Source organism: Amblyomma maculatum, chromosome 1 (genome assembly GCF_055883805.1).
Source record: "Amblyomma maculatum isolate TAMU_Amacu chromosome 1, ASM5588380v1, whole genome shotgun sequence".
NCBI classification, from domain to species: Eukaryota; Metazoa; Arthropoda; class Arachnida; order Ixodida; family Ixodidae; genus Amblyomma; species Amblyomma maculatum.
The window spans coordinates 458,369,631-458,441,719 of NC_139344.1; the positions used below are offsets into that span (position 1 = coordinate 458,369,631).

The 72,089-nt window shown below is 48.2% G+C and overlaps 1 protein-coding gene across 1 annotated transcript; it reads right to left on the reverse strand.

Moving 5' to 3' along the window:
* Positions 1–32,592: 32,592 nt before the first annotated feature.
* LOC146209749 (uncharacterized) lies at positions 32,593–37,347 on the reverse strand. Its single transcript, XM_084581030.1, has 2 exons — positions 37,321–37,347; positions 32,593–33,417 (listed from the first exon to the last, which is right to left on the reverse strand). Exons 1-2 carry the CDS (start codon positions 37,345–37,347, stop codon positions 32,713–32,715), a joined length of 732 nt encoding a protein of 243 aa, XP_084437156.1. The 3' UTR covers positions 32,593–32,712.
* Between the last annotated feature and the right edge of the window lie 34,742 nt (positions 37,348–72,089).

Here is a 72,089-nt window from a genome sequence, read left to right on the forward strand (position 1 = left end):
AGCCGACGTCAATGCAGCCTTCGCAACACCTCTTTTTACCGTCTTTGAATGTTGAGATGTATACGGAAGAAACTGCTTGTTCGCTCTTGGCTGGTAAGTCAAACATAAGCGTTCCGGTAAGAATTCGAGACTCAAATCCAGGAAGCGCAGAACACCTTCTTTTCGAAGCTCCCAGGTGAATCATAGATCAGGGCAACTTTCTTCAAACACGCCAAGTTCTATATCCTTTAGTTCACCAGTCGCCTTTCCTTTCCCTAAATCACACAATAGCAAATAGTCGTCAACGTAACGAACAATCTTTGCAATGCCTTTATCTTTAATAGCCGTTAGAATCCTTCTGTAACATGCGCCTAGGTACACGTCGCTCAGAGCAGGTGCAACTCTCGAACCTATGCATGCACCACACCTTTGTACATTCAATATTCCATCATGGGATGAAACAGTTGACTTGAGATAGGCTGCAATCAACTCCAGGAATGTATCCACAAACACCCCGGCTGAATTCTGGAAAACTATAGCCTGCTTCTCAACCATTTCTCGTAGTTCTTTCAACAAGCCTTCTTGTGGGATATAATAGTACATGTCTTCAACATCGAGTGAAAATCAAGAACGTCTCTTATCATATCCCTTGATCTCAGATATTATCTCCTCAGAGGTTTTTATTCTAAGGCGATCATCCACATGCACTTGGCCGAGATGCTTGACCAAGTATTCCGAGACTAACATCTGCCACCTGTGTGCCTCTGACAATATTGCGCGAAAAGGTAGGTCAGGTTTGTGTGTTTTTGCACTGAAGAATACTGGCAAGGTATCATGTCTAGTGTCCTTAACCTTGCGGCAAAGCTGCCTCAGTTCAGTTTCCTCGAGAATCCGTACAACCTTTCTCTTAGCAGCTGTAATAGGGCGTTTATTGACGCTCAGATGGAGAGCTGTGAGGAGAGGACCTTGCAACGGCGAGCCCAGCGTACCTCTTCTTTGTCTTCGTCGCACAACGCACTGGTGCATGTCGATGGCTGAAGTGCTGACTATCACAGTACATCCCCCCCCCCCCCCCCCGGGTAAAAGAAAGGAGCCATCCTGGCGACTTATGGCGCGGAAAGCACAGCGGGGTCATAGAATGGCTTCAGTGGGTTCGCGTGAACTGTTTCACGACCACGGCGACGCAAGTCCGCAGAGGGCGTGACGGGCTCAACTACGTAGTTGACTGCAGATGTTTGCTGGAGGACCCTATATGGCCCGTGGTAGCGAGCAAGAAACCTTTTTGAAAGGCCAGGGGTTGTGAAGGGCACCCAGAGCCACACCAGAGAGTTCGGGAGATATGACGAAGCTTCTCCGGTATCACGGAGGTACTTTTGTTGCCACTGATTTTCTGTTGTGAGAGAGCGGGCGAGCTGACGGCATTCTTCTGCGTACGTGACGGCATCGGATAGCGGGGAAGATTCGGAAACGTCAGGGCGGTAGGCAAAAAGTGTGTCCATAGTACAGGGTGGCTCGCGCCCGTAAAGGAGAAAGAATGGAGAGAATCCAGTAGTGGTCTGTGTCGCGGTGTTACATGCGTAAGTAAAAAACGGTAGAACTTGGTCCCAATTGGAATGGTCGGTGTTCACGTACATAGCCAGCATGTCACCGAGAGTGCGGTTGAAACGCTCTGTCAGTCCATTCGTCTGAGGGTGGTACGAGGTAGCGGTGCGGTGTATGATGCGGCATTCTTTCAGGAGAGCCTCAAGAGCGTCTGATAAGAACGCGTCCGCGGTCACTGAGCAGTTCGCGAGGGGCACCATGGCGAAGAACCAGGTTTTTCAGAATAAAGGCAGCCACGTCGCGTGCGGAAGCAGAGGGCAATGATGATGTCTCAGTGTAGCGGGTCAGATGATCCACTGCCACGATAATCCAGCGGTTGCCAGCTGAAGTTGTAGGAAGGGGACCGTATAGATCTATGCCGACACGATCAAACGGACGGCCAGGACAGGGCAACGGCTGCAACGAAGCAGGAGACTTGAGAGGAGTTTTTCGGCGTTGGCAAGACTGGCAAGAGCGGACAAAATGGCGGACAATGCGGTACATTCCACGCCAGAAGAAGCGTAGACGCAAGCGCGTGTAGGTTTTCAACACTCCGCCGTGGGCGCACTAGGGATCAGTATGGAAAGCAGCACAAATTTCGGCGCGGAGATGACGGGGGATGACTAAAAGCCACTTCCTTCCGTCGTGAAGATAATTGCGGCGATAGAGCAGCCCGTCACGAATTGAAAAATGGTGAGCTTGGCGGGCAAGCGCCCTAGACAAACGACCTGGAGAGTGACTTGAAAGAATGTCCAGATGTGTAGATATCCACGGGTCGCGCCGCTGTTCCGTGGCCATGTCGATAGTGGCAAGCGAAGACAAATCGTAGGCGCAGATTTCATCAGACAACGAAGAGGGAGGCAGCGGTGAGCGCAAAAGAGCGTCCGCGTCAGTATGCTTGAGGCCTGAGCGATATATGACACGAATGTCATACTCTTGGAGGCGAAGAGCCCAGCGAGCAAGGCGGCCGGACGGGTCCTTGAGGGACGCAAGCCAGCACAGAGCGTGATGATTAGTGACCACATAAAATGGTCGGCCATAGACATACGGACGGAATTTGCCGATGTCCCAAATAATGGCCAAACATTTTCTTTCCGTAACAGAATAATTGGACTCTGCCTTGGTCAAGGTGCGGCTTGCGTACGCCACCACATAGTCTCGGATACCAGGTTTGCGTTGGGTGAGAACGGCGCCTATCCCAATACCGCTAGCGTCAGTGTGAATCTCAGTTGGCGCATTCGGGTCGAAGTGGCGGAGGATGGGAGGCGAAACCAAAAGAAGGCGTAAAGTGTTGAAGGCGTCCTCACAAGCAGGTGTCCACGCGGAGAGGTCGGAGCTGTCGGAGAGGAGCTGGATGAGAGGAGCAATAATAGAGGCGAAAGTTAAGATGAAGCGGCGAAAGTAGGAGCATAGGCCAATGAAACTTCGTAGCTGCTTCAGTGATTTTGGGCGTGGGAATTCGGCAACTGCACGAAGTTTGGTGGGATCGGGAAGAATGCCATCCTTAGAAACGACATGACCTAGAATAGTTAGTCGGCGAGCAGCGAAGCGGCACTTCTTCAGATTCAGTTGGAGGCCGGCGGTAGCGAGACAAGTGAGAACGTCCTTCAGTCGGAGCAAGTGGGATTGAAAATCGGTAGAAAATACTACGATATCATCGAGATAGCAAAGACAGGTTCGCCACTTGAATCCACGAAGCACAGTGTCCATGAGGCGTTCAAATGTGGCCGGGGCGTTGCAAAGCCCAAAGGGCATGACGTTGAATTCATATAATCCATCTGGTGTGACGAAGGCAGTTTTAGAGCGGTCAGCGTCATCCATTGGCACTTGCCAGTAGCCAGATCGTAAATCCAACGAGGAGAAAAACTCGGCGCCCTGCAAGCAGTCCAGTGCGTCATCGATGCGTGGCAGAGGATAGACGTCCTTGCGCGTGATCTTGTTGAGCCGGCGGTAGTCGACACAAAACCGGAAGGAGCCATCTTTCTTAGGTACCAACACAACTGGAGACGCCCAGGGACTGTGGGATGGCCGAATGACACCACGACGGAGCATGCCATCCACATGATCAGCAATTACTTGGCGCTCCGAAGCTGACACGCGATAGGGGCGCTGGCGCAAAGGTGCAGTTTTACCGGTGTCGATGGTGTGTTCTACGACAGACGTGCGGCCCAAGTCAGTTTGAGGAAGGTCGAATGAAGAAGCGAAATTCTGCAAGAGGGCGACAAGTTGATCACGTTGCGCAAGTGGAAAATCAGCATCAATAGCATGTTGGAAAACGTCGGAGGGCGTCGAAGCGGTCGCAACATCGCAAGAGCACAGACTAACGTCGAAGGAGGGGGTTGAGTCAGCAAGAGTGGTGATATGACCGGGATCAAGCTCTTCAAGACGTCCAATGCATTTGCCACGGAGCAGGACTGCTGGGAAAGAAAATGGGTTCGAGGCGTAAAGTGCACTCTCGCCGTCTTGAATTTCGAGAACTGCGAACGGAAAAAGGAGACAGGGATGACGGTAGGCGGCATCGGAAGGTGTAAAAATCGCAGTCAAAGGAGTTACACACTCACAAGACAGTGGTACGAGGGCAGCAGAAAACGGAGGAATGTCGGTGTCATGGGCGACGAGAAGTTTTGCAGTGCGAGGAGGGGTATTACAGAAGGGCGCATCACAGAGGGGGGCGAAGGCAATTTGCGCGCGAGCGCAGTCAATAACGGCCTGATGAGTCGATAGAAAATCGTATCCGAGGATGATATCATGCGAGCAGTTCGGCAGAACAATAAACTCGATGGGGTACAAGACGTCTTGAATGAGCACACGGGCTGTGCAAGATGCGGAGGGGTGAATGTGCGGTGATGAGGCGGTGCGGAGCAAAAAGTCGGAAATCGGAGTGGTCACTTTGCAAATTCGACGGCAGAGCGCTTCACTGATGACGGAGACGGCTGCACCGGTATCGACGAGGGCGAGAACTGTGGCGCCTTCTACAGAAACTTTGATAACATTAGCGGAACGACACGGAGGACTTGAGGAATTCGAAACAAGCGCAGTTCTTGCCCCCGGAACTGCGACTGTTAGTTTCCCTCAACGGTGCTGGTAGGACGTCGCAGCAATGGAGAAAGCGATCGGCGCCGAGGAGAATGTGATCGACGAGTGGCATAGGTTTGGCGATCTTGTGAGACAAATTCAGAACCGGGCAGAATCATTTGCGAGCGTGAGTCGGTATCGTAGGGGTAAAGTCGAATGTCAGGCTGTGAAGGTTGGAGGCGCTGGCGACAAAGGCGTGCAACATGGCCCGGCCGACCGCAGGCATAGCAAATAGGAAGGTTGCCCGTAGTACGCCAAGGTTTCATAGGATGTGGGCGGAACCTTGAGGGTGGGGCTTGGAACGAAGGCTCAGCATGCGGCGGTGAACGGTAGGCAGGGACCTGCACATAGCAGCCAGACGGGGGCGAAGGTGGTGGCCTAGCCGTTACTTGGGCATACGTGAGAGGTGCCGTCACAGGCGGCAGCACGGGGTTGGACGGCAAGACATCAGCGACGCGTTCTTGCACGACACGGCGTATAGTAAGAGCCAAAGATGGAGCCAGTTCAGGAACGAGGCGGCCCGAGTCTTGAAAATGGGGAAGGAGTGAGAGTTGACGTGCGACCTCTTCACGAATAAAATCTTTGATCTGTTGATTCTGCGGACTCCCTTCAGAAGTTGGCGAACCACACAGAGCTAATGCGGATACGCCTTCGTCGCACACACTGGAGCGGCGCCTAGAAGCGCGCCGCTTGCTGAGCTCGTCGTAGCACTGGCAAAGCTTCACGATTTCACTAACGCTGGTGGGATCTTTCGCTACCAGCATCTGGAAGGCGTCCTCAGTAATGCCCTCGAGGATGTAGCTGATTTTGTTCGCTTCCGGCATGGCCGGGTCGACTCGTTTGAAGAGATCAACGATGTCTTCTATGTAGCTGGTAAAGGTCTCATCAGCGCGCTGAACACGATCGTGTAAACATTGTTCGGCACGAAGCTTACACACTGCCGGGCGGCCGAACACTTCCGCGAAATTCTTTTTAAATTCCGACCAAGATGACAGGTCAGCCTCATGGTTGCGAAACCAGAGGTTCGCCACGACCGTCAGATAGAATATGACGTTACTGAGCTTGTATGAGTCATCCCACTTGTTGTAGCTGCTTACTCTTTCATACAATGACAGCCAGTCGTCGACATCTTGATCGGCCGTGCCACTGAAGAGGCAAGGGTCACGCTGGCGCACGACGCCAGAACACATGATCGTGGGTGGAACGGCCGGCAGCGTCGAAGTGGACTCGTCTTGCATGGCGGTCGTAGAGGGCAGTGTACGGCTTCGCAGTTCCAGTTTGGACGGGATCGTTTCCGGCACCTCCGCCAATTGTAATAGGGCGTTTATTGACGCTCAGAGCTGTGAGGAGAGGACCTTGCAACGGCCAGCCCAGCGTACTTCTTCTTTGTCTTCGTCGCACAACGCACTGGTGCATGTCGATGGCTGAAGGGCTGACTCTCACAGTACACAGCTTTTAAATCGTTAGGCTGCACTTTTCGAAAGTTATTATTCATGGCTGCCAGAGCCTTTACTCCGGAGTTGATAGAATCCAAAACAACAAAACCATCTACTTTATCCGAAAGGCACAGCTTGAATTCCTTGCTCTTCAGTTCTTTAATTACTGTTTCAAATCGCAACTTGCATCTTCCACGTCCTTTTACACGGTTCAAACAGTCGATCTCAATCCGGGGAACTCCAATGCTACCCAACTGTGGGCCTCTTCGAGTCCAATCCTAGCCACTTTAATTTCAGGTGTCTCCTCAGCCAAGGAATTTCGATGAAATGTGCTCTATCAGACAGCTTGTTGTAAAAGGATGTAAGCTTCGGAATACATACTTTAAGGCTTCAGTGATTTTTCAGTAGAATAAAAAAAATTCTTCACTTCAAGAGGACCAGATATATTCTACGGCTTCTAAAATCGGTTTTGATTTGATGCCGTGCTCGCCATAAAGACTACCACAGCAGTCCAGCATCATTCCTTTTATTTTCTTCCTGCAATGAAAACTCTGAACGTCAGACACATTCCCCTACCATAATCTTCTTTAACTTCTGGGGCCTATCTACTGATATTCTGAGCTCATTTGATTTTACGAGTTTTTGCTCAATAGGTTTACACACTTTGGCCACACTAATCTTTGAGAAAAAGATTTAAAGCCTCCAACTTTTCCACCACTTTGGCAAAGTAGAGGTGCTTTGTCGGCAAATGAAGTTGTGCAGTGTTTACTATTTCAGGTACTGCATTCTATAAGTCCAAGCAACATAGAAAAACAAAGTCACTGACTACTGTAGCCTCCATGCCAATTGTAACGATCGTGGAGAAGCGCGCATCCATCCGAAACACCGCGCGCCGCGGAGGATGAAAGGGAACAAAAGTATTCCTTCTCTTCCGAGGATGAGTAACCCAAACGGGCTGCTCGATAGCGCCGCATTTCCCTCTTCTCTCGCCGGGCGCAGGAGCGCACCGCTAGGCGTCGAAGACGTGACGCTCAATGGTCGAAAAAGGACAAAGGGCAAGATGCGCCGAGATCGGCGAGTACCGGCTGTTGCCGGATGGAGACGACAACGAGCCGCGACAACGGAAGGACGCAAGGTAAATACCTCCCCGCTCTACTTTGTTGTCGCCATCTTTGCCTTCTGTCAGGCCCCATCCAAAAGAATAGGGCTAACAGCAAGTTCATCACCAGCGTCCTTTTGGGAAGACCCAATAAACATCTAGTCCCGGGCAAAGTCCTGTTCTGTGTTGTGTCGTACTTCGCATTACAACTTTGCGGCTGTGGGAACAGCTGGCCGTGGTGTGCGATCGCGGGAGCTCGGCGTTTGCGGCCTAGACCTCGGAAGAGGCTCGACGGCTTAGTAAGAACCCCCACAACTGGCGCCCCAACGTGGTTCTCTCGTGCAGAAGCACTTGAGCTACTCGCTCCCGCCGGACACAATGCCAGACCAGCAGAGTAACCCGCCTGATCGGATGTGGCACGCAGAGCTCAGCCCCGGGTTCAGGGAAAGCCCGGCCCACGGCTTGCTCGCCTCCAGCGCGGCTCAACAGACGGGACAATTCGCCGCTGCAGGAGCAGCCAGCGAAACACGACGCCCGCCGGCAGATTCTGGCAGACGCCGCGAAATGCCACCCTCAAGAGTTGGCGCGCCCCTGCACTATGGGCGAACGGATTGGGAAGAAGCACCAGGCACGCCATGTCCGCCCTCGCAGCTACCAAACGGCAGCACAGGGGCCTCGCCAACCCCGCCGACGATCTCGCCCCTCGTCGCGGCACCCGAGAGCGAGGCAACGGTAAACGCCGAAAACCTCGCAGGAGTCCTCGCCAGCGCATTCCAGCAAGCGCTGCAGTCCTTGCAACCCAGCCCGCGTATCGGATCACGGATCCCAACGTACAGCGGCTACGGCGATCAAATGAGCGCCAACAGCTTTCTCCTGGCGCTGGACCAGTACGGCCAAGTCAACGGCTGCAGCGAGACCCACATGCTGCGAAGAGTGATACCAGTGGCACTGGCTGACCAAGCCGCTCGGTAGCACCGTTTGGTAGCTCACACAGCGAGCACTATGGCTGAATGCTGAATTCCGCAGTATGGTTAGGGAGGATTTCCTTCCTCACTACTACCAGCAGAGATTGCGGCGAGATTGGAACTCTGAACCCAAGCTCCCGATGAGTCGCTCGTCGAATATGTCAGGGCGATGCAGGAGCTTTAGGATTAATCCGATCCCAATGCTTCGAATACAGAGCAAGAGGAACGAGTATTCCTACAGAGCCACCCCACCTTTGGTCTTTACCTGCGGGGAAGTCGCTGCAGGAACCTGAATGAGCTTGCCGCGGACGCGCGTCGAGTGCAAGCCGAAATTTCAGCTGCCCGTGTGTACCGGCCTCCGCCACCACCATCGAATTGTCTGGTGCCCAGCTGCGCGTGGGATGGCAGTGCGCGTTGAAGGAGTGAAAACCCTCGAACGTCACGTGTTTCAGGTGAGGGCGCTTTCCCGGAAATCTCAGATCGCGTTCTTGATCCCTGCTCAAACGGGCCGAGGATCATCGAAATTGCGCGAGAGGTGAAGTGGTCAACCTCACCCCGACCGCCCGAAAGAGATTAAAAAACACGGTCAAACGATCGAGCGCTGACGCGTGCGGAACGGGCAACGTAACATGGTGGTGGCACCGGCTCAATAAGCTCTCACGAACGGCCGTACGCGAGAGCACCCTCGTCTGCCTCAGCCTAGAGCCCAGAATCCCGGGCCATGCTTCTCTTGTGGCCAAGTTGGTCACTTGGCTCGTGCCTGCCCTGCGAGTCAGGGAAACGAGGTAGGCCGTCGGTAGCAGCGCCGGCGGCCGAAGGCGATCCCAGCGACGAAGCTGCAATAGTGGCACCCTCACTTCTCAGTATCGGAACACCAACCACTACCAGGGCTCCGTTCATATAGACCTGGTAATAGCAGGGACTACGTTCCGAGCACTGCTTGACACTGGTGCTAGCACTTCTCTAATCGGAGACGAAGTAGTTTCCCGCTTTCTACAGAGCAGCATTCAGGTGCGAAAACGCAGCCGGCCCCTCCAGTTGGCGAGCGGAGAAGTATGCTCCGGCGGTGATGTACGCGTCATCGCGCGTTAGAATCAGCGCGCTCGGCGACAGCGTTTCATTCATCTGCCTGTACTCACCGCACCAGTTATTCTCGGCCGAGATTTCTTGTCCCGTACGGGAATCGTGGTTGATATCGGCAGTGGTGGTTATCGGGAAAGCCCGTTCGTACCACTCAAGCAGTTCTTCACAGCACCGACCGCGACGGCCGAAAGGACAGCTTCCGAGGTGGAAAGAAGGAATACCTGCCGAGGAAGCGGCGCTCCCCCTTAGCTGCTGAATAGAGCAGCTCCGGCCGGTCCCCATGCCTTGCGCGTGGGCGCGGAAGAACGTTTACAGGGTCTGCTGGCAAATGACGACGACCTGACAGACTATGAGCGCGGCCGCCTCTTTTCGTTGTTAGGCAACTTCGAAGAGATATTCACGGACCGCCCCGGCTGTACCAAGCTTGTACAGCACCGCATCGAGACAAGCGACGCGCAGCCTTGTAAATCCGACCCGAGACCGGTCAGCTGCGCCAAAAGGCAGGCGATTAATGCGGCGCTGCAAGAACTGATCGATGCGGGCATTGTTCGCCGCTCATCAAGCCCCTGGGGATTCCAAGTGGTGCTGGTCACCAAAAAGGACGGTAGCTCACGGCTGTGCATGGACTAAAGGCGACGAATGCGGTCACACAAAAGGATGCATACCCTTCCCGAGCGTGGACGACATCGTCATCTACTCCCGCACATTCGAGGAACATCTCGATCACCTCCGAGACGCTCTGGGAAAACTCAGAACAGCAGGTTTCACGCTGAACCCCGCTAAGGCACAGCTGTGCAGAGCTGAAGTCAGTTTGCTCGGCTACCGCGTTCAGCGAGGAAAAGTAGCCCTGGACCCTGACAAACTTCGCACTATCCTGGAATTTCTTGTGCCGAACGATGTAAAGGCCGTGCGCCGTTTTCTCGGCATTTCTCGGCTACTATCGCCAGTTCATTCCCAACTGCATCCGCCTGCAAACCCCTCTAACAAAATTGTTAAGGAAGGCAGCCCTGTGGGAATGGGGAGAGGAACAGCAGTCGAGTTTTCGTCAGCTCTCGCAAACCGTCGCCGACACAATGTCACTGAAACTCCCCGACCTAAATAGCCCTTTTTGATCCAGACAGATGCCTGTGATTTTGTAGTGGGCGCAGTGCTTCTCCAAAGGGAGGACGAGAAACTGCGCCCCGTGGCGTTCGCCAGCCGCGCACTGACGCCGGCGGAGGGCAACTACTCAGTGACGGTGAAGGAATGCCTCGCTATCATCTTCGCGCTCCGAAAATTCGAGATGTACGTGGAAGGTACAAGGTTCACGGTCGAAACCGATCACATGGCCTTGACATGGCTGACCCGCCTACGCGAGCCGACCGGGAGGCTCGCGCGCTGTCCACTGACGCTACAGCACTTCGATTTCGAGGTGCGCTAACGGAAAGGTGTCACAAACGTGGTTGCAGAGGCGCTGTTGCGCGCGCCGGTGAATGACCCGTCCCCAGTCGTGGGAAAGGAGGCGCAGCAACTTCCCCGCTCGTCGGGAAAGGAGGGCCGAAAGGAGAAATTCCTGCCTCCGGAGCACGCGCTTCTCGTGACCGCGAAAACGCTGATCCAGATTGCATTCAGCAGGGAAGAGCTTATCAAAGCTCAACAGGAAGACTCGTATTGTCGGGAGATGGTCGCCAGTCTGCGTGAAGAGACGGACCAATCGACGCCGCTGGTGGAAGAGCGCCCAGAATCCGCGGAGAGCGCGATAGGCGTGAGCTCTAGTGCAACTGGTATGGCTGCGAGTGAGCTGGAGAGCTTCTTGTTTGACGCTGATGGAGCTTTGCTGAAATACGTGCCTGGCAAAGAAGTCTCAAACGAGTGCTTCAAAGCCGTGACCCATCCAACTGAGGCATGCTGCTATGCAGCACTACCATAACGCAGACGGTCACGGAAGCGCACCAAAGACATGGAAGAAACTATGTCGGTTCGCCACCTGGCCAGGAATGAAGGCCGATGTATGTAAGTACGTACGGACCTGCCACGTCTGCCAAGAAAGGAAGCCACGAGGTGGACAACCGCCTGGCCTGCTCCAACCGATCGTGAGCACAAAGCCATGGGAAACTGTGGCGTGCGATCTGATCGGACCGCTGCCGCGCAGCAAAAGAGGGCACAAATTTGTATTAGTGGTGACATGTCACTTCAGCGGAATCTCTGAACTCTATCCGCTGCGAAACGCCACAACGTTGGAGATCCTGACGAAGCTCTCAAGATTGTTCTGTCGCTACGGGTTTCCAGAGAGGCTGATCACTGACAACGCCTCGTATTTCACGGCGAAAGATTTTCGTGATACGCGTGCCGCCATGGGCGTACGGCAGCAGCGAACGCCGTGTTATCATCCGCAGTCAAATGTGACCGAACGCCGCAATCGCGATGTGAAGCCACTACTTGGGGCATACGCCCGGACGCGCAGCGACTGGGATGAGCACCTCGACGCGATCACCTTTGCACTACGAACAAACGAGAATCGCTTCACAGGTTTCACGCCTGCATTCCTGATGTTCGGGAGGGGACTAAATACGCCAACTGACACCATTTTGACAAAAAGGCATGATGCGTCGTCAGGCTAAGCGGCACTAGCCGACTACGCGCGGCGCATGCGTGATCTCTTCCAAAAAGCGGTGAGCGAGGCCAGCCAAAATCGCGCTAAAGCCAGGGCTAGCTTGTAAGGCTGCCTATGATCGCGCGCATCGGAACGTGGAATGTGAAGTGGAGACTTCGTTCTAAAGCGTAGCCATGTGCAGAGCGATGCGAGCGCGGGGTTCGCAGCTGGCCTTGCGCCTAAGTGGCTTGGACCGTTCATAGTTGCTGAGAAGCTCTCGCAGTTGAACTAAGAGCTGAAAGATCCGAACACGGGTCGACTCGACAAGCCGATCCACGTCGGGGAGCTAAAGCAGTACTTCCAACGGGAAGTGGCTGGCAGGGCGGCAGCGCCGATTTCGCTAAGACGCGAGGAAAGGTCAGTGCCCCCACCTACCTTCAAGGCTCGCTCATACAACACCCGCTCTGAGCAAAAACGACCTTGACGGGGTGAATGGCCTCACAACAACGCGTCGACCGCTCAAAAAGAGCGGTCAAGTAAGCAACCGGTTGTGAGGAAGCGAGCTGGCTACGGGAGGGTTGTATCTAGCAGTACTGGTGGTATGTCCCCTCGTCCCAAACAAGGAGGAGGAGGAAAGGAAAAGCGGACGGCGGCGAAGATGCTACCAAGCTGTCTCCCCTCTCCACCTGCTACCGTAGGGACCGGGCCAAGTGACAGAGGCGCCATTGGTTAGAGGCGCCAAGAGAAAACCAATCGGAATTCCGTATTTGCTTCCCAGAGGCCGCGGCAGGGCGGTTCGAAGTCACTCGGAGCGTTTCGTTCGGACGCCACGCCAGTCTGATCCGAAATGTCATCAGAGATACAACGCCGCTTGGGCCAGGCAGTGAGACTGGACAGAGCCTGCCTGGTCCAGGCTGACAGAGGGGCCAGCTAGCCGCAGCATTAGCAGTCACGGCATCTCCTTCGGCCACCGGGATGCCGTCAGGAACCAGGGCGCCGGCAGCCACGGTCTCGGCTGGTATCACAGCAAGGGCAGCAGCAACGGGGCCTTCGGCGGCGGGGTCCACAGCAGCGGGGAACGCAGCAACGGGGCCCGGAACATCGGGGCCCGCGGCCGTAGCGGCCGCCGCAGCAGCAGCCGCTACAACAGGAGCGGCCGCGGTCTACGCGACGGGCTCCAACGACGGTGGCTGAACCATGGCAGCGGCGGTTCCGGTCCGTGGCCACCTGGACGAGCCAGGCATGTATGTATGTGTGGCGACCTGGGCAGATTAACTCCAGGTGGCGGCGGACCTCGCCCTGGATCAGGTGCCGCGGGTCTTCTTTAATGTACATTTTTTACATTTTTATGTCTATGTTTTTTTTTCATCTGTTTAGCTCCTTTTCTTTTATCTTAAATTGGATTAAGCCTGCAAAGCTTTACTGGTCCGGGCTCCCTCTCTCTTTCTTTTACATTTTTTTTTTCGTCATGATCTGAGAGGAATAATAAAAGGTAAAAGGGTCTTCCGCGGCCGCACTGTGCGGGAGAGCTTGGCGGCGCACCCGACTTCGGGGATGGGTCCCGATCCGGGAGCCGTCTACTGCGGCACGTGCGGCGTGCTGGCGGTGAACGAGGCCGTCCACAAGTAGTCAGCTCTCCACCGGGACATCTCGGACCGCTGCGACACTAGGCAGGAGGCAGTACGAGCCAGGATGGCTTGAGACCCTGAGCTCGCCGCTCATACTCCGGGTGGACGTTCCAGCCGACCAGAACCCGGAGTCCCTCCTGCCTCGCCTCGAGCTCGCGGACGACCGGCTGGTCATTGACGAGGATGAGATGACCCTCGAAATAGACTAGCTATTTAAAGGGAGCCGAGCCCGGCCTTCCCCCCCCCCCCCCGCTCCCGGCTCTCTCAGCTGGAAAAAGGCGGCAAGGAAGTCGTTGCCGGCCTACCGTCGCCTGAATTCAGGTGACGTCGGTCTTTAAAGAGGAGAAGTGTAGCGATCGTGGAGAATCACGCATCCATCCGAAAAGCCATGCGCCGCGGAGGATGAAGGGGACAGAAGTATTCCTTCTCTGCCGAAGATGAGCAACCCAAACGGGCTGCTCGATAGCGCCGCCTTTCTCTCTTTTCTCGCCGGGTGGAGGAGCGCACATCAAGGCGTCGCAGACGCGACGCTCATTGGCCGAAAAGGGCAAGATGCGCTTAGATCGGCGAATACCGGCTACCACCAGAGGGAGAGGACAGCGAGCCGCGACAACGGAAGGACGCAAGGTAAATAAATACCTCACCGCTCTACTTCTTTGTTGTGGCCATCTTACCCTTCTAGCTGTCAGGCCCGATCCAAAAGGATAGTGTCGCCAGCAAGTTCATCACCAGCGTTCTTTTGGGAAGACCCAATAAACATCTGGTCCCGGACAAAGTCCTGTTCTGTGTTGTGTCGTACTTCGAATCAACAATTTGCGGCCATGAGAACGGCTGCCCATGGTGTGCGATCGCGGGAGCTCGGTGTTTTCAGCCTATACCTCGGAAGAGGCTCGACGGCCTATTAAGAACCCCCACAAAATAAAAAGTTTCCAATGAGCTGTAATGCCTTGCTAACAGGATACATTTAATCTTAAAGTAGTCTTCAGCAGCGGTTTCACAGTGGGGGTCGTCAGGCTTGTATTCATTGACTTGTATCTCGACTTGTATCTCTCATTTTAACAATAGCCTTCTCTTACAGCAACAAAAGAGAGAAAGTATTCTATTTAGGAAAAGAACGTAAGACCCACATTATTGCAGCATGTGAATTGTCTTGCATATATTTCTCTAACAGCGGTTTCTAAAAAAAAGCATCCGTGCCTACTCATTTCTCATTGCATTCTCACCCCCCCCCCCCCCGCATTCCCAGCCACACTCCCCTGAGCACTGCACCCGGAGAAGTCCACACACCACTATAGGGACAGCAAGGTTTCTAACCCCTCCTTTATGCTAAAAAAATGTCTGGTGAAAAGCAATCCCACAATATCCGGATAGCCTGAAATTCAGCAATTACTCGTTTTACATACCTCTACAGCTTATGTATAAGAACGTTTTTTTTTTCATTGTTGAAATATTAGTCACTTAAAAGGTGGCATATGTCCAAAAAATGATGTTAAAAATTGGCTATAGCGCATGCTACCTTTTGCTTTCATAAGTCTTTTCAAACTGAATTTGTGAACCACATTAACTTATTCTTCATTGTATTATACCGTCACTGTGCAATTAAAAAATGTCTACATGGATATATTCACAAGTGCTGTTTGATAAATAATTGTCTAAGGTTATGTGAAAGAGATACCAAATGGAAGGAAAAATAGTGTAGCACATGTATAACTTTATATGTGTTTGTAAGTGTAAGGTTTAGCCAAATAAGAATGAAGAATTTCTGGACTGCAAGCAATCAGTGTAACGAATGACATAATTTTACTCAAGGCAATTAAAGTTATTAAAGCATTTCAATGTTTTTATGAACAAATAAATGCAGTGTTTGCATATATAGTAAACAAATTTGTGGTGGCAGTCAGCAGTCAGTTCCAGGCTACAGGTCCAGTTAACAATCACAACTGACACATATGACGGATGCAAAACTTGTTGCCGTGAAAGAAATGCACAAGACGTAAGGTGCTGTTTATTTCATATTAGACATGCGAAGACATGACAAGCTGAAATGGTCCTTGCGTTGCATTAGAACAAGCATTAAGTCATTAAAAGAAGCATGCATTCCATGGATCTCAATTTTACAGCAAACGTATGCTAACACTTACAAAACATACAATGCCATTACTCTTCATGTGGTATACAGTACAATATATTCATGTTTTCTAAAGCCTACACACAGTTCTGTATACCTAGAAAGTACATATCTTATAATGCCCCTAGTTACCCAAATATACAATTACCGCCTTAGTAACAATGGACAACATTTCTTCTTGTTAGCCTGAAATCCTGAGGCTGAATGTCCTGAAATCTGGTTGCATTATTTGCGACTTTATGATATGCTCCACCAACTTTATTTGAGGTATGAAGGCATTATGCTCTAAGTGCAAGATGGGAATTTGTTTATTAAACCTAATCTAAAACAAGCCCTGATCAATGTGAAATGACTTACATAGTATTATAATAATCATAGCCCAAATGAGAACAGGGCCCGCTTGCACGAAGCATTTAAGTGTAGTCTTATTCTGATCTTCAGGCTTAATCAAATCTTATCGTAGTCTAAACGTTCCCTAGCCGATAAGACGCTTGCACGAAACAAACTAGACTGGAATAAGACAGAAACTTAAGACTGGAACCTAGGCTGCCTCGAGCAGTCTTATCCCAATCTTATAGTCAGTCCAACATGGCTGCCCTACGCTTGGTCTGCCTCGAGATGCTCGCCGAACTCTTGTTGCGCCGCGAACGTGCGTTCCGTGACAGGACAAATCCTCTCGATGCGTTCAGCGAGGAGCAGCTGCAGCGGCGTCGTCTACGCTTCGGGCGGGGCATGCCTCGCCCTGAAATCGAACGCCCAACGCGCCGGAGCGGTGCTTTGAGCGCCGAGCTGCAGGTGATGCTGGCGCTCAAATTTGCCTCCGGATGTTTCTTGATTACTGCCGGAGATATTATCGGGGCCCACAAATCGACAGCAAGCCACACAGTACGTCGAGTTGCTCTCGCCCTAGTCCACCGCAGCAAAGACTGGATCCGGTAAACCTTATCTGTTTTCTCCACTTGCTTATCTTGACACGGCGCGTTAGCTTAAGCGGCTTTAACGGCCGCGCGGTCGTAGCAGTTGAGCATGCGTGCTGTACGTGGGATCTCTAAAGTGTGTATATATGTAGTACCTGCTTTTTGAACCTGTATACTGGACGCGCAGAGTAACGCGAAGGTATCACTCACCGTGCGCATTTCGCGACTTAGTTCGGCCGACGTGTTTGTCATATGTGCGCGCGCGAGGGTGTGCAAGCCTGCGCATGACATTGACGGGGAACTAAACGTCACTACGCTCTTTTTTTTTTTCAGTTGGCCATCGCAGAACAAGCTGCGAGAAGTACAAGGCGATTTCTACGCGATCGCCAGCTTTCCGCGCGTCGTGGGTGCGATCGACGGCACTCATGTGCGGATACAGGCACCAGTAGAACGTGAGGAGGCCTATGTCAACCGACACTTTTACCATTCTACAAACATGTAGCTGGTGGTTGACAGCCACTGCCGCATCACCGACGTCGTCTCGCGGTGGCCGGGTGGCACTCAAGACGCGCGTATGCTGGCGAACAGCAGTGTCTTGGAACGCTTCGAGAGCGGTGTTTAAACCGGGGTGCTGCTTGGAGACAGCGGGTACCCGTACAGGCCCTGGCTAATGACGCCGTTCCGGACAGCGAAAACGCCAGGGAAAAGGCGCTGCAACGCAGCACATGGCACTACAAGGTCGATTGTAGAGAGGGAAGTTTAGCGCTTTTGTCAAAGTAAATATAGCTGTCAGTGTTTTCTCACTATTGCGTATACGCAGTCTGAGGACGTAATGAACGCATAATATGATCTTCGAAATAACAAGCACGTCTACCTTTATGTACGCGATCGACATCTCATGTAGTCAGTCATACTGCTATGGAACAAAACAATGACATCAGGGGAGCATTATTGGCTGGCTTTTTTGTTTGCATTCTGATTTGCTTTTCATACACTGAGACATTAGAACAGACTCAGTGAAATGCTCTCTCAGCCTGCAGACTATATATAGGTCCACCATATTTTCTACATATTACTAGATTTCATTTCATTCAATTAGCAATCATTTTATCTGGAAGGGTGCTCATCTCTCATTAACCTTGAGTGCACTGTACTTTTAGTGTTTTGATGGGATATTTTGCCAAAAAATTGCATTATTGAGTAGAAAACACAACTTTCTAAACGTTACTGCAAAGTGTACAGTATACATTTAACAGCTGACAATGCACATATCCTGAGGCAGATGCATGCTTTAGTGTTTGAATTGTATTGTTGTTTCAGCATGTCTGTGGCTTTCAGGGCAGCACTTTGGTTGTGCAGGACAATTGGACAGCTGAAGCGACGCTTCCAGTGCCTGCAAGGGGAGCTCCGAATGGCACCTCATCGGTGCTCGGCAATCATTGTCGCCTGCTGTGTGCTGCGCAACATTGCCAAAGAACATGCATGCCGCCGCGATGAAGATTGCCTTCTACCACCAGAGGTGCCAGTTTGCCCCAGTGACATGACCGATGATGGCAACACGGTTCGTAATGCACTGGTGCAGCAACACTTTTCTCGCTGTAAGTATCACATTGTTTTGTAATTTCTAAAATAAATATTTTTATCCCCTGTATTATCAGTCACATCTTGCCCTTGAGTGTACAAATGCTTCAGCTTAATGAGCAATTATTTTGACATAACTGTAAGCAAACAATTACAGTGCAAAGCAAGACAATTTATTTCAGTTGTGTACAGAGACATTACTAAAATTCTAAAAGTAACACCAGCAAAAAGAAAACAGTGTTCACAAAAAGCACATCAATATGCTTACTTCTTGCTAGCCTTTTCCATGAGCATATTAACATTTCACCCAAAAGTTGATTATTTGAACCTTACTCTGCACGCTTTGAGTAGGGTGTGTTGCCAGGACAGCACAAGTTGGGGAGGAATTTCGGCACATGGAAGCACATCATGCATGCAGGGTAAACCCGTATAGTTTATCACTGCATGTTGGTCCAAAAAGTGGTGGCAACAAGTGAACACACACCACTTACAGTTATGTCACTGAATTAAAAGTGAGGAATTTTGGCACATGGGAGCACGTCATGCATGCTGGGCGAATCAGCATAGCTGATCACTGCATGTTAGTCCAAAAAGTGGTTGCAAAAGGAAACTCATATCGCTTAAAGTTATGTCACTGAATTAATATGAGACCTATGCATCCATACCACTGTCTATAAAATCTATGATGACATTTTTTCAGCTGAATGCGAGAGGCAAGATGTTACCAGCAATGTGAATGCGCCGGCATGCATGTTTCTTGCCCCAGGCTACACTGATTTTCAGTCTATTATTCTATATTTATTAATCATAATCAATGATAATTTAGCAGGAGGTGGATAGAAACATGTTTTCTAATTGTGCACACAGGAAAAACTTGACATGCTAGGGGCACAAGAAGAGAAAGTAATGCAAAAGCTGGACAGCATAATGTCAGAATTCTGATTCTTAGCACTTCACGTTGGTACAGTATTCTGAACTTCAGTAGGAAAGATGATTGTGCCTTAAGACTTTGTTGTTAAAGGAGTGTAGACATCTATATTGATTGTTTTATTATTTGCAGTAGCATGAAACACATTTCTATACACAAATCAGCACATGGTATTTGCTATGACTGCCAATATTGTTTATCCAATTTCTTCTCTTACTGTTCCTGCCTGTGTTTCAGCAGTATAGTGACAGGAGTGATTTCATATCACCACATAAGTCACATGAGGTATGGACAACTGTGATACAATTGCTGTTTCTTCACTCGCCTAGATTTTAGCTTTTAAGGCATGCTGGCTTTATTATTCTGGTACCAAGAGGATGAGGGAACAATTATTTATATTTTTTCACGACTCGTGAGATCTATAAAAAATTTTGTCATCGCAGTCATCACTTGTTTAAGTGCGGAATCATGATACACAGAAACATCCCATGAACCAAGGCTGATAGTGCACATTTGAGCAGCACATAAAAAAAAAGAAAACAGTTGCATCAGGACTAGGCACATATCTGTGAAGGTTGTTTTACAGCAGTGTGAAAACTACACATATCACAGTATAGTAAAATGAAAGGCACAGAATATAATGCCGCTGTGCATTGCTTTTATATGTTGAACACCATATATGTAATAAAATTTTTAAAAAGCTTCACCTAAAACCTTGCAGATACTTATGCTTATCAGTTATGCTGACTGAAAAAAAATATATATAAAGGTTGTGTAAAATAAAATGCAGGGTAATTATAAGTGCGAAAAGGGATGAAATTTAAGGAGAATGTGAGGATCCAGGTAGAACGAGAGGAAGAAGATGGTTTACACAGTATGAAGGAGCACTGAAAAGAGTAAAGGGAGGACGCCTCAGTTCGCAGGTCGACCCAACGTTTCGAAAAAGTTGGTTTGTCTTCGTCTGGATAAAGCGATCATCACTGACAGGGGTTTAAATACGCTTTTCGTTTCGACAAGGGGGCTTGCCTTCCTCTGTGTAAAGCGATCATCACTGGCAGGGGTTCAAATACAATTTTTCCTAAAAAAAAGTGTATTTAAACCCCTGTCAGTGATGATCGCTTTATCCAAACGAAGACAAGCCCACTTGTCGAAACGTTGGGTCGACCTGCAAATTGAGGCATCCTCCCTTTACTCTTGTTCAGTGCTCCTTCATAAGGAGATTGTGAGGCCAGTTAGTTGCTTTCCTCATCTTCGGAAATTGTGCTTTTCCTTTCTTTGAGCTCCAGCTCAAGTTTCTTTAGCTCAAGCTTGCGACGCTTCTTCTCGAGCTCCAGCAGCTCCACTTCCAGTTGTCCCTTGCGTTGCTGCGTTCTCATTTGAGCTTGTATTGCTGCTAATACTGCATCAGCAACAGCCCAATATTTATTAACAGACACAGAAGCATTGCACATTGTCTTCAATCCTTCAGCTGCACTTGAAACTTGTGCAGCTGCTTCTCCGGCAGCTCCTGGTGCGCGCTCTCTTCCATACTTGACTTGTCACCGTCTTTCTGTTCCAACTTCCGCCGCCGCCGCCGCCACCGCCGCTGCTGCTGCTGCTGCTGCTGCTGCGCCGCCACCACCACCGCCGCCGCCGCCGCTGCCGCTGCCGCTGCTGCTGGTGGTCGCGCCACTGTTGTTGTTCTTTCCATGGCACTCTCATCATTCGAATTCTGCAAATCCACTTCATTTATACCTACAGAGCTTGTAGGGCTTCCTTGTCCGTTTGGTGAACCGAATGAATAAAAAAAAACTTTCTTCAATGGCATCTGCTGGTGGCTGGAAGTCAGCATATAACTCTGTTGTACTGCTGTCATGCTGCCCATCGTCTTCTGGCTCATCAGCAGTGCCTGGCAAAGGTCCATTGCAGCCGTCTTCACCGAGCTTGTGTTAATGATTTGACCATTAGTGATCCTGTAGAATTAGTCAACCACTCGCGAGAATGTCACATGTCTGCACATGCATTCTTGCTTTACATAATTCTTTTGAGTCATTTTATTGTGTCTTTACCAAACATCAACTTCAAAATTCCTATGCCACACGATTCCTACACCACAACTCTTTGTTCTAGTGGTAAACGTGAGGCCAGAATGACCGCAGTGCACTGCACTCAAAGAATCGCCATACTTGCTTGTCTATATTCACCGCATCAGCTATGCCCTCTAGCATTGGATTATTGGCGCCAATGACATCCCTAACAGCCTTCAGCAGGGCAGGAAGCTCATGGGTGTTGCGTCCAGCACCTGTACACATTAAAAAATCAATTAGAATTCATCTAGCGTTGCTTTAGAATTCCTAGAACTACAAGATATACATCACAATGAAATACCACGTTCAGCTGTCATTGCCAGCAACAAAAGTTTTTTTCAGCACACTGCTGTGCAGCACATGCCATCTTGTGGATTGATTTTTTTAGCCCTAGAATTTATTCTCCTGTCCGTCCACAGAATCTTGTTCTTTCCCTACACTCTTCAGCCGAGGGTTGTGCATGCCACTTTCCTATTTCACTTCTTTCATTTGTGTATATATATATATATATATATATATATATATATATATATATATATATATATATATATATAAATCCCTAACGTTTTCCTTGGACTCGTGACTGTTAGCTCCTTTAAAATGTGTTTCGACTATTGCTGCTGGCTTGTGTTTTCTTATGCGTCTGCTGTAGATAATTTTAGTGTGTATGAAGTAGCAGTAACTAATTACGAACTTCGGTGGTAACACAAATAGAACAAATACTAAATCATCGAGGTTCATGTTCACTGAGTAGTGCGGGAAAATGCCTTTGTTGCACTGGGAACACAGTAGTCCTTTTTTGTGAAAAAAAGTAAATATAATTTGTTTATAGAATAAGGCTGTTTTTTTTCCTTTCTGATTTTGTAATGTTTGTGCATGCTATGAAGTGCTATTTATTGTGTAACTTTTTTTTTGCAATTATAGCTTGAATGGCAGCCCTTGGATTATTGTCTTGATGTTGTATGCTGTGTTGCAGAAATGACTTTTTGCTTATTCTGAATAAGTTCAATAAATGGCAGGTTTTGAAAGCCATCAAATCGCCAAATTTCTGTTTTCTCGGCTTACTGATTGTATTGAAAACACCAACAAGAAAAATGCACAGGACGCAAATATTTTGCAGTTGTCGAAATACACGCAACAAAATGAAACTGGACGGATGTGGATTTTCCTTCCATCGTCGCGCTGTTGTCCATCATCGTACAGTCTGCGTCACCCTTGTGTACAGCACTCGATGGGCTCACTTCCCTGCATAAAATTCGACCCATCGCAGTTTCTATTTTTTAGAGGCAGCGCTTGGGCGGGGGTGGGGGTGCGGAATTAGATAAACACAGACCTGCGAAGAATGTGAGCGCAAGCACTTTGTGCAGAAAACATGCGCTGCGTTCTAATTTTTTCACGCTCGTAGTAGATAGGGTTCACATGCAATGCACTTGACAGAATCAAGGAGGCCACATTTCAGCAGGCTGCAGTCGCGTTGTGCAAAACGGCTCAAATTAGATCCGCGATCGACGATGAACCAGTGAGTTCGAAACAGTATGACCGTTACGGCATCCATCGAAATTAAACTATTTAACAGCACATATTTAGTTCTGAATGCAGTGCAAATGAGTTTTTTTTAATAAAACGCAAGTGTTGCCTGAGAGCATAAACAATTTGAGTTGTACAAAAAGGGCGCGCTGCGATGTATAACGCAGCGGAACTTTTACTGCAAGAAGTAAAATCACCGGTATATCGCTCGTGCTGGCGTAGACGCTGAATGGCCACCTTCAGCTGCTGCTTGAGGTTCTGCCACTGTTTTTTCAGTTCCTTTGTGTCCCTCTTCGTGGTGTGGTGCGAATTGACTTTTCGAGTAATCTCTGCCCAAGCTTGCTCCCGTTTTTTCCTCGTAATGGCCGAACTAAATTTAGAGAATATACAATCGACTTTTCACTGATAAGCTGCACTAAGTCAAACTCCTCGTCCTCACTCCAGTGCTGGCTCTTGAGTCGCTTGGCCGGCGGTTGAGAGGTCATATTCACTCGTGCTGCTGTACTGACAACTGCAGTAGTGTCGCGAGGAGGGGGGGGGGGTGCAGCGCTCAGAGGGTGCAGCCTGGCAGTAAGAAGGAGGAAGGGGCGGGGGGGGGGGGGGCGAAATGTATTATCGTGGAAAGACGCGAAAAGGCGCTCATCGGTGCCACTGACTGGTAAGTGTGATGTTCTCGTAGAACGAATTATTCTGTTGTGAGTGGTTGGAAACGCATGCCTTAACTTAGACCAGAGACTCCACAAAGTTTTGACTTGGACCGGGCCTGTGTACGTGCGTGTACCCAGCATTAACCCGATACCCATCGCTAACACCCGCGCGGGAGCGTGTTAGACGACACCAGTCAGCGGCCGCGCCGCCGCATCGCCTCTGTGTATATGCAGTTCACTCACCTTTACCAAGCGACGACTCTGCGGCAATCTTTTGTCTTTTTCATTTATCTCCTGTTCCTCTCTCACTCTTCAGTCCAGTCACGCATTCCTTGCGCTTTGAAAACGCTGAAAGACACGGGATGCCTCATTTACTCATGACATCCTTCACTTTATGGACGAAAACGTTCAAATTGACGCCATATTTTTAGATTTCTCCAAGGCCTTCGACCGTGTTCCGCACTCATACTCGCTTGCAAAACTTTCCTCTCTAGGTATCCCTGATAACATAATAACCTGGATCAATCAATTTCTTCTTGGACGCAGACAATTTACATCAAGCAATGGCTACCGCTCGTCCCTTTCTGACGTTACATCAGGTGTCCACCAGGGCGCCGGCTTATCCCCGCTACTCTTACTTATTTACATCAATGATCTCCCAGCTAATATAGATAATAAACTAAGACTATTTGCGGACGACTGTGTCATTCTACGGTCCCATTCGTCACCTTACCGATAGCCACCTGTTACAAAAAGACATTAATGCAATAGCCACATGGCGCGACACTTGGCTCATGCCTTTGAACCTGGGCAAATGCCAACTCTTGTTCTCTCGCAAACGAACAGTAATTGAGCATTCATACACCATCAACGCTACCCTGGTTGCCGAAACATCATCCTACAAGTACCTTGGATTACATCTTTCATCTTCGTTATCTTGGGTCCATCACGTCCAAACATTATGCTCTGATGCTTCACGTGTTCTAGGTTATTTACGGCGAAACCTCAAATCAGCATCCCCGGAAGTGAAAAAACTGGCTTATCAAACTTTCGTCCGTCCCAAACTAGAATTTGCATCATCAATCTGGCACCCATCTCAAGCCTACCTCCCCTCCGAACTCGAAGCCATCCAAAATCGTGCAACCCGCTTCATCACTTCTGAATACTCCAAAGAAATCAGCATTACTGCACTTAAACGCTCTATCTCCCTGCCCACTCTAAAGTCGCGCCGCATCATCTCCCGTCTTTGCCTACTGCACAGCTTCTTGTACCACCCTGCTTCCAGACACCCTTTGCTGCAACCACAGCTCAGAACATCCAATCGCCTAAGCCACAGCCTCCCCATAGCATGTATCAGGAGCGGCACTTAAGCTATGAACAGGTCGTTTTTCCCCAACGCGATTACTCTCTGGAATGCCCTACCTAACGACATAGTTCCATGCGTCGATCGCAAATCATTTCGCACAAAACTCGCTGGTCCTTTCTAAGATGTGTAAGCATTTCATCTGTGTTACCATCAATCATTCATTAGCTTTCAACTTTACTTTGCCGCCGCACGTGCATTTGTTGCTTTTTTGCATGATCCCACGGATACCTTGATGCTCTTTATTTATTTTATTTTTCCTGCCTTTTACAATTTGTAGTGTTTGTGTTAACTGTGCCTGCCTTCATCAAGATTGTACTTACCATAACTGTAGCCCCTCTTTATGTAATGCCCTCGGGCCCTTAAGGATGAAATAAATGAAATGAAATGAATTTGCGCGACGAAGGTTGGACAACCTTCGGAAGAGGCTAGTCAGGAATTAGAGCTCAAGCGAAAATACGACCAAGCGATTCGGCATTACTAGGAAAGCGGAATGGCCGAGAAAGCAGACTCAAAAACAGGAATGGGAACTCCGCCGAGGGTATATTACATACCTCATCAAGCAGTGCTGAGAGACGCCAGTAAAATCACTCCACTGGGAGTGGTGTTCGACGCTTCTTCTCATGGCTAGAACTCAAAGTCACTGAAGGAAAATCTAGAAAGTTGCCCCAACCTCAATCTAGACCTTATCACCCTACTCCTGAACTTCAGGGCACATCAAGTGGCGCTGGTGGCAAATGTAGAAAAGGCCTTTATACTGATCGGAATAAGAGAGGAAGATCAAGACGCACTGCGATTTTGTTGGTATAAACATCCTCCACAGCCGAATGAATCCGTGCCAGATATGGCAACGTGACGAATGACAAGGCTGGCGTTCAAAACGGCGTCCAGACCATTTCTGTTGGCTGCTACTTTGCAGCATAATTACTGAGTAATGGAAAGCGCACATCCCGTGACGTCCAAGAGACTGAAGAAGGCGGCGTACGTCGACGACTTGTTGACCGCGGCAGCCAGCAAAAGTGAAGCCAAAAGGCTGCACAGAGAAACCAACCTAATCTTCGGCAAGGGTAGCATGAAGCTTCACAAATGGTCTTCCAACAGCCCGGCCTTGAGAGAGATGTTCGAAGAGTCCAGAGCGGGTGAAAAGGTCGCTCGAAAAGGCAGCTGCAGTGCTCAAGGTGCTTGGTATAACTTGGAAACCGGAAGACGATAACCTGTACTTTTCGCTCGACCACGTTGTTCAGTTTGCCGAGCATAGTAAGGACCCCAAGCGATTTGTTCTCCAAACAACGGCCAGCCTATACGACCCTCTCGGGTTCTTATCACCATTTTCATAAGAGCCAAAATATTGTTTCAAGAAATGTGGAAAGTAAACCTAAACTGAGACAACGTACTACCGGACGAACTGCTGTCGAACTCGACCGAATGATATCGGGAACTGACGGAGGTGGCAAAAATAGAACTCCCAAGATTCTACAGGAACGGACTGCATGGGAGGGTAATTCACAGTGAATTGCATATTTTCGCCGATGGTAGCACACCGCACATGAAGCCATGGCTTACCCCTGCATGACCGACAATCAGGGAAAGACAACAACATTGTTGATAGCCAAGAATCATGTTGGCCCTCTGAAGGCGCTCACCTTGGCGCTATTAGAGCTGATGGCATGCTTGATTGCAGCCCGACTGGGCAAGTACATCCAAACCGCCCTAGAAATTGAAATTCATGAGATTCATTTCTGTACCAATTCCATTATCGCTCTGTATTGGATTAGAGGAGAGCCATGCCGATTAAAGACGTTCGTAAAAAAATCGAGTGCCTGATATCAAAGCAAACTGTCCGGGTGGGACGTGGCATCACTGCCCTGGTAAAGAGAATCTTTCCGATCTCATGACACATGGCATTTCCGCCTCTCGACTGGCCACCAGAGAGCTTTGGTGGACGGGATTGAGGTGGCTGACGCTGGGACCGTCGCAGTGGCTCCAGGAAATCGGCAACGAGCTTCCTGATAAGGATATCGAGGAAAGAGGAGCGCAAGCAGAGGTATTTGGTATCACCGCTACGCCGATTCTAGAGCTACTCAAAACTTCGAGTTTCAGCTCAGTGTCCAAGATTAACCGAACGATAGCCTGAGCATCCCGCCAGCTGCACAATATCCGTTCTTCGGAAAAGTGGGCGGGTCCTTTGACAGCGCATGAGATACGAAGTGCGATAACGCATTAGTTGAAAAAAGCGCAACGCTCCACGTTTCAGGCTGAACTCCATTGCGCAACCGATGGAACTAAGGTCCCACCTAGCTCTCCTCTGCGGGAATTCACCATTTCCATCGACCAAAACAGAGTGCTATGAATCAAAGGGCGTCTTCGCTCGACGAATATGAAATCAGACAAAAGAGACCAAATCGTTCTGCTTAAAGAGCATGAATATTCAACACTCCTGTCGATCGTCGCACACCGACTGATGCTGCACGCGGGAGTGGGAGGCACGCTCATGCCACTGCTGACAAATACTGGATCCTGCGTGAAAGGAAACTCGTGAAAAAGTGATGCGTGCATGTGCGACGTGCCAGCGTTCCTGCAGGACCGCTACCAGACGACTGGACAACACGAGCGGACTCCATCTAGCGCTCCTTAATACGGCTTTACGAGACTCTACTTGTTGGCTACATCCGGTACAGTCTCCCAGTACCCTCTTGTATGAGCATTTCCTGCTTGCAGAGTTTAAAGAGCGTGCAATCGCAGGCACTGAAAATATGCCTTGGACTGCCCAGATGCACCTCTGACAAAGGCACAATTGAAGAGGTACATGGTCGCCCAATATCCATATACTTGTCACACGAACCACTTCGTGTATATTGTTACGTGGTGGCATGAAAAGCGATGGAACATGGCGACACAACAGAAACAGAACGACGTGATGACATGACGATGAAATATGCTTCTGGCGCGAGCGCTCCGCTCAGCGCCACTGCCCGCTTCGTCATCTTCGTAGCATTATCCGGGGCCACCGAGCGACCGTCCCGATCGATTGCTAGAAATGCAATGCATGACGTGACGATGAGCACAGACACAGGATTGGGACATGAAACGCTGGACACCACAATGAATGCGAAGATGGGCAGAATGCTAGCACTGGAGCATCAAGTCCAATCTTCACCGTTTGCCGAAGGCGAAGGCTGATGGACATGCCGGACGGCTTGGGCGGGGGTGCTGTCTTCGCTCGAGTGGTCGACGAAGCCTCGTCGTGAGGTCGGTAGGAGCGGTACGGTCGGCTTTGGGCTCTTTCTGGTCGTCGTGTGTTATGGTCAGGGCTGGGGACGAGGCTGGGGACAGCGGCTGGTCGGGTCTGAGCAAAATGGGCTGGGACAGAGCTGGGCGGCGATCTCCACGGGCTTTCGGCAGATGGACCCGGCGTACGGTTGGCTTCGACGGTGCAAGGCGAGGATTCAAACAGCTTACTCTGGCGCACATCTAGTAAGACTATCCAAATTATATTCACGTATACACCGATGGATCTGTGTCAGCACAGGCCTCCGCTGCAGCTGTGGTGATACCAGCTCAGAAAACGACTCTGCATTTCCTTTTGGAACACTTCTGCATAAACCGCTGCTGAACTTGTAGCCATTCGGGAATCTATTCGCTACATATGAGGGGAACCACCTCAAAAATGGTGTATAATCACTGACTCGAAGACTGCATTGCAAATTTTGAAAACGTCTTACGACACACTGCCTATCAGTCTCTGGCACTAAACATTATGGCGCGCCTCACATCTTTCCAGCTGCAAGGCCTCAGAATAGTGTTTCAATGAATCCTTGCCCACTGCGGGCTCCATGGGAATGAACAGGCCGGTGTTAAAGCGAAACGCGCATTCACCAATGGCTCCAAACAGCTGTACCTTTTTCAAGAGTGGATACAACACGCCTTCTTAAGAGTTGTAGGAAGAATGCTACATCAGCTTACTGTGTCCAGCCAGGCGCCCGACACATTCGTCTAAGAAGACTCAATCGAACATTGAAATGTTATGTTCCTCGTGATATTCCGAGTCATCAGGCATGCTTTCTACATAGACTTCGTTTATACGTGGGTTTCACGCGCAAGTGCTTACATTTAACTGGACAGAAGAACTTGCCGGAATGTTCAACTTTTGGCATCCGAGAGACTGTGAACCATATAATATTGGTGTGCCCAGCGTATGCGTGCGAAAGAAGTGTGCTAGCCGCTTCCTTGAAGCATTTGGACAAAAGTCCTTTGTCGGAGGAACTGCTGCTTGGCGCTTGACAGGACAAGGGGAAGGGTGTCCAGGCAGTGCGTGCTCTTTGCCGTTTTTGTGCTCCAGCGGAATTGATTCGCGCTTGTAAAGAAAGCTACTGTGCTTGTATATATATTTCATATGCCTTCTCCCACATCGTCACCCATTATGATCTTCTTTCATTTCTTCTTCGCCTTCCCCAGTGCAGAGTAGTAGGCCAGATCTAAATTTTTCCGGGCACCCTCTCTGCCTTTCCCTTTCAACAAATTCAAAAGTGTGGTGAAGTGGTGAAGTGGTTGCATCAAGATCGAACCACGATGTCACTGATTGTCACTACAGTGTGTCTTGATTACAGCGTGTCTTGCCCGCTTGTGGCTGCAGGAAGCATTGTTTTTGGCAGAGCAATAAAAATACATATCAAAAACAAAGAATTGTGCCACCATTTCTATCTTAAAAAAGAAAAGAAATCAATTCTTTTCAACGTTTCAGGTGTATATTGCAAAGAAAAACTACAGGTTTGAAAGGAATATAAGTAGTTTACCGAAACAATTAAACTTATTACATTTCAATTGGCCCTTCATAAGTCATCTCCATATCGCAGTAGGAAGAACTACAAACTATTTTCTTTCCGTGCGATTTTTTACACTTATCTTTTGTGACAACAAAGGTTTTTGTAGTAACATGAGAATTTTCCTCAGTTGCAAAAATGGTGCAGAACTACAGGTATAACGAAAAAAAATGCAAAGGGAAAATCTCCATTACTGGTTATTTTGTCTTCGCCAAGAAGCACTCATGACAAGATAGCACGACATATGCCGGGGTTTATTTCATTTCATTTATTGATCCCTTAAAGGCCCGAAGGCATTACATAAGGGGGGGCTTATTGGTTTACAACGGCGATGATGGGAACGTGCATAACAATAAAAAGAACAAACATAGAAACAAACATAAAGGGGGTTGTAGTCATATCAGGGTTTCCCAGCAAATGATACATCATTTATTAAAGATATGTCAAGCAATACTCGCTACAAAGAGCGCAGAAGTGATCAAGATCTATGCGAGGTGAATTTTTATTTTCTCGCGGAATGTTTTGTGATCAGTGCATGCAGCGATGTCGTTAGGTAGTGAATTCCATAGTGCTATTGCGTTGGGGAAAAATGAGTTGTTGTAAGCAGACGTGTGGCCACTGATGCGTGCTATCGGGTTACCGTGACTTAGCCGGGAGGACGTTCGTAGTGGGGCGGTTAATAGAGCGTGCCGTGATCTTGTGTTATGATAAAATGTATGAAGTAAGCATAGGCGGGAAACGACTCGGCGTGATTCTAGTGTTGAGAGACGGAGGGACTGCTTGAGGGCGGTGACACTGGCTTCTCTTGAGTAGCATGAAGTGATGAACCGGGCTGCACGATTTTGGATTGATTCCAATTCGATGGTGAGATACGATTGCCATGGGTGCCAGATGGATGATGCATACTCTAATTTTGGCCGCACAAATGTTTCATACGCGAGTTGTTTTATGTTAGGTGATGCAGATTTCAGATTTCTTCTCAGGTAGCCAAGTGTGCGTGAAGTGTCGGAGCAAATGGTTCTAATGTGGGTGACCCAAGAAAGTGTTGATGTGAGATGTACACCTAGATATTTATAAGATTTTGCAACGGTTATAGGGACGGATGAAATGCTGTAAGTGTGATTCGTCAAGGTGTGTTTGTGAGTGAAGGACAACGATTTGCACTTAGTAAGATTTAAAGGCATCTGCCACTTTTCACACCATGATGCAATAACGTCAAGGTCCTGTTGCAAAGTGAGGTTATCGGTTGGGCTACTTATTGCATTATAGATGACACAATCGTCCGCGAAGAGTCGCAATTTGCATTGAATATTAGAGGGCAGGTCGTTGATATATATTAAGAAGAGTAATGGTGATAACCCGGCCCCTTGAGGGACACCAGATGTTACACCTGTTAAGGGTGACTGGATGTTATTGGCGGATGTGAACTGCGAGCGTCCTTTTAAAAAATGTTCGAGCCAGCATATCAGATTAGTAGGAATTCCCAGGAACGAAAGTTTCGCAAGCAGGTGGTTGTGAGGTACGCGATCAAATGCCTTCGAGAAGTCTAAGAAGATTGCATCTATTTGGAGGTTATCGTCTATGGCCTTAAGGATGTCTTGGGTGAACTCTGCCAGCTGGGTTTCGCATGAAAATGATTTCCTGAAGCCATGCTGATGAGGATAAAAGAAATTAATTGAATCAAGGTGGGACATTAAGCTTGATGATATAATGTGCTCTAGAAGTTTAGAAGATATGCTAGTAAGGGATATTAGACGATAGTTAGCTGGGCATGCGCGATCACCTGTTTTGAAAATGGGAACAATTTGGGCTATCTTCCAATCGTCAGGAATGATTCCGGTGTCTAAAGATTGGGTAAATATTAGGTGTAGTATCTGGCTTGATAATGATAGTGTGTTTTTAAGTAGTTTACTGTTTATTTGGTCACATCCTGCAGATGATGAGAGCTTGAGTGAACTGATTAATTTGGAGATTCCTTCGGGGCTAATTTGAATTTCCGGCATTTCTTTTTGACTATTGGTTTGCAAGACTGTGGGTGTAGAATTGCTGACAGGCGAAAACACAGATGAGAAGTAGTCATTTAAAAGTTTTGCGCATCGATTAGTATCTGCTGGTTCGCCATCAGGTCCTACAAGATCGAACCGATTAGATTTATGTTTAGGGGAGAGGATACGCCAGAATTTGGTGGGATTTGTTCTGAGAATGGTTAGCAAGTCAACAGAGAAAAATTTATCTTTCGCAGCACTCAATTCATTTAAATATTTATTCGCGCAGGCGTGGTATCTGTCCCATGCTTCTTGTTTTTGGCTTAGTTTAGCGGAACGATAAAGCCGTTTTTTCCTACTAAGAAGGTGCTTCAAGTTTTTGTTAAAGCAAATATTGTTGGAATCCGATTTGACGACAATGGTTGGGATGTACTTATTTTTTAGTCGCAGCATTGTTGACTTGTAACTTTCCCAGTTTTCGTGAACTGTGTTGATTAGATAAGAACCTAGGAAGTCGGTGAAAAAGAATGAAAGTTCCTTATTTATGGAGTCGAAGTTACCTCGCTTATAGTCAGTGATTAATTTTTTCGTAGGTGATCGCCTATTTGAATGTAATGACGTGCAAATGTGCAGAAACATGTGATCGCTGAGGCCCGCAAGTAGAGTTACACTGTGAATGTTGTCTGGGCAAGATGTCAGTAACAGGTCAAGAGTGTGAGCACCTCTTGTGGGGTGTGTGATGGCTTGATGCAGGTTGAAGTCCAGTGTTAAGTCAAGAAATTGTTTCGATTCTTTGGAAGGTGAATGGCTAGATACAGAGAGGGAAGCCCAGTTTATATGTGGATAGTTAAAATCACCGAACAGATATATGTTCGAATTCAAATATGTGTTTTTAATCGCCGTTAATGCGTCATGAAGGGAGTCACAGAAGGATGAATCGCTGTCTGGTGGCCTGTAGCAAATGCCGAATATTTCTTTCAATCCGAAGTTGTGCACGCATACCCAGGTTAGTTCTAGTTTGGTGTCGTGACAGATGAGTGATGATGATAGGGTGTTTCGGATGGCGATAAGCACTCCTCCGCCCCTTCGTCCACGCCTATCACGACGATAAAGAACGTAGTTCCCGTTTGAAGGGAGGATTTCAGTATCTTTCATGCCTTCGTGTAGCCACGTTTCTGTTAGTAGGACAATGTCAGCACTAGTGTCGTCGATAAGGCTGTGCAGTTTATCTCGTTTTGGTAAAATGCTCCGTATGTTAGTGAAGACGATATTGAGATGCTTGGAACGTGAAGGGTCGGGGCGATTTAGTGGCGTAGTATGTTTTGCGGGGTGTCAATCGGTGCTTTGTGATGGTTTGTCGGAGAGCTGCTCGGCTTGAGCACGACCAGCTGGCTGTTTTGCAGACTCAATTACGCTATCAGACACAGGGTCGTACACATAGCATTTATGCCCTACATGAAGCTTGTCAACGTTTAGCTTGAATGCGCATTTTTTAGGCCGAATAAATTTTATCAATTTAGAGCGAGCGAGACGTGTGGCAAAAGCAAAATCTTCTCTGATGGCGTAACTTGTTTCTTTCAGTTTGGGACCGCAGGCTAGGATCGTGTCTTTGGTTTTAAAGTGTGCTAATTTAACAATGATGGGACGTTTTTTTTCAGCATTAAATTTTCCTAAACGGTGGGCACGCTCGATGCTGGTTGGGTCTATCTCGATGTCAAGTTCATCCGAACAGAATGACAAGACTTTTGTTTCAGATTCTGCCCAGGATTCATTTTCAGTGTCTTCAAGGCCTAGGAAGAGCAAATTGTTTCGTCGCATTCGATTACTTGTATCAATACTTGCGGCCTTTAAGACAGCTATTTCATGTTTAAGTTCGCCTGTTTCGTTCAGGTTGGTGTGTGTGCTCAAGTTCTGTTGGGATGTTTCCAGCGCAAGCACGCGGTTTGTTAGTGAGGATATTAACTTTTCATGGGTGATTTGGGTAGTATGTAGCTGTTTCAGCTCAGTACTGAAGGCTGCGTGTTGTTCCTCAAGGCGCTGCAGAGCGTCCAGGATAGCTGTGATGATGGTGATAGTGGCGAGTGTGCGGGTGGCTCGAAAGGAAGTGAAGTGTGGCCGCGTGCGGGGCGGGCCAGTGCGCGTGAGTTTGTTCCGGCAAGCGAACGGGTCGGACGCTCCTGGGCGTTGCTGGCGGCGGAGTTCATCGTCCTGGGCCTGGCGTTCAAGGCCGGCTCGCCAGCACCTGTCGGGCACCTGGTCCGAGGTCTGGTACTGCCCAGCGCTTCGCCATCCGGCGAACAGCTTGCGGAGACAGCTCAACCGCTCCAGCGTGCCTGGCCGCTGCACTTGTGCTGCCGCACTGGTGCCGCACTTTGCAGTACCCGGGCGTGACGCGGTACCCCGCGGTACACCGCAGTACCCCGGACTGTGAAGCAGACGCCGGATACAGACGCCGGAGCGTGGCCTGCCGCGCTACCGAGTCCTCGGGCGACTGGAAGTCCCAAACCAGAAGTAGGACGGTTTTGTGTTGGGACATATCCTATTGGGATAAGCTAGGCTGTATGCATGTCTGTGCCAGTACGTTAATTGGTCAAGAAAAGAAAAGCGTCCGTGTGTCTGTGAACCTGCTCTGCTACCTGCCCAGAGCTCCTGAACGGACCTGGGCCCATATATAACATCACAATTTGGCGAGCCTGCCAGGATCCTAGAAATTAGTAGATTCAAGGAACTAATCATTCAGAGAGAGGGCAGAGAGTCGAGGACGGGTTCACACGCATCGCGACGTTTGAGCAAAGATGGAGCTCGAGGCGTTGGTGCTGATGAGCGAGCAGCTAGGTATGACGCTTAAAGAATTCCTCGGCTGGTACGAAGAACAGCTTAGCATTGACAAAGAGGAATTAGAAGCGGACTGGGCAGAAACGCGAATGGATGGGCGGCGTACGCCTAATGCCGAACCCAAGCATTTGCATGAGGTTACAGAACTCCGTGAAAGAGAACAGTGGTTGAAGGCGACCGAAAAAACACTATTAGAGCTTCGAAAACGCGTGACAGCGGAGGAGAAAAACGCCTCGTTTCATGGTGTTGGACGTTACATAGATCGAGCTACTGGGTTGGATCAGAGCAGCCCTGACAAAGTGACCCTACTGTTTAATGAAGCACATGGGGCATTACAGGCCGCAGCACCTGCTAGTAGTGTAAGATCACATCTAGAGCATGAGTACAAAGCTGTGAAAGACCTTACGAAGCCTTCAGCGCTACGTGTGCTCTGTTTTGACATAGATACAGTTGGACACCGTCCTAATATGTTCACCTCTGTTCTTAACGAGGTTAAGAGCTCCATAAGGACATATGTCTGCATGGAAAGGTGCCTTACTGACTGTCCCAGTAATACTGAAAACGTAAGCACCTTGATAAAGGATCACAGGGAAGGACTATGCATCCATGAGAAGGTTGAGAATAAAGTCGTTGTGAGCAGAAATGTGAGCATGCGTGAAGATGAGAAAATGCATAACGAGAGTTTAAGAGTCAAGACTGTGGCTGGCCTAGGTTATATAAGGCTGCTACGAAATGTTGAGCGTGAGAAGCTCGCAAATGGACTGTTGAGCAGCACTGGAAATTCTCCGGAACGTCGAGATGTCTATCTTACTTTAGATACAGCTGCAGTGACTCACACGCCTGGTGAGGATCGCCGCCGGAAAGGTGGGCGACCGAGGCATACCAAGAAAAGTACATATTCTGATGTTTCTAGACTATCTGGAGAACAGGCGGAGGCGAAAGACTGGCCGCAGATCTTCCATGTTCCCAAAGCCGTAAAATCAGTGATGGTTCATCTCAAGAAGAATGTTGGTGGCCGGAAAGAACACCCCCTACGAGAAGCAAGCTGTGCGAGAAAGTGCAGAAGTGCGCGAAGAACCTCGACGTGCAAAGCTCATTTCCGCAAGCACATTCGGTTTAAGCCAAGGACGGAAATGAAACCACATGCCATAAAACAGTGGCATCGTACTCACTGCCGGAAAAAAAAAGCAGCTTGTGAAATAACGGAGGATGTTGCGTCTTAGAATTATCGAGAAGTCGAAATCTCTCTACCATGCGCCAATTGTGTTTGTTAAGATGTCAGACAACGCATACGATTGTACAGTAACTTCCGGGAGTTCAATAACGTCCTGAAGTCTGACTGTGGGTTCATTCCGCGCATTGATGCCGTCTTCATCCTTGCAGGACAGAAAACGTTTTTCTCCAAGTTCAATTTTACGAAGGGTACGTCATTGGAAGGTCACTATGGTTGCTGGAAGCAGGAAAAAAAAAACGGATTTTTCCAGTATTTCTGGACTGTACCACTTTCGATATATGCCTTTTGGCATCAAAACACCACCACCACCTAGAAAGGGCTCGCACAAAACAAGACATACTACGATCGCAAGAGTCGGCCGGGGAAGCTACAGCCTGGAGAGAAAGTGCTCATCTTCCTGCTGGCCTATTCAAACAAACTATTCATGTAATGGCGAGGTCCATTTGAAGTTGTGGGCGTGAGAAACGAGGTTAACTACCTCACTGACTTGGGAGGTGCAAAGGAACAATTCCACATCAACATGCTGAAAAAATATGAGAAACTGCGTACCAGTTTCCCCACCGTGGCTGTCGCCGCTGTAGAAGGAAACATGTCAAACACACATCCCATCTGTCGCAAGAAATGTGACTACAGTGACTGTATCCCGCTATTAAGTTTGTGCCACGCAAGGACTGCCATTGATGCATAGGTGTCGCAAACTATGGGAACTTGCTTCCATATGAAGTGCGAAAGAGTATGTCAAGGAAACTGACAATGTGGGCGCTGACTACGTAAGCCGTGTGTGAACTTGAGCCTGCATTCTGCAGCCTTGTATTTCTTGTGTTAGTGTTTAAGTCCTGTGTCTATGTTACATGAGCAGCGTGTGAAAGGTGTGGGAGTGTGTTTCTGGTGTCCGAACAAAAATTAAAAAAAACGAACTCGTGTGTTGCATTGTGAAGTTTTGTGTGCTTCTGATTTGGGTTTATTATTGTTGTAGTTTGTTCTCTCCCCGCCACGTTTTCCCCCTCCCCGGCGCCAGAACAGTTGCAAGAAACTGTCTTGAAACGGGGGGAGGTTGTGATGATGGTGATTGTGGCGAGTGTGCGGGTGGCTCGAAAGGAAGTGAAGTGTGGCCGCGTGCGGGGCGGGCCAGTGCGCGTGAGTTTGTTCCGGCAAGCGAACGGGTCGGACGCTCCTGGGCGTCACTGGCGGCGGAGTTCATCGTCCTGGGCCTGGCGTTCAAGGCCGGCTCGCCAGCACCTGTCGGGCACCTGGTCCGAGGTCTGGTACTGCCCAGCGCTTCGCCATCCGGCGAACAGCTTGCGGAGACAGCTCAACCGCTCCAGCGTGCCTGGCCGCCGCACTGGTGCCGCACTTTACAGTACCCGGGCGTGACGCGGTACCCCGCGGTACACCGCAGTACCCCGGACTGTGAAGCAGACGCCGGATACAGACGCCGGAGCGTGGCCTGCCGCGCTACCGAGTCCTCGGGCGACTGGAAGTCCCAAACCAGAAGTAGGACGGTTTTATGTTGGGACATATCCTATTGGGATAAGCTAGGCTGTATGCATGTCTGTGCCAGTTACGTTAATTGGTCAAGAAAAGAAAAGCGTCCGTGTGTCTGTGAACCTGCTCTGCTACCTGCCCAGAGCTCCTGAACGGACCTGGGCCCATATATAACATCACAATAGCTTTATCATCCTTCTTGGGAGGCCCTCGTTAAGTTCTACATCGCCTGACAGCAAGAGTAATAATCGCGACAACATTCCAAGCGCCAGCATATCACAACTAAGACGCATAACACCACGCCAGTCGACAAAATTGGGGCACGACACCGCGACAAGGCAGCGGTTGCTACTTCGGCATTCTTTACAAGGGTTTAAGTAACCAACCTGGAACAGGAGGATGGCCGTAAACATGGTGCGGCGAACGGTGTCGGGCCCCAAGTGGCTGGCGCAGCTGCTCTGCTTAAGTAGTGCCCGATCCAGTCTTGTGACTGGTGACGTTGGCGATGCGGTACGTTGCCAGGCGAAGTGCTGTATTCGGGCTGGATTCGAGTTCGCGGCGACTGGAGGGGGTTCTAGCCAAGGCGGGTTCCACTTTTTAGCTCCACTCAGGGTGAAGGCGGTAGTTGAAGGCTGGTAATCCGAGGATGGGCACGCACTGGAAGGCAGCCATCACGTCAGCATCTGGAACAGGAGGATGGCCGTAAACATGGTGCGGCGAACGGTGTCGGGCCCCCAAACGCTGTTTGACACACGAAGAAGCATAACAAAGATCAGTGCAGCTGCCTTTATAGTCGCTGTCACCTGACTCCGTGACGTCACACAAGCATGCAGTGAGAGCAATGACACAACATTCCTTCATCTACACATTGTTTGTCGTTATTATGGCTGATAGCGGTCTGGGGCCCTTGTTTTACGAGTGCTCCCAGGTAGCACCAAGTGGGCTATGAAGGGTGGGCCCCGGTGGGCCCGATGTAGGCAATGCAGGACAGCCCCGGTGGGCTCAATGTGGGTGCTGCAAGAGGGGCCGACGTAGGCTCGAAGGGGGCTGTTGACAAAGCCGCAATGGGCCCTACTAGGGGCCGATGCAGGCAGCCCTTGCGGGGCTGCCCACATTTTTCCGGCATTGTTAAAAGGGCACATCCCGCCAACTCCCCGCGATGGTCCTACTTTGGACCGATTTGGGCAGCCGCTTTGGAGGAACATTTCTTTTTATTTCAGTTAGCCCTTTAGATAATGACATAGGACCAATGCGGGTTCTATAGCGCTATTTGCACTTGGGCTTGCCCACATTATTCTCATAGGGGTCCGACGCGGGTAATTGATGGAAAGCCCTAGTCCAAGGTTTCCCAATCAATATTTATGCACATAATTTAGTAATAATTTATACATGTCTGCACTTTCTAAACAGCCACAATATTAAATTATACACTAATTCATAACATTCATCTAGTCGAAATGACTTCGTGTACATCTTGTTCAGGCTATGGAGATGTGTGTTCGGAACAGTAATATTGTGCTGAGAGTTACAGGCTGTCCAAAGCAACCACATAAGAGGCAACAGTTAGCAATCAGTTTGTTTTAGCATTTGTAGCGCAATTTGCATGAGCGCGAGAACTAAAGCCATGTAAATTTCTAATCGACTAAACATGGCAACAACTGTTATACAAATCATCTATAATAGTAAATTAGGGCAACATCTAATGCAAATAAAGGTTGGAAACAATGATTACGCAATTGCACGCACGCCTTCTAGTCCCATTACGGCCGATGTGGGACCTACAGCGGTTTTGTGTGGGCAGCCCCAATTGGGCTGGGTGTTGGTTTTGAACCTAAAACCCACTTGCTGTTGCACGTGCCTTCAAATTTTTCACAAGGGACCAATTTTGGTATCATGCGGGCCCTCCCGCCTTCATGCCCCATTACGGCCCATGTGGGATATAAAGCAGTTTTATGTGGGCAGCCCCAATTGTGCTGGACGTTGTTTTTGAACCTAGAGCCCACCTGCTGTTGCACGGGTCTTCAAAGTCCCAACAAAGGACTGATTTTGGTACCATGCTGGCACGCCCGCCTTCCTGCCCCATTACAGCCTATGTGGGACCTAAAGCGGTTTAGCTAAGGCTGCTTCATTTGGGCTTCACGAGGGCTTGCCCAAATTGAGCCCTTATTCATATTTCACCTGCCCTCAAGTAACCTACAAAGGGCCGATTGGGGCAGCATGTGGGTATGTCCGTTTTCTTGCCCCACTACGGCCGATGTTGGTCCCACAAAGATTTAATGGGGGTGGCCTCATTTCGGATCTATGAGGGCTTTCCCATAAAAAGCCCACATTTAGGTTGGATTGCCCTCAAATATCTGGCAAGGGACCCTTGTGGTCTGGATGCAGGAATGTGCTCTGCATTAGCCCAAGAAACGCCGCTATGGGACCCATGCAGGAGGAGCAGGGGCAAGCCCAAATGGGGCTTGCCCACTTTTGCCCCATCGGGGACCGGTGCAGGTTTTATGATGGTTGCCCCAGCCCCACTTGCCTACATCGGACCTACTGGGGCGCCACATTCTGTGCTACCTGGGCTAAGACGGAGTGGCGGTTGCGGAGTAGATTGCGCTTGAGGACCAGGCTGGGGAACCGGTGGCGGTTGAGGATATGGCTGAGGATCAGGTGGCTGTTGATATGGCTTAGTATCAGGTGGCGGTTGAGGATCAGACTGTGGTGTAGGCACAAAGTCCGATTGCAAAGAGGCTGGTGCTGAAGTGTTGCCTTCGTTTGTTTCCGTGTCATTCGTTGTGCTGAGCCCCGTACCTTAGGGCGGGGTCATATGCAGCTGGATGCTCGGATCACCTCCGGCTGGGATGGTAAGGTGGTTAGACATCACCTTGTCCTGAAATGTACACTGTCGGAAGTCATCAGCATGAATGTATCGTTCTTCGTTCCCTGTAAGAACTAAGTACGTGCAGGCGGTCACCCAACTGAGGATTGTTGCTACTATCCATTTATCGAAAGTTCGGAGACCCTTTACGAGTACGCGGTCACCCTCCTCGAGAGAGCTCGAGGATCCGCGGGTTCGGTTTGCAGACTGATATATACAATCCATTCTGCTTCTCGTTCTTTGCTCCATGTCAGGGTACAGGAGGCTCAGTCGAGTTTGGGACGATCACGACAGGAAACTCTGCGCTAGGGTTTCCTCTGTGGTTCCCAATGGGATGTTTCTGTATCTAAAGATATCTAAAGAAGACCTGAATAGACATCACCTCTATTTTCTGGTGCTCGTCCTGGATCTACTTACAGAGGTCTCTTTTCGCTGTCTGCACACAGGCTCCGCACTGCTATTTGAAGCAGGGTGTTATGGAGGAGATATACTATGCCGAACAACATTCCTGGTCAACAAGTTCTCAAAATATGCAAAAGAAACTGCGGGCCGTTGTCAGTCACTACCTCGTCTGGTAACCCCATATGCGGCAAACACACCACGCAGTTTTTCCACAGTCTTTTCACTGGTCGTCGACCTCATCGCAAACACCAACTCACTTAGCATGCGCGCTGTCCATCACAATACGAAAGTCCAGGTGCACTCTTACCCACCTACGCGTGGTCCAGCCCCAAGATGACAAGGGAACACTGTGTCGCGTTCTGCGATAACTGGCATATGGCACACTCTTTCATCCTTTGTTCTATGTCCTGAGTTAATCTCAGCCACCACACTTGGCTTCGCGACAGCATTTTCATTCGGCTCATTCCCGGGTGACCTTCGTGTAACATTGACAGCACTTGTCCACGCAAGTATACTGGCACACTACTATACGCGGTTTCCTGAAGTTACGGAATCTTGGTCGATAGAAAGTTCTTGCCGGCGAACAAAATACGGTGCGAGCAGATCATCCGGAATTCTCGGAGGCGAACCGGTTAACTGAATAATTGAGCACCTTGGATAAAACCTTGTCCTTACGCGTTTCCCGATTTATTTCCTTAGCAGAAAAGATACTTCATCAAGTACGGAAAACAAACTAACGCTGTCAGATTCGTCAGCTTAGGTTGTCAATGGCAGCCGTGACACTGCGTCAGCGTTTGCAATCTCACTTGATTCCGATAAACCCACCGGTAGTTGTAGGCTGCCAGCAACAACGCTTATCGTTGAACACAGGCCGCTGACATAGAGGAAATCGGCTCGTCATGCCCTAAAATACCTACTAAGGACTGATGATTACCGTAAATGCAAAACTTCCACCCGAACAAATACTTATGAAATTTCAGTAGTTCGAACACAACGGCGAGGGCCTCTTTCTCGATGTGGGCGTAGCTTGTTCTGTCTTGATGAGCGTTTTCGACGCGAAAGCGACTGGCCTCACGACAGAAGCTATCGTGTGAAACAGAACGCTCCTACGCCATACGCAGATGCGTCACCGACGAGCCCTAACTTTTTTGTAGGGTCTTAGTGCGTTAGTATAGATTTCTGCGTAAGCCAACCTTTTGTTTTCTGAAAACTTATTTTTGCTTCAGCTGTCCATTTCCATCTCGCGGTATAACTGAGTAGCTCATACAGTGGTTTCTGTTCTGCTGAAAATGTTTGGAAGAAACTTTCCATTGAAATTTATTAGATCAGGGTATGCTCGGAGTTCATGTTTGTCCCTGGGGCTTGGTTGTTCCTTGATAGCCAGTACTTTCTCGTGCGAAGGAAGTGTACCCTTGCCGTCGATCACATGACCCAGGTACGTTACTGAGGTCTGAAAGAACTTGTATATTTCTGTCTTCAGTTGAATCCCTCTTTTTTTAAACCTTGTTAACACACTTTCGACCTTCTGATAGCATTCTTTCAACGTTTTCGTGGCTATCAAAACATGATCGAGACAGTAGGATACTCCTTCTAACTCGCTAGGAACCCCATCCATTGCTGGCTAAAAAATGAAGGGTGCATGTGGTAATCCGTCCGGAAGTAGCGTGTATTTAAACAAGCCGATATGCGTGCTTATCATTGCAAGCGCCTAGAATCCGGATGAAATCTTCACTTTTGTTAGGCTGTGGAAAGATCAAGAACCGTGAAATACTTGCAGCCGTCTAATGTGTAAAATATGGCTTCAGTTACCGCCGACGGATAAGAGCACGGATTTGCAGTCACTTTGTAATCTCCACACATTCTTACTTTTCCACCTGCTTTGGGAACAACTACTCTAACCGCACTGGACTTCACCGGACGGTCTGTACAGGAATCAGATCGATTATATTATTTGCCGGCAGAGATGGAGAAGCGCTATGGTGAAGGGCTCCAAGATTACCTCGAAAGGAGACTGCAGCCATGAAATTAGTGCACGCCTGCTTCTGGGAAAGAGAGCAATGGTTAGCCTTGACCGCCTATTAAAGAGCAGAGACATTAGTCTGCCAACCAAGATCCGTATAACTCGTACTATGGTCTTTCCAGTTGTGATGTATGGATGGGAGAGTTGGACTGTGAAAAAGGCTGACCGCCGAAGAATTGACGCATTTGAATTGTGGTGCTGGCGAAGACTCTTGAGAGTTCCTTGGACTGCCAGAAGATCAAATCAGTCAATATTGTCGACCATAAACCCTGACTGCTCATTGGAGGGTCAAATTCTAAAGTTAAAGCTCAGCTGCTTTGGTCATCTGATGAGAAGAGAGGAGTCGCTGAGGAAAGATTTGATGTTGGGAAAGGTTGAGGGTCGCCGGAGAAGGGGTAGGCAGCGAACGCGATGGTTAGGTGGCATCCTCGAAGCACGTCAGATGAAGTTATGTGATGTTAGGAAGATAGTGAGAGACCGGAAAGCGTGGCGTGACATGGTCTATAGGGTCACGAAGAGTCGGACACGACTGAACGACTGAACTGAACTGACTCTAACAGCAACCATGGCCTAGTAGTTAGACCGCCCGTCTCGGCTGCGGCAGGTGGTTAGTTCGAAACCCACCGCCGGACACCCACCGGTAAAAATGGGTACAAGCGTCCCCCGGCCTGGCACACGGCTTTTCTAGGGGTGTGCTCTTTTGAGAAGCTGGCACCCCAGATTTTACCAAGGACTGAAACTCATTTGCTACTCTTTCGCGGAGCGCAAAGGGCACAGGGCGGTGCTTACAGAACTCAGTACTAGCGTCTCTTAACGGGAGTTTCACTGGAATGCTGTCGATTAAACCTAGTGTGGGCTCAAATACTTCCGACTATTTTTCCACAAGGCCTGCTGTCTTGTCCACATGATTCTGCCGGCGCCCGTCCAGTCTAATTTCAAAGCTTCCAGCCAGTCTTGGCCCGACAGTAAAATTTCACACCTTTGTGAAGTGCGCACAACGATAAGAGGCAGAGTAAACGTTTGACCATTGTGGTCGACCGGGATATCTAACTTCCCTACAATCTTTAAAGGTATGCCCCCGTAAGCTTTCAGTTTTAGTGAGCAGCTGAGTTAGGGCTGGCCAGTACCTCTGATAAACACTTTCTGGAACAATAGAAACAGGCACACCTGTTGCAATTTACATTGCAACATTTCTACCGCCCACAAGAACATTCATAGTTTATCTACGGTGACTATTGTCACAAGAATATGCACTATTAACTACAAGGTAGTCCTCGCCGTTCATTACTGCTTCTTGGTCTTCACTCTCCTGCACGGTTCGCACAAAACGCACCCCGTTTATTACTGCTCCTTGGTCTGCACTCTCCTCCACGGTTTGCATGGAACGCACCCGTGCTAGACAGACCCTAGCCAGGTGTCCTGTCCGCTTGCATATAGGGCAGCCTTATTTCTGGAATGGGCAGATAGCTTCAGGGTGCGCGTTTCCGCAACAGGTGCAACCATGAGTTTCGCGTCTGTAATCCGCAGGTTCTGCTAGTATTGCCTCTGTGTCTCGTGCTCCAGGTCCGGCCTTAAGTGCCTCGTCATAGCGTGTTTACTTCCTCCTCTTCGTTCGCGGCAGGTTGAAATTTTTCTTTCTCTGTTTGGGCTAGTTCAATGCATTTGGAAAAGTCTCAGGCATCTGCAAACGACAACGTGCTTTTCTTTAGGAGCTCTGCTTGAGTAACGTGGTCCCTCAGACCAGCTACAAAACGGTCCCGCAGTGCTTCATTCAAGAATTGCCCAAAATTGTAGGTTACCGCTAGCCTTCTCTATTCCACACCGAACACTGCCACTGTCTCGTTTAAATGCTGCGTTCGGCAGTTGAAACGAAACCGCTTCGCTATTATCATTTGTTTTGGAGAGTAGTGCTCCTTGAGAACCTTCCCTGAATTATTGTAGTGTGTTTCTTCTGGCTTCTCTGGAGCTAGCAAAGTTTTGAGCGTCCGTTAAGTCTTATTCGCCATGTCAGTCACAAAAGTCGCTACCTTCAAGTCGTTGCTCACCTTGTTAGCTTGCAGGTAATGTTGAAAGCGTTCAACGTAGGACTCGAAATCTTTGACAAAGTCCTCGGCAAACTGGTCGAACTGGTGCTTGCACTATCTGGGGTTTCGGTGTTTGCACTTATCCGGCGTTCCGGTGCTTCCACTACCAAGCTATGATACTTTCATGGCAGGGTATATCCCCCCCTCGTCGCCACTGTTGTGTGTTCACCAAGTAGCACACATGACCGAGAGCACATGCGCCTGGGTTTATTCAGGTGCTGTCTGCCCCACGAAGAAGCACAGCTCAGATCAGTGCAGCTGCTTTTATAGCCGCTGTCACCTGACCCCGTGGCGTCACACATGCATGCTGTGAGAGCAATGACACAACAGTTTGTATTACTGAACTACAGAGAATTCTTGTGTTTACAACAGACGTTTTTTTCGTAAACGCCAGTACTGCAGAATATTTCGTCGTATTTTTCACACAGTTGTGTAGTTTTCTTTTTTGTTTTCGACTGGAATCACTGCCGTCGGCTGTGATTATAAACATGGACTTATGCCCTGTTTATTTCATGAAGTAGCATAATTACCTTTTATGATGCCTATACCTAAAAAAACGACGCCTATTTATTATAGTAAAAATTGAGAAAAGAATTAGGGATGTTTGTGTATCAGCTGGTGGGAGAATGTTAACGCAAGAAGCAATCACCGCTCTTTCGTATGAGCAGGCAAACAAATATTGTTGTCATCATGCGTTTCTCTTTAATATTCTAGTAATTAGGACCAGTAGTTTCACTATTCTCAGAAAATACAGTGAAAGCCACTTACAAAAAAACTGCTTAGAATAGTACATGGATATAACTATGACATACCACGACTCTGACAGCTTTACGATATTTTCTATAGTAAAAAATGTTTATGAAAGCGGTTGCATAACGCACTATCAATAATAATTATAAATATTTTCACTCATCACCAAAATAAAGTCACAAAAACACGGAAGTACTGCAGCTACGCCAGCAAACCCATGCTCACAAGCAGAAAGCGGGAAAGTGAGGAGCGGACGGAGCGGATCGACTGATACCTGGGGTTGTGAAAGTGAAAACGCCACGTTACCACGCACAGAGCCGAGCACCAGTGGCGGAGGGAAGAACAAAATACTGAGACTTTTTGAAGTTTCCAGCTGCGGAGCAGTTTATTATTACTCAATGCAGGAATGCATTTAACTGCTATATTTGCAACTCCCGAGGTTCATCCCTGTTTCGTTCATCAGCATCCATAGGTGACATTTTAAGGCTCAGAGTAGTTTCAAACTTATCTTTTGTTGTTGCAAGTATTAGTTCAAATATTATCAAGCAAAGCACTCATCATAATCAGCAGCAGAACTAAACACGCTGCAGGGCGAAGACCTTTCCTATATTACTCCAATTATCCCGAGCCTGTGCTAGGCGCATCCACTGAACCACGACGAACTTCTTAACCTTATCCGCAATCTAACTTTCTGCCGCTCCCTGCTACGCTTTCCTTCCATTAGAATCCAGTGTGTTACCCTAAGCGACCATCGGTTCCATCTCTTCGCACTACATATTCTTGATTTCTTGACTTTCAGTAGAATTACAGTGCCTCAAGTTATTTCCCTGACCCACTCTGCACGCTTCCTACCTTTTAATGTTACCCCTACCATTTTTTGATTCATAGCCCTAAGCGTTGTGCTCAACTTAAGTAGAACCCTTTTCGTTAGCCTCCACTTTTCAGTCCCATTGGTGAGTACAGGTACGATGCAGCTCTTGTACACTATAATCTTGAGCGATAACGGTAAGCTGCTAGTCATAATCCGCGAGTACTCGCCAAATGCGCTCCATCCCAATCTTATCCCCTTTGATATTTCCATTTCATGGTCCGGATCTGCGGCTACTACCTGCCCTAATGAGACATATTCTCCTACTACTTCCAGTGCTTTGGTATCTAACGTCAGCTGCGGTTCCTTCCCGAAGCTCTTGAATATTACCCTATTTGTTTCGAATATTGATTTTCAAACCTATCTTCTGCTTTTTTTTCTGTCTAGATCATAAATAATTACTTGCACTAAACCCGCTGAGTTACTTAGCAAGGCAATGCCATCAGCGAATCGCAGATTACTGTGGTATTCTCCATCTCTCATTATCACTAACTGCTCCCATTGCAAGTGTCTGAGTACTGCTTCGAAGACCTCAGAGACTGAGTAAGCGGAGCAGTACCTAACTCTGACTGGTTCATTTTAATTACAACCTGCAGTAACGACTTAGCGAAGGCATACCATAAGTAGTATGGGAGAATTTACGCGTGTGCTCCACGGTGCAAAGGAATGCCGCCACCGCATCTTACCCAGACGTTGAAACCACAATTGCGGTGGTGGCGTCAGATCGCGGCATTTGTCCGACGCTTGCCAAACATCTCGCATCTCGGGACCAATGAGCGCGTACACACTGACTTCTAAATATTCTGTAATATTGTCCAGAGTTTTAATTGAACGACCATCTCTTTCCGGATAACTCATTGAGACACACTTTCTAACAACGCAGTTCAAGCCACTGCCTGAAGTGCATCTTGCATTGATTAAAGCTTTGCACGACACAGGAATGTAACTAACATTAACTACTTGTCTTACCTCAGTTACCACATACCGTTACTGGCTGTCCTGCGCGACAGCCTTAGACTCGTGCGATTAAAAGCAAGTTCATTATTAATATAAAAAGCGCGAACACAAAGACAAAGGACAAGATAAAAGAAAGCCACAGTATAAGCGCTGACTCTCAACTATGCCTAAGCCTTTTACTCCATGGCCCAGAAAAAACAAACATGAAGAAAACGACACCGTCACGTGAAACAACCCCTGGGTTCACCTGCTGCACAAAAATCACTTAAAAAGGACACCTCTTTGCTAGAAAAAGCCAGAGAAGTCTTTCTGACACACTTATTGTCCGTTGAAATAAAATATGATTCCACTATCTCTCTCGTCATCTTCTCTATGTGGCGATATAAAATCGTAACACTGTCAAACTCAGCAGTGCGCTTCTTCTTCTCCTTCTTCATTATTTCACATGAATGGCAATGTGATACCAGAAACGTTTTGTCCTTTCCACTTTCCAAGTTATTCCGGTGTTCCTGTAGTCTCTTATTAATAAATCGTCCTGTTTGTCCTATATAACTGGCTCCACAAGAGAGTGGAAGCCTGCACACAACACCTGCCTTGAATCCAACATATTGGTTTCTATGTTTCACCCCACATTCTTGTTTCTTCGCTTTTCTTTCCCTTTGAATAGCCGGGCAAATCCTCTTCATCTTGAGCGGGGCGGTCAATGCGACGTCGACACTATACCTCTTGCCTACATTTTTGAGGCCATGCGAAATTCCGTGCACATACGGTACCACTGCAACCTTCCTCTTCCTTTCACCCATGCTGGGCAAGGATTTCAATCTGTGCGTTCTTTTAAGGCTCTTCTGTACCCGGCAACTGGCCTCAATAATAACCGACTCCCGATAACCGGCCTTTGCAATTCTTGTCACTTGTCTTTCAAAACTCTTGCCCATGCCGTGGTAACAAGATTTCTTCAAAGCATTTAATATGCATGTGTGGATCATCCCCTTCTTCACTAATACGGAATGCCCCGAAGTGGAGCTTAGCAACGGCTTCATCGATCTCGGGTTGTATTCTCAACAAACATGATCATCACCGAATTGGATCAATAGATCTAAATACTGTAACCGATCGTCCACTGGTTCTTCAACAGTAAATTTCAGTCCGGATCCACACTCAGTAAAAACATCCATAATGTCCTTCATTCGTTGATTGAATCCTTCACGGTCTGTGAATACTAAAAAGTCGTCCACATACCTGAAGGTGGAATATTGTAAGCCCTCCAAGTTATCCTTCAGTGTCTGTCCACGTACATTAAGAAGATGTCACTCAAGACCGGTGCAACACTCGACCCAATGCATACTCCAGCCTTCTGCGTATACAGCTTGTTCTTCCAGCCTATGAAGGTGGATTCCAGGTAGAACCTCAAAAGTTCAAGGAAACTTCCAACACTTACACCTGAGGCGTCAATGAAGTCACATTCATTATTGTCTTCAGTAATGCACATTTGAACACGCTCAAGGAGGCAGTCATGGGGGAGGCTATAATACAAATCCTTGACATTCATGCTGAAGCCAACACATTTTGTTGGGTTGTGTGCTTTGAGGAATACAACAAGAGCTTCAGAGTTAGGTAGCCTTAGGGGGTCTGATAAAGTCAACGAGGAAAGGTGTTTCTTCAAATATTTGGACACCAGGTGCTGCCACGTGCTCTTCTCAGATACGATGGCTCTGAACGAAACATCTCGTTTATGGGTTTTTGCCGAAAATAATACTTCCAAATGTAATTGCTTGCATTGTTTCACCTGTTCACATATCCGTTCAAGCCCAAGATCATCTAGTAGAGCCATATAGCCCTCTCTTTTATCATGGTCGCTTTCACAGGAAACCTTTTGAAATTGTCAACAGCAGCCTCGGCTTTTTCTTGAAACTGATTCTCAGAAAAAATAGTAAAATACCCTTTTTTATCTGATAGTATAACTTTGAGGTGTCTTGAGGCCATCCATTTTGCAATATAGTTAATAGGGCACTGTTTCCCCTTTAATCTTTCTTGTGTGTGCTCTAACACTTCCAAGCACTCATGGATGCACCGCGACCTATCAGAATTTTCAACTCTATTTGCAATACAGCGTGACCTAGTCACCTGTTCAGCCTCATTCACTCTAGGCTCAAAAGCATGTTTAGGACCCAGCTTCAGCATCTTATCAATATCTAGAGGTATCTCTTCATCAGCGAAATTCAATACCTTTCCTTGTTGATCTTTGTTCATCTTCTTTTTTCGTGGAAGCCGAGGTAGAACCACCCTCCAAAGAAATTCCGTCAATCATTCACTCAGGGCACTCCACTCTGTGTACTTGCGACATGCACGCTGCTTGCTATACCTGCACTCACACACGAGTCGTAGACAATCCTTGAAATGGCGGGCGTGCCTTTACATCTCAGACACTATTATACGGCAGAGTCTCCTGTAATGAACAGTAGACGGCCTCAGGAACCCATGATCATGTTTGTTGGGAATACAACCCGAGATCGATGAAGCCGTTGCTAAGCTCCAATTCGGGGCATTCCAAATTAGTGAATAATGGGATGATCAACACATGCTTATTAAATGCGTTGAAGAAATCTGTTACCACAGCATGGGCAAGAGTTTTGAAAGACAAGTGACAAGAATTGCAAAGGCCGGTTATTGGGAGTCGGTTATTATTGAGGCCAGTTGCCGGGTACTGAAGAGCCTTAAAAGAACGCACAGAGTGAAATCCCTGCCAAGCATGGGTGAGAGGAAGAGGAAGGTTGCAGTGGTACCGTATGTGCACATTATTTCGCATGGCCTCAAAAATGTAGGCAAGAGGTATAGTGTTGACGTCGCGTTGACCGCCCCGCTCAAGATTAAGAGGATTTGCCCGGCTATTCAAAGGGAAAGAGAAGCGAAGAAACAAGAATGTGGGGTGAAACATAGAAACCCATATTTTGGATGCAAGACAGGTGTTGTGTACAGGCTTCCACTCTCTTGTGGAGCCAGTTATATAGGACAAACAGGACGATGTATTAATAAGAGACTACAGGAACACCGGAACAACTTGGAAAGTGGAAAGGACAAAACGTTTCTGGTATCACATTGCCATTCATGTGAAATAATAAAAAAGGAGACGAAGAAGTGCACTCTTAAGTTTGACAGTGTTAGGATTTTGTATCGCCACAAAGAGAAGATGAGAGAGATAATGGAATCATATTTTATTTCAACGGACAATAAGTGTGTCAGCAAGACTTCTCTTGCTCTTTCAAGCAAAGAGGTGTCTTTTTTAAGTGAGTCTTTGTGCAGCAGGTGAACCCAGGGGTTGTTTCACGTGACGGTTTCGTTTTCTTCATGTTTGTTTTTTCTGGGCCTTGGAGTAAAGGGCTTAGGCATAGTTGTGAGTCAGCGCTTGTACTGTGGCTTTCTTTTATCTTGTCCTTTGTCTTCGTGTTCGCGCTGTTTATATTAATAATGAATAAGTACCAACTCGCCCAACAAAGTATCTTGGTAAAATCAAGTTCCCTCCATGAGTGCACTTTGTTTTTGGTCCCAGTACATGGTTCAGCAAGCATGAATTCCTGAAGTGGAACAATCCAGGCGTAGCGCGGGTTACACCGCTGCAGGAGCACGTTGGCAGCTGCGCTAAGTAGACAATTTTTCACCTTCGCAGTGTTCATCGAGTGTTTTAGCAGCGCAGACCAGCGGACGGCGTTCCGCATCCTGCCACAGAGCCATATCAGCCGACTACCGGGGACAAAGCCAGGAGCAAAGCGGATGGCCTTATCAACGTGGTGAAGCCAACCTGAGGCCTTCCTGAAGTCACGCCCACCTGCATCACGGACTATAAAGCTGACCCGACACGCACCCGCGAGCTTTTCGTTTCTGGCAGCGGCAGGAGCACGTTGGCAGCTGCGCTAAGTAGACAATTTTTCACCTTCGCAGTGTTCATCGAGTGTTTTAGCAGCGCAGACCAGCGGACGGCGTTCCGCATCCTGCCACAGAGCCATATCAGCCGACTACCGTGGACAAAGCCAGGAGCAAAGCGGATGGCCTTATCAACGTGGTGAAGCCAACCTGAGGCCTTCCTGAAGTCACGCCCACCTGCATAACGGACTATAAAGCGGACCCGACACGCACCCGGGAGCTTTTCGTTTCTGGCAGCGGCAGGAGCACGTTGGCAGCTGCGCTAAGTAGACAATTTTTCACCTTCGCAGTGTTCATCGAGTGTTTTAGCAGCGCAGACCAGCGGACGGCGTTCCGCATCCTGCCACAGAGCCATATCAGCCGACTACCGGGGACAAAGCCAGGAGCAAAGCGGATGGCCTTATCTACCTGGTGAAGCCAACCTGAGGCCTTCCTGAAGTCACGCCCACCTGCATCACGGACTATAAAGCTGACCCGACACGCACCCGCGAGCTTTTCGTTTCTGGCAGCGGCAGGAGCACGTTGGCAGCTGCGCTAAGTAGACAATTTTTCACCTTCGCAGTGTTCATCGAGTGTTTTAGCAGCGCAGACCAGCGGACGGCGTTCCGCATCCTGCCACATAGCCATATCAGCCGACTACCGGGGACAAAGCCAGGAGCAAAGCGGATGGCCTTATCAACGTGGTGAAGCCAACCTGAGGCCTTCCTGAAGTCGCGCCCACCTGCATAACGGACTATAAAGCGGACCCGACACGCACCCGCGAGCTTTTCGTTTCTGGCAGCGGCAGGAGCACGTTGGCAGCTGCGCTAAGTAGACAATTTTTCACCTTCGCAGTGTTCATCGAGTGTTTTAGCAGCGCAGACCAGCGGACGGCGTTCCGCATCCTGCCACAGAGCCATATCAGCCGACTACCGGGGACAAAGCCAGGAGCAAAGCGGATGGCCTTATCAATGTGGTGAAGCCAACCTGAGGCCTTCCTGAAGTCACGCCCACCTGCATCACGGACTATAAAGCTGACCCGACACGCACCCGCGAGCTTTTCGTTTCTGGCAGCGGCAGGAGCACGTTGGCAGCTGCGCTAAGTAGACAATTTTTCACCTTCGCAGGTCAGTCTTGTTTTACTTGCGCCGTTTAGGTTTGTTTTTATTGTTTTTTATTTATTGTGCGTGTCCTGCTGCTGCCAGAAAATAGGGTTGTGAACATGACTGATGAACTGAGGTGCTTGTTATGTACGACAGAACTGGACAAAGAAGATCCCTACTTGACATGCAGTGACTGCCATTATATATATCACTTAGGGAAATGCTCTGGAGTCAACGAATCCCAGTTCAATTTCATGAGGGAAACGACGAGAAAGGCATGGCGCTGCCAGACATGCCGAGTAGGGCGAACACGAGGCGGACCAAAAAGAAACAGCGTTTCAGAGGCAGCTACGCTAGAGAAATCAGCAGATGAAGTTCCTCAGATTAGTCTCGTCCTTGCAGATATACAGGTGAAACTTCGAGTGCTTCTTAGCCTGAAGGATACCGTTCTAAACATTGAGCAAGCTGTAGATCTCATGTCTGACAAATACGACAAAATTCTTGCTGACACTGCACGTCATCACACACAGATCAAGGAAATTAAAGCTAAGGTACAAAAGCTTGAACAGAATCACGCAGTAGAAGTGCACTCAGAGGGATCAATTAAATGATCTTGAATGGAGGAACCGTAAATACAATCTAGAGTTTCATTTAATCCCGCATACTGAAAACGAAAATCTGCTTGATGAGGTCAATGCTCTCGCTGAAACGATGGATATTCCAGAATTAACCAAACATGATGTTGTCGCCATTCACCGCCTTCCGTCCAAGCCCGGCAAGATTCCTGGCATTATACTTCGTTTTGCCAGACAGGAGACACGAGAAGAATGGTTGGAAAAGAGGCAGGCTCTAAGTAATTATTCATCCCAACTGTTCATTCAGGAGAATTTGACAAATCACTCACGAGAACTCCTTTTTGCAGCAAAGAAATGGGCCACAGTTCATGACTTTCAGTATGTCTGGAACAGGAATGCTAAGATTTTCCTTCGGCGAAGAAACAGCGAACGTGCATGGCGCATTCAAGACTTAAATGAACTGGAAAATGTTGCAAGCAGCAACCCTCATTAGTTCTTTTTGATGTTCTTTCATATATTTTTCTTTCTCAAATCTTGTCATGGACACACAATATGTACCTTTAAATGATTTTGATAATTTTGTTGGCAGTGCCTTTCAGTCGTCATTTAAAGTATTTCACGCGAACATGCAAGCTGCTCGAAATAAAACCACTCTACTGGAAGTTCTGTTAAATCAAATCAAGACCCAGTTCCGTGTACTTATGTTGACCGAAACATGGTATCGTGACGATGGTGATGCAATCTTTTTTCAGGAATACCAGACATGCAATCTTAATCGTAGCTATGGCAGAGGAGGCGGCGTTGCCATGCTGATAAAGAAGGGTGTAAAATATGATATACTCCCACCTTTCACTAAATCAACACGAGATTTTGAGTCATTATCTTTGCGTAGCGGCAAGTTGGTTCTTGTTACGGTATACAGACCCCCCGAAGGGAATTTCACAGTTTTCTTTAATTTTCTTGAATCTCTTTTCTCGTACGTTAATGACTTTAATTTAAACCTTGTTTGTGGCGGCGACTTCAACTTAAACATGCTTCAAACAATATCTAGTCGTGTCAAAGAATTTAAGCTGTTGCTTGAATCACAAAACATAGCTAACACCATATTCCTTCCAACTCGTATTACATCTTGTTCGTCAACATTAATTGACCTATTCTTAACCAATTTCGCAGATCATCAAGTCAAATCGGATGTTCTTGCTTGTGATCTCAGTGACCACCTGCCTATTTTTGTTTGTGTGAAACGTTTAGAAAAGGAGAAGAGAATAAATCGCAAAGTTACCTATCACCAGATTTTACCATAGCAGTTAGACCGATTCCGTAATGAAATATCAAGAGTGGACTGGTCAAATGTTCAAGAATCAACAGATCCTAATGTCTCATACTGCTTATTCACTGAGAAGTTGGCCGAGCTTTACAGACATTTTCCTTTCCGCCCAATCATTGTGTCTAGAAAAATAAGGAAACCTTGTTAAATGATTACCTAATGGCTAAGATTAGAGTTAAGAATGGCGTGTTCCATAGGTTCATTCAGTCCCGAGACATTACTCATTTGAAAAAATTTAAGAAGTATAGAAATGGTCTTAATAGGGAAATTAGAAAGCCTAAAAGCGATTACCTTGCAAATTCCTTGAGTTCAGTAAAGCATGATTCCAAGTCTACCTGGCGAAAGCTCAATCAGGTTCTTGGCCGTTCACAAGTTCCCTGTCCGATTAGTGAACTTAATATCAATAACAAGTTGCTTTCTGGTCCTGCTTTGGCGGATGCGTTTAATGAGCCCTTCGTAAACTTACCTCTACCTGTATTGCCTAATCATGCAGAGCACCTCGTTAAGGAAAACCCCAGAAGTATATTCTTCAGTCCTGTGACGAACAATGAAGTGTATTTATCGTTCACACAACTAAAAAAACTCAGCCAGCTGTGATGTCTACTATGTGCAAATTAAGCCTGTAAAATATGTTCTTGATATTATATCACCTGTCCTAACACACATACTTAACTTGTGTATAAGCTCTGGGGTATTTCCCAATGACATGCAAATAGCAAAGGTCAGGGCTATCTATAAGAAAGGTGATCATAACAATCTTAATAATTACCGTCCAATTTCTATCCTTATTGTATTTTCTAAAGGGTTAGAGAAAGTTGTGTTGATGCGCCTTGAATCCTTTTTTGAAAAAACAAACAGCATAATTGATGCGCAGTATGGGTTTCGGAAATTTCGATCCACACAACTTGCGTTGCTAGATCAAAAAGAATACATTCTAACAAACATAGACAACAAACAGTATGTGCTAGGGATATACCTAGATTTCACCAAGGCATTTGACTATCTGCATCGCAACTTGCTTCTTAAACAACTAAAGAAGTACGGTATTCGTGGGTTACCGTTAGAGCTGATCAAATCATACCTTTCACATCGCGTGCAATATGTTGAGCTCGATGGCCATTCCTCAAGTCTACTTTCTATACAGTCGGGGGTCCCACAGGGAAGTATTTTAGGACCATTTCTATTTGGTGTTTACTTAAACGATATCGTCAGTGTGGAAGCGCAGGCTAAGTTCGTCATCTATGCTGACGACACTAGCATTTTTTGTGTCTCAGAAAACTGCACAGAACTGTTTAACATTGCAAACTCGGCGTTACTTAAAGTAGGTGATTGGGTAAAACTGAACGGTTTAATAATCAACAACAATAAGACAAAAACGATCGTTTTCCGCGCGAAAACAAGACTGGTACCGTCGGAGTTAAAACTTGAGGTAAATAGCTCGGAAATAGAAATCGTGCGTGAATTTAGAACATTAGGAGTCATTTTTACAGATACTATGTCTTGGGACCGACACATAGATTACACATGTAATAGGCTTGCGTCAGTAATTGGTATTCTGTATAGAAACAAGTTTTTCTTACCTAAGAATGTTATGATGCTTTTATATAACTCTCTCTTTTGTCTTACATTAATTATTGCAATTTCGTGTAGGGTACTACTACACTGACTAATATGCAGAAACTCAGTAGGCTTCAGAGAAAGGTAGTTAGAATCATTACACACCCTATGTACGCTGCTAATGCGGAACCATTGTTTCAAAAGCTGGGACTTTTGTAAGTGAAAGACATGTACAAATATAATATATGTCTGCATTAATCAAAGGAAGAAAGCAGAATAGTAATATCCTAACAAATTTAGGAAACTTAACTCCCAAAGTTTCGTCTGGACATTTTACGCGGAAACCCGAAATCTGGAAAGTTGATTTCAGTAGAACGAATTACGTTGCGCGAACACTAAAATATTGTATCCCATCGCTTTTAAATTCCTATTTGTCTAATAATACGGACATTTTACAGCTGAATGTTAAGCAGCTTAAGAACATTTTCTTTTGGTATTAGTATTGTATAACTTTTGGAAATGATATGACTTTCTTGTGGTGTTATCTTGTGGTGATATCATTTCTGATGGATTAGTATACTCCTTTTTTTCTCTTTGTTTTGGAATGCTGTGCGTGCATGTGGCTAAACTGATTTCAAATGCAAGAGAGTTGCATATATTATCTCCTTTTTCAAGGTTACCTAATTTTTCGATTTCTTAGACTCCGCTATGGGCCTAGAATTTTTGTTTGCCACTGCACATTGCTGCCGTCCTTGTCAGTGTCCACGCCAATATCTTTTGTGTAACCAGTATTTTCCATTGGTATTTTATGCCTTGCTGTCAAGTGCCACCTGTCGCTATGTCGTTCTTAAAGGTGGGGGGGGGGCGATGACCAGTCAAGCTGCGGCCGCAGCTTTTAGCCTTGTCTCCCTCCATCTTTGATGGAAAATAAAAGCTTATCATATCATATCAATATTTTTGATTTCTGATGGTATTCTTTCTGATGAGAACGCGCCACGACGCCTGCGCCGATGTAACTTCGCCAATGACAGAGGTGCATGCGTCCTGTGACCACGAGTTTTAGAAGCGTAGCTCTGCTCACGTTTGGTGACTTCTGTCGGTCTGTCCGGGGTTACAGAGTTCTCTAAGCCTAAAGCAGTGTTCATCATGGTGGCATGACACCTTTCATTCCAAGACGGTTTCCACTCTAAAGTCCGAGGTTCGACTGGTGCTAAACGGTTTGTTTGGATCATGCAGTTATAGTCGAGTCGAGCTTTAAGATGTACGACGTAGTCGTACAGACGATCTTTGGACATTGCAATCGTAACGAGGTCCAACGTCCAGCGGCCTTGGCGACAAATTGTTAAATTGGCTTAGATGAAAGGAAATGTCTATCTATCTGTCACACTTCTCGCTGGACAACTGACCAGCGCCCTGAGAGAAGGGAAGGAGGTGAAAGTATATGAAGAGAGAAAGAAGTGCTGTAGTCGAGGGATTTGTAATAAGTTTGACTATATGACGATCTTTAGCGGTCATTGACTTCGCATAGCATAGACGTGCCTTTGTGTAATAGAAGAGACATCTGGGCAAGTTGGTTCGGTGACATGAGGAACACAGCGCTACAGACGTTATAACGTTCAGTTGCGTGTCAGCGTCCGTCCTGTTTGTTCTTGACCTCCATCCACGTCTGTAGCGCACGCTGTTTTTTCATCATGCCTTTGTGTTTCGCTTCCATCGAAACGCGGCCGCTGCGGTTGCGATCGAACTCGGGTTCAGTATAGAAGAACGCCCAAACCACTGAGCCATATTAGTGTGTATTGCAGGCTAACCAGTAGCGGCAGAAGGCCGCGGGTCATTGTTACGAGTCATCGTTAACGTGTTCATCGTCATAACAAATCATCGTTCCGTGTTGAAGATGTTTATAGTCAAATATGGGAACCTAGGGGCGCAAGTTAAACGTCACCTAGTCGGGAACTGCTTTCCACAGCTAATGCTCTTCAATTCATATGTCAATATTTATACATGTCTTTAGCTACAGTTGTAACCCTATGGATGGTGGTAAAGACCTTAGTGCCCAGCAATTACTGGATTCGTAAGCGTAAAATTGAAATTCTAAATCTAGTCTCATTTTGAAGGAGCGAGTCGCACCACGGGACTTCGAAGGGGTCCGAAATGGTCAAAATTCGCTTTGTAGGGGGACTGATTCTGTGGCGACGCACTGGTCGTAGACTCATGCAGGCAGACACATTTATCAAATGATTCGTCTCGGTGAGATCTATATGTAATTTTATTGCGATAGATAGCAGCTTACGCTCTTGCATTTCAACCAATATCTGCGGTGGCTGCATTTTTTCATTTGTGACATCTCTCTTCCCTCTTCTGCAAGATCATTATATTTCCCTTATAGAAGTGCTTCTGTAAAGAGCGCTTCGTTCGTGCTGCCTGTAGCAATGTAGTAATGACGGTGGTGTCTGAAGGCTTTTTGGAGATTACATTTTCTTGTTGCATGTTGCATGACTGAATAAATTTTGCACGTTGACAATGCAATCATGCCAATTGAAGATTTATTGGTTGAAAGACACGTACTTAGATATATGGCTATGTAGCTTCGATATGCGAATATGTTGTTCGTTTCACGTCTTTCATAAAGTTGTGATATTGTAATGGTTGTTACACTAAAGAATTGCTGTAACCGCTGAACGAGGGCACCGAGAGAGCTGAATCATGAACGCGGGCAACAGGAACGCGCGGGCACTTCAACGTCCTCTACTTCGTCCCATTTCGCTCCTTCTTCTTCTAGCTCTAATGCAGGTGTCACTGCCCCCTCCTCTGGAACATCGCCCCGATGCGGTGTTACCGTCAGACATAAGAGCGGGAAGAAAAAGCGTTCAAGATTTACACCAATAGTCTGGCATCGCGGGATAGACTACATGCAGCCTGAAAGTCAGTCGGAGCTTTGCTCATTGTAGGGCTTCATTCGCACCACATGCACAACGTCACTGCGCTTGCCGTTGTGCGATGAATGAGCCGGCGAGGCTGGCAGAACTTCATACGTTACGTCGCTGAGGCGGCGCACAAGAAGGTAAGGACCGAAGTAGCGGCGCAGTAACTTTTCGGACAGCCCGCGGCCACGAACGGGCGTCCAGATCCATACATAGTCGCCCGGGTTATAGGTAACGTAGCAGCGTCCAAGGTTGTAGCGGTCAGCATCGATCTGCTGCTGGCGGTGAATATGCTGTCTGGCCAGTTGCCGCGCTTCTTCCGCGCGCTGAACATAAGTGGCGACATTGACGTCAAGTTCAGTCTCACTGTCAGGGGAGTCCTCCCCGCGATACATTAGTGGTGCGGGCAGAGTCTGATCTTGGACTCCATCTTACCTTGTCAGGGAGGTCCACGGGTAGCATAGCATCCAGGGGGGTGGTTACGTGGCGACCGAAGACTGATTCAAACGGAGTGAACCGCGTCGTTCCTTGTTGCGCGGTATTATGCGCGAATCTTGCGTATGGAAGAATGTGGTCCCATGTTTTGTGTTTGACATCAACATACATGAAAAGCATGTGGTCAAGGTCCTGTTGAGGCCTTCCACCAAGCCATTTGTCTGTGGGCGGTAGACTGTTGTACGTCTGTGGCTGGTGTGCGTGAGCTTCAGTACAGCCTGAGTGAAGCGAGCCGTAAATGCAGCTCCACGGTCGGTAACAACAGCTGGAGGAGCCCCATGACGCAGGCCTATGTCGTGGACAAAGAATTCGGCGACTTCAGCAGCAGTACCTCTTGCAAGTGACGCAGTTTCAGCGTACCGCATCAAATAATCCGTCCCGACCACAATCTACCGTTTTCCAGTGGACGAATTCGGAAAAGAGCCGAGGAGGTCTATGCCAATTTGCTGAAAAGGGTTTTTTTGGGGTGCTATAGGCTGCAGAAAGCCAGCTGGTCTCAGAAGAAGAGATTTGCGCCGTTGGCAATCACGGCATGTTGCTACTTATTTACGCACTGATGGTAGTAAATTGGGCCTGTAGTACTTCAGCCGAATCTTTGCCAGTGTGCGACTGATCCCTAAGTGGCCGGCGGATGGTTCATCATGACAAGCGCTCAAGATTTCGGGCCGTAACTGGGATGGCACAACAAGCAGAAACGTCTCCCTGGTGCTGTCAAAGTTGCGCTTGTAGAGCACTCCAGGCCGTAGAGTGAAGGACCGCAGCCCACGACGAAACAAACGGGGTACACTAGCATTAATATCCTCCAGGTGGCGAGAATAAGTGGCGAGAACTCAGGGTCGGTCCGTTGAACTTGCGCCATACGAGAGATGCTGACGGCACAAAGGATAGGACAATCTTTGGTGATGTCTTGCATAGCCGGTTCCATGGGTGCTCGTGATAAACAGTCTGCGTCTTGGTGCTGCCGGCCCGACGTATAGACCACTGCCATGTCGTACTCCTGTAACCGGAGGCTCCACCTGGCCAACCGCCCAGAAGGATCTTTAATGCTGGCTAGCCAGCATAGCGAGTGACGATCACTGACAACACGAAACGGTCGCCCGTAGATGTACGGTCGGAACTTACTTAGAGCCCAGATGACGGCAAGACTCTCTTTTACTGTCGTCGAATAGTTCCTTTCCGGACGAGAACGTGTACGGCTAGCGTAGGCGACCACTGTGTGAGGATCGCTCCGAGGCCTACATTGCTGGCGTCAGTTTGGATATCTGAGCCTGCATTCTAGTCAAAATGAGCTAGTATTGGTGGACTTTGCAGGCGGCGACGGAGTTCCTTGCAGGCTTCGTCTTGGGCACTCCCCCATAAAATGGGTGTGTCACCTCGAGTCAAGGCTGTCAATGACTCAGTTAGCGAGAAAAATCTTTTGACAAAGCTACGGTAATAGGAGCAGAGGCCTAGAAAACTTCGGAGGGCCTTCTTGTCGGTTGGGCGTAGGAAACTGGAGATGGCAGAAGTCTTGTCGGGATCTGGGAGAACACCTTGTGTGCTGACCACATGTCCCAAGCAACGGAGCTCCTCGAAGGCAAAATGACATCTCTCTGGCTAGAAGGTTACTAATTGCAGAGACTGGAGAGCTTGAAGGACAATGCGCAATCGCTGCAAGTGTTGTTCGAAACTGGACGAAAAGATGACCACGTCGTCCAGGTCCACAAGGCATGGCCGCCACTTAAGACCAGCTAGAACAGTTTAAATCATGCGTTGAAGCGTGACCGCCGCAGAGCAGAGCCCAAATGGGAGCACCTTAAATTCGTACAGACCGTCGGGCGTCACCAAAGCTGTTTTCTCGCGATCTTGCTCGTTCACCTCGATCTGCCAATATCCACTTTTCAGATCTAAGGAATAGAAGAACCTGGCGTCTCGGAGTCGGTCAAGCGCATCATCGATCCTGGGTATGGGTACACGTCCTTTTTTGTAACCTGATTCAGTATCCTGTAATCAACGCAGAATCGTTACGTGTTGTCTTTCTTTTTCACCTGGATGACCGGCGACGCCCACGGACTTGTTGACGGCTGTATAACATCCTCTGCAAGCATTTCATCAACTTGCACTCTAATAGCCTCCCGCTCTTTAGGCGAAACATGGTATGGACGCTGACAAACTGGTGGCGTGGCTGAATCGATGACGATGCGATGCTTGGCTACCGGCATACGTCCGACCTTGGAGCCCGTCGCGAAGCAATCTTTAAAATCAAGTAGCAGAGACGACAGAAGGTTCTTTTGATGAGGTGACAAACCCGGGTTGATTTTAACCATCTGAATGGCGTTGTGTGCTGCGGCATCATCATGAAGATTCATCTTCACGGGGCACAGATTCGGCAACCCATCTACATCTGGGGAAGCCGTGCTGAGCATACGCTTCCCGACTTGCGTGCGCCTACGAAATAAGAACACGGAGCTCGCACCGGTTCGTCAGCGCCCTAGCCGCCGTCTCCGCGGCCAGTCACCTAAATTCGGACCTCTTACCACCCCGACGAGGACGACGCAGCCTCGACCGACGGTCCCACCGGAAATGGCCACAGATAGTGCGTCGCCGGCGCCCATCCTCTACCACACGCCGCGAACACCGCCATCTTTTCACGGCGATGTATACGAGGATGCGGAGGACTGGCTGAACATTTTTGAGCCCCTGTGAGAAATCAATGTTTCGCCGTATCGGCGACGGAGGATCTTCGGTTGTCCCGAGAGCAGCGGCGTTGCCTCTGGAGACCGCTGGAATCAATTTTCCCGATGTGGACTGGGAGAACGCCGCTCACGATAGCCGCCGTCTCGGCGAGGACTTGGGGAACGGTGATGCCGAGGAGACGATGATCTAGAGTCATAACGGCCGTATGTTCCAGGCCTCTGACGAGCCTACAGGTGAGCTTCAATTTCGAATAGTCGTTCGCCGTTCCGTGGGCAAGGATTGTCGGGCGCGAAACCACGCAGGTTCATTCGGCGATATGGGCAGGCCCTGTAAAGATGACCCGCCTCACCACAGTGGTAGCAGAGGGGCCGCCGGTCCGGTGTGCGTCACACATCACATTTCCGTTGCCGCTGATAGACTGGTCGAGCAGGCACACGGGAAAGACAGGCTGCTGCACTGCTTGAGTGAAGGTATTCACGTCGTAGACTGGTGCTGGCGCCTGACAGAGGACAGCTGCATATGTAGGTCGGATCTCAGTTTGTCTAGGAATCTCAGAGACTTGCTGCTGCGATGCCAGGCGCACCTCGTCCCGGACGACTTCTGACAGTGATGTAATAGACGGCGCGCTCGGAGATAGCTGGAGGGCTTGTAATTCCTCCCTGGTGATCGACCTGATTAGGTCACGTAAAACGGCTACGTCACTCCCTAGCGGCATCGAAGAAATAGCGGGCCCAGGGGTGCTTACATGTCGATTGTATTGCCGGGCTCGTTGTAGGAGCGTCGCCTCTATGGTGGTCGCTTCACTGTGGCATCCGGCAACAGTACGCGGTGGACTGCGCACCAGACCGGCGAAAAGCTCCTGCTTGACCCCGCGCATGAGGTGGCGAAGCTTTGTCTCCTCGGCCATGGAGGGGTCAGCACGTTTGAAAAGGCGCGTCATGTCCTCCACATACATGCGGACGCTTTAGTTAGTGCGCTGGTTGCGGGAGTGAAGCGCAGCTTCCGCTTTCTCCCGGCCTTCTGCGTTGGGGAAAGTAGCTAGGAGATTTATGCGAAATGTCTCCCAGGTGGACAGGTTGTTCTCGTGGTTCTCGAACCATGTCCTAGTGGAGTCTTCAAGCGCAAAAAACACGTTATGGAGCTTATGGTCGTCGCTCCAATATAAATATGCCGCGTATGAATAAAGTCTGGCAGATACAATTTTTTCCGGCAATAAAATCAATATTCAAAGCTGCTTTCTTTACATATAATGTTCTGAAATCTGTCATAATTCTTTTTATTTCGGAATAGTCCGATTCTATCAGTGAATTATTATAACAGTCATATTGTATCGACAGCTACAAAGGTCTACCAGTCGAGCAATTAGCAGTCGAGTAGCTGCAGGAGCGGTGCGCGCTTCGTTGTCGCCGTAGCCTCGCACCCGCTCCACCGTCGGAGACGCGCAACGTCACGCGGATGAGCATTTGTACGCAAGAACCGATACGATAATAACCAGAGAGACTCTAAAGGTGCGCCACGCTGTTCGTGGCCGCCCCGCTGCACGCCGCTCTATCCCCCTAGTCACATTCGAACCACGCGTCGCATGAGCAACACTGCGCATACAAGGCAATGAAATAGGCGGCTGTATCTCAACATTTGCCATAGATGCAGAGAAATTGAGTTCAGCAGCTGCTGAATGACGGTATGGACAAGCGAAGATTAACTCTTATCCTAAGGTTGTCACCTGGCACTTGGCTACACAACAAAGAGAGAATGAGCATAAGAAGGTGAAGACAGCATTGGAGCCACCCCAACAGGGAGAGGAACGCCTTGCAAAACAGATGCCAGACTGCCGAAGGCAATAGATTGCGCATAGCCGCCGAGAGAGAGCCTATGGAAGACGGGTGTCAATGGGAACCAACCGAAGAGGATGCGAAGGCCCGTCGTGTGACACCACACCATTCGAGTTTCCCAAAGTGCATCTGCGACCCGGAAAGTTGAAGCAGACTTTGTGAACAATCCGTTTGGACACATGTGGAGTTTGTGCGAGTGACTGTGGCTACACATGCAGTGACTATAACAAGCTCAGGCAGAGAAACGTATCTTTCACTACGTATATCCTGGCATAGCCGAGCTCAGACATTGACAATTTTTTCCGTGGTACTTCAATATTGTTATAAGTGGGTTTCAATGTATTGAATGTTGAGCGCTAGTTTTCGATGCATCCCATAGTAGCAGCGCCTACAAACACCATGTTAGCAACCTTCAAAACAGACATCTCTTTTATATACTCCTGTAGCCAATTAGGTGCCGGTGAGGTTCTTGTAAATAAATTTGAGTCCGTCCACGCGTTTGGTAGCGGAATCACATGGCGTAAATGGCACGCCACACCTAAATCTCTAAATCTCTGCAAGAAAACAATTTGATCTTAACGGAAGCTGCAAAGATTCTACTCCACGAATAAAAAGGAAGCAACGCAGCCTCGCTCCTCTTCGCAAAAACGAAACAGCAGATTCATACAAAATGAGAGTATGTACAAGGCTCCGTTCGTTATTATTCCTTTAGGGGCTGTGAACATTTTATTACAAGAATTAAAAAGTGGTTAGAGCGCCCGTCTTGGCTGCGGGAGGTGGTTAGTTCGAAACCCACCGCCGGACACCCACCGGTAAAAATGGGTACAAGCGTCCCTCGGCCTGGCGCTCACCTTTTCCAGGGGTGTGCGTTTGGGAGAAGCTCCGTAAACCCCGCTGCGCGCCCCTCCTCCGCAGTGGGCCCAAACCCAGTTTCGAACTTCGCAGCCTGCAAAGATGGTTCTGTTTGTCTTGCAAAGGTACTTCCCTTGAGCCTCACCTGAAGTGCTCCCTTAGAGCCTCAGCTGCAGCAGTCCTAAAAAAAGGGCCATATAATGGGCTGTTGCCGCGCAAGGCGGATATATTGTTGTCCGCTGGCGGAACGAATCACTGCCACATCGGCGCAACTATTTAGGCCGTGCCCCTTTTCCCAAGCCTTTCACCCCAGAAGAGCCCAGCACCAGGCCGGAGGAAAACTTGTACCCATTTAAAAACCGGTGGGTAACCGGCGGCACCAGGAATCGAACATGGTACCTCCCGAATGCGCGGCGGATTAAAAAGTAGTGAATATAAAAGTAAGGACATAAAGGTGAGGTTATGAAAGAGAGTATTAAGAGAAATGTAGTTACCTGGCAGGGTATAGACGAACGAGCTACTGCGCTACCGGTAGACACGGATCGGCGACAGCGGGTCTGCAACGAATCGGCCGGTTTTTAAGCGCTCGCCCAGAAAGGGCAGCACCGTAGGGTTATTTTGTATAGATTAAAATCGGCGCTGTTGTTTAAGAGTTTTTTTAGGCACTAAGATAATGGGCTGCTATTCGCTACGAACGAGAAAACGATATCCGTCAGTGGCGCTATAACTGCCTGTAAATAAGGGTCTGTAAGGGTCTGTAAATAGCCCCTCTGACATTACAAGAAGTCAAAAAGCATGCAATTCCGCACAGGCCGGATGTCTCAGAGTTTGAAGATGTTGCCTCGGTGAGCTGAAAAACCGGATGTTCCTGCACTCGGAGGCTTCAATGACCAAGGCTCTACAGTGGGGAAAAAGGTAGCCAATGACGTCCCTTTTACAAAGTGATTTATTTCTTTTTTTGTTTGCATTTTTACGGCTTGGCCTCTTAGAGCCACAGATTTTATGTCTCTGCTCTCAAAGCAGCATCACAAAAAAGATATAATGGGAACGAAGAAGAACAACAAACCAGCGTTAGAAACGAAAACAAAATATAACTTGTGCTGATGGAATTGAATGACAGAAAAATGGCTGTAGTGGGGTGTCAGAGAGGAGAAAGATTTCACTTGTGTTACAGCCCTGATGAAATATACCACCACCGCACGGTTTCATAGCGTCCAAAAACTCATCATGTGCTCAGTGATACCTTAAATTACCGTTGACACTTCTAGCATACGGCCTTGACAAAATTTGAGAGAAGATAATAATTGCATTCTGTCTCTTTGCCTGAGTAATCTATGGAAGGGAAGGACCACAGCCGGGGCTGCCGTCAATTTAGAAATGTCTTTTTCCCAGAATGCGCAGGACAGGTCTGTAATCTTCTGTGTCAACAGGCAAGTAGTGAGAAAAAGATTTCATGGTTGCAAATCGCAATAAATATGAGCAGCATTGTGGATTTGCTCAATACGGGTAGAGACGATTGCTCAATACGGGTAGAGACGAAAAACGCAATTCGAACAACAGAAAATGGAATTACAATGAGGCATTCCTTTTGCTTTCGTGGTTCTTTGGTTATACATAACTAGAGAAATAAAAGCTATTTTTAAATAATCAGAATAAAGTAGGCGTTCCGAATATTCATCCCCTCATTAAACCGGAAAGGCCTTTCCAATACGCGAAGAAACACTTCCCCCCCGTCTCATCTAAAACTTCAAAAACAGTCAATGTTGATTATGAATGGTCCTTTTGCGGAACATGTATTTTGTGAAATCTTCCGTTTTGTAAATTTTTTAGATTTTCATTTGTTTCTTTCATTTCGGAAATTAGTTTCTCAAAAATTCCCACAACTCATTTATTGGTACAAAGGCGTAACCCAGAAAATTAGCCACACAAAAGTCCCTGCTTCTGTCAGCTTATCCAATTCCGAAAAGAATCGCATGACGTCTCGCCCAACCTTCAGCATCGGCATTCAATAATGTGCTTGATCTCTGTTACAAACTGTCGTGACGCTGGGACTAAGTCGACCCGGCCTCCACTTGGTAGCGTGCAGAGACTCCGGGTTGATGAAGCATTGAATCTTCGAAGTTGGTAAAATATATATATACAAGCAGGTTTAATGGCACTTTGAGAAAACTTTTTTTCGTGAAAAAAGGGTATATCAGCAAAATGGCAAGCGTTAAGAGTTCATAGCGAGAAGCGTCTGGATGAGCCGTTTACCCAGGGCGCAGAGCGTCATTTCGTGCTCTGCAACGTCCCTAAATCCCCCCTATGTCCAGCCCCTCTCTGAAGATGCTGGCCAATCAGTTCCAGGGCACACCCCTCAGATATCGGCAACAAATCCATCACATCACTGCACTGATGGTCTGATGCACTGACTTGTCCAGTATTGTTTTGTCGGGCGTGGTCACTTGTTGGCGGGTAGAGCTTGGGAACGGCGAGGAGGTAAATTTCGATTCTTCTGCAAAGATTCGCTATGTTGGTTCCGGCAAGTGGATTTTCTTCTCAGAAACCCAAGTGTACGTGCGCGCCACGAATACTGCTCCCAGCATTGTCCCTTTCCGGCAATTGCAGCTCTTTCCTGCATTCACGAGAAATCCCCTAATGGCCGTGATCATCATGTTCATTCTTCTCCAGTACGTCAGCGGACGTGTCACTCCGATCGTCTCCTTTGGACAATAGGCATTCCTCACTTGACAATAGCGCCTCTCGACGGGAAGGGTCAGCAGTTGAACAAAAGCACTTCCGGCTATTTCTCACAGGGCAACGTTTCTTTGTATTTTTCTTGATGTTCCCTTAACAGGGCCAACTTGGCAGTTGGCGGGTCAAAGCAAATCATGCTCACGAAAAAAGATTCATGGAAACAGGCTCACTTAGAACCCTTGCACCAACATCACATATCAATGCCATGCCCACAGGCGAACAATAGAGAGCGGAAGCGCGGACCATGCACGGTCACAACAGCCTCCTCCCCCGCCAGAAGAGTCACGGAGGGCAGCAGTCGCAGCTGCTGCATGAAGAGACGACTTAATGGCCTGCACATGAACGCTTGTAGCTCGCTATCGCTTGTCGCGTTGTCTTGATCGTCGTAGGCCAAATTGCTTGAGCTGTCTCTGAAACTCAACCACATGTCTAAGCAAGCACTCGGCTCTCGTCTGAAGAGACCAGGTCAAAAGAAAACTGCCATCGTTGTCCGAGAAAAGCCCACACTCAAGACGCTCAGGACCAACGTATGCCTAGAAAACTAAACGTGCTGCTTTACATAGTCACATATATACAAGCGCACAAAAAAAAAGAACCTGAGTATCAATTTGAATACGTGGTGAGGAGCACATCGGACCGCTTAGAAACAGTGGCTAAGCGCGTCCGCATTCCCATTTACCTTTCCCTTTTTGTATCTTGTTTCAAAATTGTACTGCTGTAAAATCAAGCTCCACCTCAGAAGGCGACTGTTCTTCGATGTCGCAGTTTGCAGCCAAGACAGGGGACAATGGTCCGTCTCTACAGTGAATTTGGCCCCTCCAAGATAGCACTGCAATTTTTGAATGGCCCATACAATGCAAGCGCACCCTTTCTCTGACGCGCAATAAGCCCTCTCTCTAGAGCTCAGTTTTCTGCTCAGGTAGAGCACGGGGTGCTCATTACCGTCGTCATCCCTCGGCACATAAGGCTTCATAAGATTGCAATGATAAATGCGCGCTTCTTTGCACCTACCGGTGATTTTCACTGCGTAGTTAGTGTTAGAAAGCTTTGCAACGTCTTCAGCAGGTCCTTCCCACTGTACTTCGAGCTTATTCTGCCTTGAAACTCTCAGCAACATCGCCTGGTCCCCGATACGAAACGTCCTTTGATGGGCTGACTTTTCATAGTACACTTTAGAACGAGCCCGGACTGACTTCATGCTGGCCTCAACGAGTTCCTCAGTGTTATGTAAGCGATTCAGGAGGTCCAGAATGAATTCTACTACTTTTGGGTCTTCTCCGCGCCCCTCCCAGGCTTCGCGCACCATTCGCATCGCTCGAGAAATGAGGTGGTGACGACACTTGTGAAAACGCTACCCTAATCACTTTGGACCTCGGAAGGGAATCTAACTCGTGCAAACACTGACAGCAGCGAATCCACTACACTCTCGGACGTCACCTCGCGCAGCGGAACAGCCTCTGGAAACTTTGTGGCTGGGCATAACATAGTGAGGTTATAACGGCACCCTGACTCTGTCATAGGAAGTGGCCCAACTACATCTATTACTAACCGGCGAAACTGCTCAGTAATGATTGGTACTAACACTATCGGAGCTTTCCACTTATCTTGCGCCTTTCCAACCCGCTGGCATGTGTCGCATGACCGTACAAAATTTTCCGTGTCCTTAAAACATCCAGGCCAATAGTATTCTTGCAACAGCCTCTGCTTTGTTTTCCTGATTCCAAGGTGACATGACCACGAGCTGCCAAGGGAAAGTCGCAGTAAGTCTTCGCGGTACTTTTCGGGAACGACTAATTGGTCCCGCTCTACTCCGCGCTTATCCTTGAATAAGCGATACAGCACTCCCTTTCTCATCTCGAAAGAAATATTCTTTGCTGTCTTAGTGACGCGGTTGCGCTCCCTTATCTCCTGTAGCTTGGGATCATTGGCTTGCTCCATAGCTAAATCCTCTCGGGTTCCACTTAGAAGTCTCGTGAGATTACTAGACACTGGCGGCAAGAGGTTACTCTCAAGAACGTCCTCATTCCGCGTCTCATCAAGCTCACTTTCAAGTTGACTTATCTGAGATGCCTCGCTCTCAAAGTTTTCTGACCCGCTATCTTCCGCATCGACCACTGTTTTAACTGCCGTTTCCTCCGCTGTGGAATTTTCTGGAATGAGCAGTGTAGCTAGTTCTCGCGCCTTTGAACGTGTTAAGGCTTGCACAACTCTGTCTCCGAAAACGATGCCCCTCTTTCGCAGCAGCATGTCCGATTTGTAGGAAAACAAATACGGATAGCACTTAGGAAGCTTTCCTGCAATGACAGCCTTGGTTGTTAACTCGCCGAAAGGGCCCTCGATGACCACGTTCGCGATTGGCAAGCACACACACTGTTCCTCCACTATCTGGCGGACCCATGCACACTGTCCTGTATAGTCGGAAGGCGACACATGCGCCGGATGGCAACATCCATCGTTGCGGCCGAATCGCGCAGTACCTTGCAAGGCTTCCCGTTGACTACTAGGTCATGCATGTAGGGTTCCAAAAGCTTCATGTTTTCATCGCAGTCACTGACATACGAGAAAGCAATCTTTTCTTTCCAGCAGTTGACGGCAATGTGACCCTGCTCATAACACCTAAAGCATGAGAGCGGCTTCCTAGCCTCAAGCTTGTTCTTTGTGTTCTGCGCGTTGGTCACTTCCCCACTTTTCTCACTGCCGTCCTTTCTAGGGAGTTTGCCTGAAGAAGCCTTCCTTTCTTCGTTTGCAACTCTAGCAAAGTGTCTTTCCGGACGGTTATTCACACTCAACTTGAGATTGCGGGGCCTATCCACTGCTGGGTTGCTGAATTGTTGGCGCGAAGCGTACTCCTCAATGCGTTCGGCAGCTTCAGTTGCCGACTTAATGTCGCCTCGGTCCTGTGACCAATTTCTTTCTTTTTCTGGGAAGCAGTAATAAAACTGCTCCAAACGAATTTGCTCGACTACAGCGTCCCTATTATTGTAGCAATCAGTGCTCTTTAGCCACTCGCCCAAATTGACTCTTAAATTGTACAGGAATTAAGGGTAACTCTCGTCCCTTGATTTAGTAGCGTTCCGAAAACATTGTCTGAACGCCTCGGCGCTAAGCCTATACTTTCTCAGAAGGCAAGCCTTGACCTTCTCGTAGTTGTCCGCGTCCTCCTTGCTTAGCCGCGCGACAACCTCCGCTGCCTCGCAGGGCAGAACCGTCAATAATCTCTGAGACCAAGTGTCTCGCTAGAAGGACAGTTTTTCGCAGGGTCGCTCAAAGTTAGCCATATAAAGACCGATATTCCCTGATATCACATATGGCTGCATGTACGTTGACATCTTGAAATCTGCCTCCTTGTTGAGAAGAAGTACCGCTAGCTGGGAACAATTGCCCGACCTCTTGCTCAACTCTACTTCTAATTTCCGGAGCTCAATTTCTTGCTCCAGCCTTTTTACTTCTCTCTTAATTTCACACCAACACCTCTTTTCCTCTTTTTCCCGCTCTTTCTGCTGTCTGAGCTGCTCCTCCGTTTTTTGTCCGATGAGGTTCCATGCTTCACTGAGCTCCTCGTCATCGGTTAACAAATCAGTGATTGCCTTTAGAATCAAGGGTTTTCGTGCCAAACCACTTGTATCGATTCCCAATTCATCACACAATAGCAACAGTTCCGGTTTCTGCAGCTTTTGTAGGTCCATAATCGCTCCGAGTGTCGGCTACTTTCAAAACAACTGTGCGAACTACCAAACCTGAAGGCGTTTCAACACTCTTTACCAGTTTTAAAATCTAACCCTGTTCTAGAATCTGGTCCACATCAGAAGAAAAGCCAAGCACTCACCCATACTTGCGATCGATGTTCCGTGCTGCTCTCTTGTTGGCCGATTGTTGCTCCTGCTTGTTGCTTGAGATGCCACCTCCGATCACCAGATGTTGTGGCTTGTAGCTTCAGATGCCACCTCCGATTGAAGATTCTGTAGATTCTGATCCACCTCCAGTCACCAAATGTTGTGGCTTGTAGATTCAGATCCACCTCCAATCATCAGATGTTGTGGCTTGTAGATTCAGATCCCAACGCTGGTCACCAGTTGCTGGCACTAAGTCCGCTGGGACTGAGTCGACTCGGCCTTCACTTGGTAGCGTGCAGAGACTCCGGGTTGATGAAGGATTGCATCTTCGATGTTGGTAAAATATAAATACAAGCAGGTTTAATGGCACTTTGAGAAAACTTATTTACATGAAAAAAGGGTATATCAGCAAAATGGCAAGCGTTAAGAGTTCATAGCGAGAAGCGTCTGGATGAGCCGTTTACCCAGGGCTCAGAGCGCCATTTAGTGCTCTGCAACGTCCTTAAATCCCCCCTATGTCCAGCCCCTCTCTGAAGATGCTGACCAATCAGTTCCAGGGCACACCCCCCAGATATCGGCAACCAATCGATCACATCACTGCACTGATGGTCTGATGCACTGACTGGTCCAGCATTGTTTCGTCGGGCGTGGTCCCTTGTTGGCAGGTAGAGCTTGGGATCGGCGAGGAGGTAAATTTCGATTCTTCTGCAAAGATTCGCTATGTTGGTTCCGGCAAGTGGATTTCCTTCTCAGAAACCCAAGTGTACGTGCGCGCCACGAATACTGCTCCCAGCATTGTCCCTTTCCAGCAATTGCAACTCTTTCCTGCATTCACGAGAAATCCTCTAATGGCCGTAATCATCATGCTCATTTCTTCTCCTGTACGTCAGCGGACGTGTCACTCCGATCGTCTCATTTGGAAAATAGGCATTCGTCACTTGACAATAGCGCCTCTCGACGGGAAGGGTCAACAGTTGAACAAAAGCACTTCCGGCTATTTCTCACAGGGCGACGTTTCTTTGTATTTTTCTTGATGTTCCCTTGACAGGGCCAACTTGGCAGTTGTAGGGTCATGACAAAGCAAAGCATGCTCACTCAAAAAGATTCATGGAAACAGGCTCACTTAGAGCCCTTGCACCAACAGCACATATGAATACCATGCCCACAGGCGAACAATAGAGCGCGCAAGGGCGGACCATGCACGGTCACAACAAAACAGTCTAACCTATAGGGCACGGCGGACGTACGGACGACGGATGTATGTATGTATGTATGTATGTATGTATGTATGTATGTATGTATGTATGTATGTATGTATGTATGTATGTATGTATGTATGTATGTATGTATGTATGTATGTATGTATGTATGTATGTATGTATGTATGTATGTATGTATGTATGT

Excerpts from the sequence above, each read along its gene's own strand:
- LOC146209749 (XM_084581030.1), bottom strand. The coding sequence starts at position 37,347 with ATGTTTACGGCCATCCTCCTGTTCCAG. Across the intron at positions 33,418-37,320 it reads CGGCCATCCTCCTGTTCCAG|CGCCTTGAGGAACAACACGC; the intron begins GTTGGTTACTTA and ends GACGCTCTGCAG.